This window comes from Onychomys torridus, chromosome 19, assembly GCF_903995425.1.
Source record: "Onychomys torridus chromosome 19, mOncTor1.1, whole genome shotgun sequence".
Taxonomy (NCBI): Eukaryota; Metazoa; Chordata; class Mammalia; order Rodentia; family Cricetidae; genus Onychomys; species Onychomys torridus.
In genome coordinates, this window is record NC_050461.1 from 63,780,877 (window position 1) to 63,852,965 (window position 72,089).

The window sequence follows — 72,089 nt, forward strand, 5'->3', positions numbered from 1 at the left end:
GAGTCCAGCTGAAGAGAGGGAAGTATAGTGATATTTTATTTGTATTGAAATGTGATTTTATTTGTATGTTAATAAAGTTGCCTTGAGGTCAGAGCAAGCCAGAGCAGAAGCTGGGTGGTGGTGGTGCACACCTGTAATCCCAGCACTTGGGAGGCAGAGCTAGGTAGATCTCTTTGTGTTCAAGAGCATGGCAGACATATGCCTTTAATCTCAATATCAACCATAGAAGACCTGGAGGTCTATCCAAAAAGGCAGTGATGAGGAGGTCATGTGGCTGGGTTTACAACCAATGAGAAAGCAGATCAGAAAGCCTATAAAAAAGACAGGACATACAGAAGCAGGTCTCTTGCCAAGAGGAAAGACAGCAGAAGCAGGGAAGGGTAAGGCTCTCAGCTATTGCTCTGATCTCTTGGTTTTTAACTCTGCAAGTGGCTCTGTGTTTCTTATTTAACAAGACGATTACATCTACAGGAAAGAGTGATTATATGAACAAGGGGAGGATCAAGATCATAACAGGGAAATTGACAGATACAACTTTACCAAACTCAAATGTTTTGAACACATTAATTAGTTCTTGATTTTCTACTTCAATAGTGGGTCCTTGAAAGGAAATGTCTCCTAGAAATCTTTGAAAGTCATTAAGGGTCTGCAATTGATCTCTCCTATTTTGCATTTTTTGAGGTCTAAATTTTATAGACCTATTTTATATACTAAATACTTAATAAAATCTTCTCTTTGCATTTTGTCAGGAGAAATTTGTAATCTCCAACAAAGAAAATTCTCTTTACATTTTCAATAATTTTCTCAAAGTATCTACATTTGAATCTAGTAAGATGCCATCCACATAATGGTAAACTATACATGCTTACATCTCATCTACAATGGCTGACTTTCAAAATAGTGGCACAGAGTAGGGTTATTTAACATTCCCCATGGGAGAACCTTCCATTGATATCTCCTAACAGGCCGAGAATATAAGTAGGTACCATAAAGGCAAATTTTTCTGTTTCTTTATATATAGTGAACAAACAATATTTTAAATTGATAAATATTAGAAGCCATTCTTTAGGTAAAAGAGAAGGCAAAGAAATTTCAGATTGTAGAAAGCCTAGGCTGAGTCACCTTATTAACATTGCTCATAGATCTGTTACCATTCTCCATTTTCCAGGTTTCTTTTTAGTAAAAAATACAGGAAAATTTCAAGGGTTGGTTGATTCTTCAATATTTAGCTTTTTGTTGTTTCTGTACCAGCTCTTATAAGGTCTAGGATTTCTCTGATATAAAAGCCGTTGTGGGGATTTAGCTCAATGGGAGAGTGCTTGCCTACCAAGTGCAAGGCCCTGGGTTCGATCCTCAGCTCCAAGAAAAAACAAAAACAACAAAACCCCAAGACAAACAAACAAATGCTGGGCGGTGGTGGCATATGCCTTTAATCCCAGCACTTGGAAGGCAGAGGCAGGCAGATCTCTGAGTTTGAGGCCAGCCTAGTCTATAATGCGAGTCCCAAGAAGGGCACAAAGCTACACTGTGAAAACAAACAAACAAAAAAAAAAAACAAAAAAAAGGAAAAAAAAGAACTCAGTCATTGCTCAACCCCTACAGGTGTGTCTGTCAACCATTTTACAGGTAGGACTGCTAATGATTTTGAAAGAATAGCAGCTTTTGTACCCTGTTCTTGTACAACTTGAATGGTTGGTGACTGTTCTTTATAATACTGTCTAATATTTTTCCCAGAAACATAAGTTAACTAATTGTTTATTTCTGAAATTGGAGGAATGTTAATCTGAGTATTCCATTGTTGTAATAAATGCTATCCCCAAAAGTTCATTACTATGTGAACCATATATGGCTTTAATTTTCCTCTCAGTTATTCTGGCCTATGCATTTGACACACTTTGTAGTCTGTTTTAGCTGAGATTATGTTCCAATCCCCAAAAGTTGAACATTTACATCCTGACAAGGCCAATTTGGATGGCAAGATTCTATAGCAATTATTGTTACATCCACACCTGTGTTTATAAGACCTTCAATGATGTTATTTACTTGTATTTTTAATTTTGGTTTTTCTTAATTTATAGAAGCTTGTCAAAATATTTTCTTTATGAGTTCTTCTGATTTTTTTTGTCCTCTTTTCTATAGCTATTCTATCCCGCAAAGTGGTATGGTTTCTTACAATAGGCATCAGGTTGTTTAATTGCTCTTGGAAGGGGTTTCCTTCACAATGACAGAAAATGTCTGAACCAAATTTGACGTGGGCCCATCAAAGTGTTTCCTAATGGCAAATAGTTACCTTGACTGTCCCTTGATGATCTGCATATATTAGCTCAATTTCTGCCTTTGCCACACCTTCTGCATACGCCAGAAAGGAAGGGTGAGCAGTTGGGATTATTCTTAGCAAAAATATTGTTTCTAGGAATGCCCTGTTTCCAATAACTTTTTAGGTGACCTTGTTTATTGTGATTGAAACAACTTACAGTTTTTTCCCAAACCTCTGGAAACCACCTCTTCTATCGCTTGGAGGCTGCACGAATATATTATAATGTTTCAGCTATGTATCAAAGCTATACCTAGAAATTGCAACACATTTTTTTTTCTAGAGGAAGCCATCTATCATGGAATATTTGGTGTTATTCAGTATTTAATATTTCATATGTCTTATGCTATGAAATTCTTGTGGGCCCATTTACTAGTAGACCAGTTGGCAAAGAGTTCAGCTTCTCAGATGTCCTTATCCTCTAGGTAACTAACTAACTCCCCCACTGAGCCTGTGAGACAAGGAAGCTGTAGATGTATAACTTTGCTTCTTGTGCACATTAAGCTCAGACTATCCCTTGCTTCCAGGCTTAGAGGCATCCCAAAGCTATTGACCCAGTACAAAGGAGATTTTCATATCCAGGTGTAGCGAAGAGTGTGAAATAATTCCTAGCCACAGAGAGTTGTGTGGCAAGGAGAGGAAGGGAGTGTTTTTTGAGGGTAGACAGAGCTGCATGGCTAGAGAGAGGAGAGAAAGGCAGAGAGTCTGTACATGGTATGGCAGATCTCTTGTAGAGTTTTCTCAGGTCCAGGAGTAAGGTACAAGAAAAGAAAGGTGAAGGACGAAGGAACAGAGGATGATGATGAGGTCAAAAGCATAGGTGTTTACTAAAATTATGAGGTCAGGGAACATAGGCACAGAGAGGGGCTGAATGTGAGCTGGCAGCTGAAGCTGTATAGATAGAATTTTGTCATAGAGGAATAAAGTAAATGGAAAAGGAGCATGGCATATATAGATTTGTTTCCCTCAGATAATCCTATGCTTCATGTAACATCTTTCCCAGGACTCTGGGAGGGAAGTTTCTCAGAGCAGGAACCAGGGAAAATACCATTACCTATCTAAGCATCATCATAGCTATGAGATTCAATATTTATTGTATCTTGGGTCCAATGGCCCAATTACCCTTTTTCATTGTGCATTAGCATTTGCAAAAGCCAGAGATTCAATTATTATTTGTCTAGCTTCTGAATTTTGTACCATTCTATTTATTGCTGCAGTCAATCCTTGTAAAAAATATTAGTGAAGGTTTCTTTTGGGGCCAGCATAACTTCAGTAAATTCCACAATTTTCTTCTCTACTTCTTCAGTTCTATCCACAAACATTTGAGGATGCTTCCTAGCATAAAGCCAAAGTGTGGTCAAAACATAGAGATTGCTGTTCTACATTAGCATAATATGGTTTTGGGAGATTTCCATAGCTCTAGTCCTACTTCACTGTTCAGTGTTCTTAGCCTCATCTTGCTACTATGTCCTCCATTTTGAAATGAGGACTAGGCTCCAAGACTGATGAAACCAAATATCTCCAGTCTTGAAGAATAATTCTATAAGAAGTTCATCAGGAGTTTAACATCTGCTTCAGTAAAGGTGAATGCATGTGATATGAAACTAACTTCTTTGAATAGGCTCACATCAAACACAGTAGTCCAATTAGCTCTTACACAGCCTTGGGGTTATCTATCATTTGGCAGTTTCTGTAAGGTTTGTGGATAAATTGAAGTTGTCTGTTTGAAGACCTTAGGTTGCTCCTCTGTAACCTTATAATGCAATGCTGGTATTGGTTCTCCTTTAAATTCCTTTGTCTAGTTCTGAATATCTCTATGATCTCTTAATAAGTTTTTCTAAAACTTTTATCTTGGTACTCATATTAAAAAAACTTTTTAAATGATAAGACAAAAATGATCAAACAGATATTATTTATAATTAACATTACATCAATTCCATCTAAATTAATTATCCTTTCATTTAATGACTCCATTTTCAGACCATCCAGAGTATTATTATACAGAGATCTAACTCTCTTTTATAATAATGTTTCCCAATTTTAATGTGGGACAAAACTCTCTTTAAACCAATTCCTCCCTTTAAAAATTCCCATTTGTCTCATCAAATCTGCCAACAATGAGGATTCAGATGATGGTAAAGATGTGACACAGATGACACTGTGTAGAACAGTAGAAGTCAGAGCATTTTTCAAGGCAGCTACCTACTGTAGTAGCAGCCCAAGAAAGGGACCCAGAAAAGCATACAATGCACCAGGAGAAGGAAGTTATTGTCTGAAAATTCACACAAGAGATCATGGGGAAGAAACACATGCATCAGGAATCAACTAAAGGCCGAGCTGGCTGGTGGTAAGGGATTAACTCTGGCAGCATACTGAGCCTATGCACCTGTGGAGCTCCTTGCAGAGAGCCTGCAACAAAAACAGCCTGTGGTGACATAGTGACTCTGGCCACATGGAGCTCCAGCTTGTGCTGATAGCTGCAAAGCCACAAGCAAATGACTTTTTTGTGAATTTATGCCCCCCTCCAATTGGATGCCAAATGTAGCATGAATCCAGATTTGTCTTCATAATGAAAGCCCAGAGTCAGATATAGGCGTAAATGATGAAAGATCAGAGAGACAAAGAGCAAGCCATAGCTGCTTCTTACTTCTACCAAATTCTCAGCCTGGAAAGGTCAAGCTCCTGTCTCCAGCCTGCCTTACCACTTCCTCTCTCCACCCAGCAATATGACTTCCTGTTTCCTCTAGTGGCTAGCTTTACACTCTGATCTTAAGGCAAGATTTATTTGTTAAAGCACAAACAAAATTTCACCATAGATAGTTTCTGAAAAAGAGACTCTAATGTGATTGGATAAGTAAATGGTAACCTAGGAAGTCAAACCCATATTGTAGCTCTGTAGCAGAGATTGCCTCCTACTTTTCATACAGAGCAAATAACACAGCAAATTTCTTGGTGTTCTTGCTTTATCATTGAAGTCCAGAACAGCTCAGGATAATAAGGAGTTTGAAACCATTATCACATTTGTAGGCTTAAAAGAAGTGCCTTCTTATCAATCTCTGAAAGAGACTACAGGACAAACTGACAGAAGACTAACTTCTATACTTTTCTTTAATTTATTAACATGGAAATAAAGTTTAGTTTACTAATGTCTAAGATGCTTATTTCTTTGAGAATGTGTTTTGTGCTTGATGAGATTAAGAGAGTTTCTATCTGGCCTTAACAAAATAATGTAGCACTTGGGGGCAAAGATCAAGCCAAGGAGAGCTGCACTGGAAGCCAAGATTGAGAAAACTTCCATTGCCACCATGTCCTTCCCCTTGGTGCTGTGGTATACAGGTAGAAAGGTGACCCAGACACAGAAGAACACCTGCATGCTGAATGACAGGAACTTGGCTTCATTGAATGTGTCAGGTAGATTCCTGGACAAGAAGGCCATGGTGTAGCTTCCAAGTGCCAAGGAGCAGAGGTATCCAAGGACACAGTGGAAGGCAACTGCTGAGCCCTTGTTGCATAAAATGATGATGTGTCCATGTTCAGCATAAGCATCTTGGTCAATGAAGGGAGGAGAGATTGCCATCCACATTCCACAAATAACGAGTTGAATCAGGGTACATATGGGAATGATTAAGTTTGGAGCTTTTGATATCATTAGCCACCTCACCATTCTCCCTGGAAAAGTGATCTTGAAGGCAATAACCACTGTAATTGCTTTAGCTAACACAGTAGAGAGAGCTACAGTGAATGCAACTCCAAATATGGTCTGCTGAAGGATGCATGTGGCTGTGTTGGGACGGCCAATGAAGAGCAAGGAACAGAGGAAACAGATGGTGAGTGTGATGAGCAAGGTGTAACTGAGAGCTCTATTATTGGCTTTGACAATGGGAGTGTCTCTGTTCTTCACAAATACCCCAAGAACCATAGCTGTGAGTGCAGACAAACACAGTGCTGTGGTGGTGAGAGCCATCCCCAAGGGGTCTTCATGGGCTAGAAAACTCACAGTTTTCTCCAGGCATTGTTTCTTCTCTGCATTTGCATACTGACTTTCTGGACACTTCACACATTGATCTACATCTGGTCAGAAATGAAGATAATTGTGAGACATTGCTGCTTTATTTCTTTTTATACAGAGCCATGTCTCAGTACCTGCTCATTGGGTTGCTAGCTAATTCATCTTCCTTTGTATTCTTATAGTAAAAAAAAATAAGCACAATATAGTGATTTTAATTAGTGCCAAGGAGGAATTGTGGCCACTTGCTGATGTTCAAACAAGTGGCTACAAACTTCCTGAGCCATCTTTATTTATTCAGCCTCAATGGCTTGCTTGAACAGTTTACAACCTGTTTTACTCCGTAAGTCTCTAAAAGTCATTACAATAATTACTGATTGTTCCTTGTCTGTTTTCCCTTCTGTCTCCCTATTAACCCACTTATAGCCATGATATTTTAGATCTATATCTTCATAATCAGAAGTATAGGCAGTTTTTCAAGCTACAAAGGAACTTTTCAATCTAGGCACATCTATAGGTAGAACAGTATTCCAAGTTGGCAACAAGTGCAGTTACAGCATCATGGAGTTTGAGAGGCAGTTTTGTCTCTAGGTTAATATTTATCAGAGGATGTAAGGTCTGTGTTCTTGCAATCAACTCACCTGTCAGAGCTGGATGAATCCATTCTACATTTCAGATGATTCTATTCCCTCTGGGGGTATATCAGATTTTTTCCTTTATCTTATAGGTAATATAACTTAAACACTTACTCTTAACAGCTGGCATTACTTGTCTCTTGTCCTTATGTCTATATCCCTTAACTTCTTGTAGTATTGGCACAGTTATTAGAAATTAGGGAATAGTGTGTTTCTGTGGTTCTATTACATTCCCTGTTTATGAGTGTCCCTATTAACTCTTGATATCATCTCTTTCACAGTATTTCTTATTTTCATTTTTTATTAAGAAATTTTCTTTTCAGTTTATATACCAACCATAGATCCCATCAGTCACTGGATAAAGTCTCTATGATGACCTACCAACAGAGTAGACCTGTCCAGGCACACTCTTGATCATTGCCATTAGTCCAAGGTGAGGTCATCCTTGTGGATTCCTGAGAGCTTCCCCCCAGTACCCTGGCTCTTCCTATTCCCATGATGTCTTCCTTTATCATGGCATCTCTTTCGTTGCTCTCACACTCTGTCCCTGTTCCAGTTCAACCCTCCCATTTCCTTATGTTCAAACCCCCATTCTTTACCCTCTGTTATACCTGCCCATTCCCAGTTTGCTCATGTAGATCTCATCTATTTCTCCTTTGCTGAGCTATCTATGTGTCTTTCTTGGGGTCCCTCATTGTTAGCTAGCTTCTCTGGAGCTGTGGGTTGTAGTCTGGTTGTCTCTTGCCTTAAATCTAGCTTCCACTTATGAGTGAGTACATACTATGTTTGTCCTTCTGAGTCTGGGTTACCTCACTTGGATGACATTTTTGAGTTCCATCCATTTGCCTGCAAATTTCATGATATCATTGTTGTTGTTGTTGTTCATTTACTATTATAGCTTTTCCTTAAAGCTTTTATGGTTAAAATAATTCCATAGAGAACAGTTATGCAAATATTAAATATTACACTTCATGATACTGTGACTCATTATGGCAGCAGTGTGGCTAGCATAGTGAAAACAAGGAGAGCACATAGCACACATGCTGCTGGAGTCATGCCCAGAATTATGCAGTGTACTATATGTAAGTCCTTACCAAGTGGGTCACTGTCTCCAGAGGCCTTGCCCCAAGGAGAGCCACTCATGCTATCCTCAGTTGTTGCCCAATGAAGTGTCATGCATGGATCCTGCCACTCTCCAATTTTGTTCAACCGTTTGTTGGAACAAGAGGGAATGGGCATTATCATATACTTGAAACTTGAAAATACTCTGTAGTGAAACTGTTTTCAAAACATTGTGGATAGCTCTAGCTGGAGATTTTCCAGTCTTGCCATGCGTTTTATTTATCAACCAATCAGAGCAACACATTCACAGCATACAGAATATCCACAGCAGATAGCATTCATTTTCATATTGATGCAGATGTATTATGATATTTTCAGTATTCACAAATCTGTTTTTCAAGCTCTGCAATGAATGTTTTTATTTAATCTTGAAATTAAAATATATACATATTGATTTATTCCTGCCACATTTTCATTATATTTAAAGCTTTTGGTACTTTTAAAAGACTAAACTCATCATCAGACTTTCCATATTTTATTTTGTGGATAAGGTTTTCAAGATATTGTCAAATTTGATTTTAGTTGAATTTTATTTTTTCCAGTACATTTTACTGGATGCACATTGTAAGGGTGGGAAGAGGAAGGCACATTGTAAGAGTGGGAAGATGAGCATAAAAGATTCAAACTTTCATCTCTTGTGAAATACATGGCCATTGCAATCACTCATTCTAAGAGTTATGCATGATTGCAATGTATCTGTACAAGTATGAAATGGCCAACATTCAAGAAACAATGGTCAATATTCAAAGAAGAACTCAGAATACTGTATACCTCACTGCTAAAAATTTTTCTATTAATATATTCAGTGAAAGGCAGACTCGGTGTCTTCAATTCTATTCCAATCTGGTGAACTCAGCAGTCTCCCAAGGACAGTCCCAACCGAAGGATCACACCAATGACTGTTATTAAGCCAGGTCTCTCTCTCTCTCTCTCTCTCTCTCTCTCTCTCTCTCTCTCTCTCTCTCTCTCTCTCTCTCTCTCTCTCTCTCTCTCTCTCTCTCTCTCTCTCTCACACACACACACACACACATACATTCAGAATCATGAATCTGTAAAAAGGATGGGCAAGGAGAGGAGGCACTGTTATGTGTGAAAACTAGATATGAAAAGATGAATAAAAGAGCAAATAGGGAGCAGTCTATCCATTATAAAAGCATTACAGAACTTATTTAAACAAAGCCCAAAAGTTTTGCAATGGTACTATTTAATTACAAATGCTTTTTAAGCATCACATTATATTGGAGTCCCCTTGAAAATAGAGATATGCACAGTAAAAATTTTAATTCCTGAAATTTGTAAGAATCTTCAAGACAATAAACATTCCTTTAACATACAAAATAAAATAACTTCCCAATTTAAAGTAATTTTATTCAAAGTATTAGCATTTTCCAGCGAATAAGGTTGTTACACAAAGATACAATGTGTAAATATGTAATTTACATATGTAAATATGTAATGTCACAGATGCCATTTATTGAGAATTGTTTAATTCGCTACCCAATACCATGTGTTAATGTTCATTCTTATATTCTCTGGTTTTAGTTACCTTATTTCTTATTCATGTTCCTGAAATGTATTTTGACAGAGGTTTTCAAAATTTTGCTAATAATGGACAGGAACTAATGATTTCTCGACTTCATAATCTAGAGTTCCTCTCAGCTCATATTCATGTAGTTATGCCTGGCTTATTAGTTCTCTCATTCAACAAAGTGGTAATGATTTTACCATTCATTTACATATTATAAGGTGTTATGGTACACTTTATCTACTTTATATGTAGTCATTATTTTACTAATAATACTTGTAAGCTATAATCATATTGATATAAATTAATAAGTATTTTAATATTTTTTCAGTGTTTGCAAATCTTTGCCTATGTTGCTGAGGTTTGTGGTAAAGGTGGAAAAAGGTACCATTTGCCACTGTGATATAAGTGTAAAATGGTAATGACATAATGGAAATCAGTGGTAATATTTTCCAAAAAGCTGGAAAGGGATTTATCATGATTCATCCATGCCAGTATAAAAATGAGAGACATTTATATACTGTAATGATATTAAGATGTTAAGAAAAAAAATAACTCAATTCTCATAAAAATTAGATGGAAGAATATTTGTAGAGAAGTAACCGAGACCCAGAAAGAAAAATACTGCATGTATGTTCACATTTGTGCATTTTAGGTTAAGTCTTTAGACATTTGTGCTTTATTTGTAATATCCACAGAGTTTAGGAAATGACTAAGAAGTCACACATTAAAGTGAGTCTTAAGCCAAGTATGGTAGAAAGTGGTATACAGTGAGACAGGAAAATGATAGAAAAGGAAACAGAAAGTGGTGTGGGGAATGGGAGGTCAGTATAGAGGAGAACACAGAGAGAGACTAACTCTCCTGGTAAGAAAGGCCCACTGGTAAGTTAGTAGTACCAATTTTATGGGAGAAATTAGTCACTCAATTAATGCCCAACCCACTTGATGGAAATTGTACCTGAATCCATATTGTAACTAAGAACATATGGCTAAATTGACCATAGCTCCCAAGAAAAGCCTAATATTATTATTCTGGTAAATGGATATAGTATTATTGTCACTGAATTACTTATGGTGAAAAATTGTGAGAAACAAACACTGCTAAAGCCTTTTAGAAAAAGTTGTGTGGAAACCTACTACTGTAGAATCTTGCTAAGACATACTAATACACATATAAAAAGACTTTAAGTGTAGTTATCTAATAAGGGGAGAAAATACCTCAAAATATTTCACTTAGTGCTAGAAAATGAATCACCAATAGCAAGAGTGGGATACCTCTATTTTAGTCATTGGCCTGTGGGGTCCCATAGAATGAAAACATTATAAGCTATTGCCCTTAGTTTTTGTTGTCCTCTAGAACTTAACAGAAAACCACTATTGTTGAAGAAAGGACACGCTTGTGTCACAAAAGTAAATCATCTAATGACGCAGAATGTTTGTTCCTCCTGGCTTGTTTTCATAGTGCTGGAAAATGCTAAACATATTACTGAATGTGAAAAATATTCATGAGTCTATTTTAGTCATATGAGTTACAATAATGACTGTCTCGGGAAGACAGGTTCATTGATTAAATAATGGCACCAACATTATGGGCATAATTAATTACTCTGCGATTAGATTTAAGGCCAGCCCCAGTGGATGGAACCTATACCTGGCCATTATTGAGACCAAATATCTACGGATAGACTGATTTTAACCATTACCTCCCCCCCAAAATAGTGTTAAAATATCACTGAGTATATTGCTATACACAGAGTTGGAATAGTTAAAAAAAGGGGGATGAGGAGCTGAGAAAACAGGGTGAACATGATCAAAACACCAAAGTTTTTAAATCTCAAAGAACTAATCCATGTATTATTTTAAATGTTTTTCAGAATCAATACAACTATAGATTCAATGTAATTAACAGATACTAATGTCAGTAGACTTCAGTAATTTTACTTTACAATGGAAGACACCATGAATATGTGTATGACTTATTCTTCTTAGTAGAGATTCTGTAGTCTAAAGCAGCCCTTATGTCTTTTCACTTCTCTGTACTGCAGACTGTTCACATTGTCTGAAGATCATTCAGTAATATAATGTTTCTTTTGTGCTCCTGGAGCAGGAAGGTGGGGAAAAATTCAACTCACTGTGTACAAGGTAGCATTTAGTTATTCTGGACAGCAAAAATATGTAAACTGGGGAAATCAAGCAAAGCTTTCCTATAAGCTGTTCTGTAGTAAATACTGTATTGAGGAGAATCATTATGAAGATAAAAGAAATTCAAACATGGAGTGAGAACTAAATGTGATTTAATGAGGTTTGAACAGCAAAGAGCTAGAAGTTAAATAACTTGTGTTAAGTTACATGGTGAAAGGACACCTGAAACTCTGTGTTGTAGGAAGTAGTTTGTGGCAACAATGTTTGCAAGATGTATGGGAGGTAATAGAGGGAGCTAAAATTGAGGGTCTTTTGAGGAGTGTCATGTCATAATACAGTTGAAACTTTTTAAAATACATACATATTTGAAGGTGATCTAAGTGAAGTTGCTCAATAATGAAGGAGACAGAGTGCAAACTGGCCATCTCTTGTCACCAAATGAAGCTTCCAGTACCAGGTGTAAGTTAAAGCTAATTAAGTAGTTGTACCCTGGGACACCATAAGTATCCCCAGGCACATCAGGCTGCTGCCAAGAAAATAGGTTACTCTCCACAAATTGACAGCAAGGTCCCATTGATGAAGACAACACTTATACAATTCATTGAAGATGGAGATGCAGAGCTGGTGCATATAGAGCCTTCACCCCTATGCTCCAGCATCTTTGGTACAGGAAGGTACTGTGCATGTTATCAAAATAGAAACTCAACACCAAACCAGTCATAAATCATTCATCTTGAGTATAGTGTGTGCAAGATATGTTAGAGCAATGCTGGCACCAAGCTTGTGGGAATAATCACCCAACGACAGATTAGAAATAAGGCCCACTTCAGGAGGTAGAACCAAAACTCAAAATTGTTTGAGTGACCAAGGATCTGAGACTAGATAGCCCAGGGTACTAGGGTAAAACCAAATAATAGTCAAATAAGACATGAAAAAATGTAGTGATAAAATGACAAAAATCTCTAAAAGAGGATGTACAAAGTGCATAAGAACCAGAGAGGACAGAGAATACCAAGAAAACTACCCCGTCGAAATCAACATGATTAATGCTCAGATGAGCTCACAGGGACTGAAGGAACATGCACAGGGCCTGCATGTATCTTTACCACATTCTCTTTGTATATATTATGGCTTCCAGTTTAGTGTCTTTATGAGATTCCTCAGTGTGCATAGCGTAGGTTTCAAATTATTTTGCCTTCTTTCCTTCTGTTGCCTTGTCTTGTCCAACTTTGTTGTAATAATTGTTGGTTTTTTATTATATCTTATTGTGGTGTATTAAAATGAGTTAAAACCATTAAATTAAAAATGAATTAATGCAAACTTAGCCACTAGGGCAAAGGTTAATGCCTGAACTGTCATGTATACCTGCTGAGAAAGGTAAAATCAATTTTTTCCTATAGAGTGACACTAATATCAACCACTCCAGGACAGATCTTATATTCAGAAGTAATGGACCAGCATGGAATGGACTCCACAGTTTTTTGGTGTTCTGTTATTTGGTTATAGATTGGTGGGTTTGGGGGGTTTGTGTCTTGTTTTATTTGTTTTCTTGGATTTGGAGGCTATCATTTCTTGCATTGGCTTTTTGGTTTTCTTTGCAAGAGAACATAATAGTGGGTGGAGAGAGGGGAGTGAACACATTTTGGAATCTAGAAAATAGAAAGTTATTTAATTTGTTGACTGATTATTCTTCTTCAATTAGTGAACTCAATCTCTGACCACAGCTAAGTATATAGAAGAACACAAGCAGGCTGGGCAAGAATATAGAAACAGGGATAGAATGTGCTTCTTTGTAACACTTTTGAATTCAGTAGTTCTTTTTCTTCTTTCTTTCCTTTTTATTAAGAGATTTTCTATTCATTTCACATATCCATCATGGATTCCCCTGTCCTCCCTCTTCCCACCCCCCAGCCTTACCCTCTGACCCACCCCTCCATTCTCACCTCCTCCAAGGGAAGGTCTCTCCTGGGGAGTCAGCAGAGCCTTGTACATTCAGTTGAGGTAGGTCCAATCCCCTCCTTCTTGCACCAAGGCTGAGCAAAGTGTCTCAGTGTAGGCACTAGCACTGAAAAACCTAAGGACAGGTCTCAGTCTCAGTGCAAGGGGGGGTCAACCTAAACAGTTCAAGCTAAACAACTGTCTCACTTATCCAGAGGAATGAGTCCAGTTCCATGGGGGCTTCTCATCTATTGGTTCACAGTTCTTGTGTTTCTACTAGTTTGGTTGGTTGTCTCTGTACTTTTTCCAATCATGGTCTTGATAACACTTGCTCACATAATCCCTCCTCACGATCATTGATTGCACTTTTAGGTCTCCACCATCAGCTTGGCTGTGGATCTCTGTGCCTGCTTCTACCAGTCACTGGATGATGGTTCGATCATGAAAGAGTATTTGGCCATCTGATCAAAGACAGTAGGTCAGCTCAGGCACCCACTTGCCTATTGCCAGGAGTCTATAGTGAAATGATTTTTGTGGATTCCTGGGGACCTCTCTTGCACTCTGCTTCTTGCTATTCCCATGGGACCTTCATTTATCATGTTATATCTTTCCTTCTTTTTCCACTCTGTTCCTGATCCAGCTAGGACCTCCCTCTCCCCTAAGCTCCCTTTCCCCCAATACTTGCCCTCCATACCCCTCCCCCTGTTTGCTCATGTACATCTTATCCATTTCTCCATTACTGGGCAATTCCTGTGCCTTTCCTAATGTCATCTTTACTAGCCAGCCTTTATGTGTGAGTACATACCATCTTTGTAATTCTAAATCTGGGTTACCTCACTCAGGATGATATTTTCTGGCTCCATTCATCTGCAAACCTCATGTTGTCATTGTTTTTATTTGCTGAGTAGTACTCCAATGTGTATATGTACCATATTTTCTTTATCAGTTCTTCAGTTGAAGGGCATCTAGGTTGTTTCTAGGTTCTGGGTATTACAAATAATGCTGCTACGAACATAGTTGAGCATGTTTCCTTGTGGTATGATTGAGCATTTCTTGGGTATATGCCCAAGTGTGGTATAGCTGCGTCTTGAGGGAGATTGATTCCCAGTTTTCTGATAAACCGCCATACTGATTTCCCCAGTGGCTGTACAAGTTTGCATTCCCACCAACAGTGTAGGAGTGTTCCCTTTGCTCCATATCCTCTCCAACATAAGCTGTCTTCAGTGTTTTTGATCTTATCCATTCTGGCATGTGTGAGATGGTATTTCAGAGTCATTTTTGATTTGCATTTTCCTTATGACTAAGGTTGTTGAACAATTCCTTAAATTTCTTTCAGCCATTTGAGCTTTTTCTGTTGAGAATTCTCTGTTTATCTCTGTAGCCTATTTTTTAATTGGGCTGTTAGGTATTTTGGTGTCTAGTTCTTTGAATTCTTTATATTATATATTCTTGATATCAGCCCTCTGTCAGAGGTGGGGTTGGTGAAGATCTTTTCCCATTCTGTTGGCTGTTGTTTTTTCTATTGACTATGTCCTTTGTCCTACAAAAGCTTCTCAATTTCAAGAGGTCCCATTTATTAATTTTTGCTCTCAGTATCTATACTACTGTACTATATTTAGGAAGTGATTTCCAGTGCCAATGCATTCAAGACTACTTTTTAGATTCTCTTCTATCAGGTTCAGAGTAACTGGATTTATATTGAGATCTTTGATCCACTTGGACTTAAGTTTTGTGCATGGTGTTAGACATGGATCTATTTGAAATCTTCTATATGTTGACATCCAGTTATGCCAGCACCTTTTGTTGAAGATGCTTTCTTTTCTCCATTGTACAGTTTTGGCTTCTTTGTCAAAAATTACATGTTTATACATGTGCAGATTAATGTAAGTGTCTTCAGTTTGGTTCCATTGGTCTATATGTGAGTTTTTATGCCTCAGTAGTTTTTTAAATGCTATATTTCTAAAGTCAGTTATTCACAAATTTTTGTAATCTTTGATTTGGATTAGGTCAGAGTTCTTTCCTAGATTCATTAAGTTTTTCCCTAATTATTTTGGTCAATTTACAATCATCTTCAGTTGCTGCATTTGCATTTAATTATGGGGCTTCTACTCAGAGCTTTATAGTTGCTACACAAGTGTTTCACAATGAAGCTGTACCCACCACTACTTTTCATCCATCTCTGAGAGTTGAAAAGTCATTGCTGAATTCTGTAGTTTATAATAAAGACTTAATGAAGGGAAAATGAGAATATTTGTGACTATTAAGGCTTAGAGTTTGTTATTCTAAGGGGAAATGGAATGAAGTGTAGCATCTAAATTCCTAAACAAAGGAAAACACATTTTTCTCTCTGACTTTTCTCCAGGCATCTCAGCTGCTTTAAAATTTACAGAATACTGTGGAGATTTAAAAGGTCTCTGTAAGACCTACCTGTTTCATTAGAAATCTCATTGTCTGGGCAAGGAATACAACCATAACAGCAGACAACCCTGTTTTCCAGGGCAGTTTTTCTGAATCCAGGCCCACAGCTCTTTTGGCACACAGAATGAGGGATCTGAAAAAAAAGAAAGCTGTTACCAAATGTTCAGGGTTTTATGGAAAGACTAAGTGGAATTTTTAATGTTAAACAATTAGTTTTCAAATACAGTCCCTACAAAAGCAGAAAACTGTTTAGACAGAACTATCCTTCAAAGAAAACCCTCCAGTTGCACTCCAAAATCTTCAGCAGAAAACCTGATCCAGTCTACACCTCCTCTTTTGCCCCATGTCTACTGCAGAATGCAAATCAGCTGCCCCAACATTCTTTCCTACTCACTCTGTCACCCCAGCCTCCCACTTCAACCGGTGTTCCCTGGAACTCTGCAAGACACGCCTGTCTGTGAAGTAAGTAGGCCACATTTCCAGATAGGCAAGCTTCACAACTTCTCTTTCCCTCCTACCCTATTAGCATAACACCCCCAACCCTGTGTCATCTCCAGCTTTATAGCAGATTGTCTGGTGAAGCCTCTCCATATTCTGCCCTGATTCTCCAGGACTAAGCAGATCCTTGTGGAAACCCCTGCTATCTGCCAACATCACTCTTTCCTAGTCCATTCTATCATAAATATCAAGTAGCAATACCAAGGAACTCATTTTACCTGAAAGCCCCAGTGGCCACAACAAGCAGGATTTCAAAGCAAATATTTAGCAGGAAACATGAAGTTCCCATCACATCCTGCTAAAAACCAGAAAAAGCAACAGAAATAAAGGAATCACCTAGGCAATAAAGACAATAATTACAAGCAAGCATCTAGAATTACATGTATCCCAAACAGAGATGCCTATTTTTCAACATAAAAATACTATCAATAATAGTTAGAACAATATGTCTCTCTAGAGCCTTGCACATTTATTACAGTAGGATTACAGTAGGCCCTGAGAATTTCAACATAGGTGAAGCATGGGACAAAGACTTAAATATCTTTATTGATATAAAAGAGGCCTTAAAGATAAAATTATCTAACTAAAACTAAAGTAACACATGAAAACACACAAAGTGATAAGACAATGGAAAGTAATGAAGAAAATATTTCAAGACCTTAGACTAGAGATAGAATCAATAAAGAAAACCGAAATTTAGGCAAATGTGGAAATAAAAAAACAAAACCCTGGAAACCAAAGAGGCAAGCCTCAACATTAGAATACAATATATGGAAGAAAGAATTCCAGGGATTGAAGACAGAATAGAAAAAATATGGAAACATTGAAGAAAATGTTAAATCTAAAAATCTCTTGTCATAAAATATCCAGAACATCTTAGCCACCATGCAAAGACCAAATCTAAGAATATTAGGGATTGAGGAATGAAATGTACAGATATTATTTTCAACCAAACCATAAGAAAAAATTCCCTAATCTAATAAAAAAGGTCAAGTAAGATACAAGGAGCATACAGAAAATCAAATAGACTGTATGAGAAAAGAAAGTCTACTTGGCATATAATAACCCAAACATTTAACACAGAATAAAAACGAATATTAAAAACTGCAGGGGTAAGGAATAAATAACTTAAAATATCAGAACTATTAGAAATTCACCTGACTTCTTAGTGGAAAAATTAAAACCCAGAAAGTCCTGAACAGGTATTCTACAAAGACATCCTATATGCCAACCCAGAACATACATCCAGTGAATATTTCAACCACAATAGATGAAGAAAATGTAGACTTCCATGATAAAATCAAGTTTAGGAAATATTTACTTATCGATACAACCCGAGAGATGATGTTAGAAGCAAAACTACAAGTTTAGCCCCAAGAAAACACAAAGGTGAATAATCTCAGAGAAGAAAATCTAAAGAGGGGACATATGCTCATACACACAGACAAGCATACCTCCAAATAAATAAAAAAATAACTTGAATCACCAAACATTGTTCATTGACAACATTCAACATTAACAGTCCCATTTCCCTATTAAAGAGACAGCGATAAAAAGAATGGATGTAAAAGCAGAATCTACTGTGCTTCATCCAATAAATATAACAACATCAAGAATAGACACAACTTGGGACAAGTTGAGAAAAGTTATTCCAAGAAAATGTACTGGCAGGCCCAGCTGCAGGCCAACAGGCAAGACTCCCAAAGGCAGGTCTGATTAGCCCCCAGAAGACCCTGTAATCTACAAGCCCTACTCCATTCCCCAAACCCACCCATCGCCAAGACTGTACCTGCTAGATCCAAATGGACCAAGCACAGCTGCCTTTGATACAAACACCACTTGCATTGATTGGAGGAAGAGATGGGTAGAGGCCAGTGCAAGAATAAATTGAACATAAAGAGCAATATGACACCACAAGAAACTAGTGATTCTACAACAGCAAGACCTGAACATCCCAACATAGAAAAAGCACAAGAAAACAACAAAGATGATAGATGCCTTTAAAGAATAAATGAAAATTTTTCTTAAAGAAATTAAGGAAATCACAAAGAAAAAATTGGAAGAAATTAAGAAATCCCTTAAAGAAAGCCAAGAAAAACAAGAAAAAGCAATCAAACAGGTGAAGGAAACAGTTCAAAACTTGAAAAACTGAAATAGAGGCAATAAATAAGACACCAACTGAGGGAATGCTAGAAATAGAAAATCTGAATAAACAAACAGGAAATACATATGAGAGCAGAATGCAGGAAATGAAAGAGAGAATCTTGGGAATTGAAGATATGATAGAGGAAATAGATTTATCAGTTAAAGAAACACTAAAGACCAAAAAGTCATAATACAAAATGTCCAGGAAATCTGGGACACTATGAAAAGAACAAACAGAGAATATAAGTATAGAGCAAGGAGAAGAATATCAGCTCAAAAGCAGAGAAATTATATTCAACAAAGTAAGAGAAGAAAACTTACTCAACCTAAAGAAGGAAACACCTAGGAAGATACAAGAAGCTTACAGAACACCAAACAGACTGGACCAAAAAAAAAAAAAAAAAAAGTCTACTCGGCACATAATAATCAGACCACTAAATATACAGAATGAAGAAAAAATATGAAGAGTTTAATGGGAAAAGGCCAAGTAACTTACAAAAGCAGACCCATCAGAATAACATCTGAGTTCTCAGTGGAGACTCTGAAAGACAGAAGGTCCTGTACAGATGCTATACAGACACTAACAGACCATGGATGCCAACTCAGCCTATTATACCCAGCAAAACTCTCAATCACCTAAGACAGATTAAAGAAGATAATCCATGACAAAACCAGATTTAAACAATGTCAATCCACAAATCCAGACCTACAGAAAGTACTAGAAGAAAAAACCCAATCTAAGGAAGTTAGATGCACCCACAAAAACACAGGCAATAAGTAACCACACACTAACAAATCCCAAAGAAGGGAAACACACACACACACACACACACACACACACACACACACACACACAGAGACATACACACTAAAAAAATAACAGAAAAAATCACACTCACTGGTTCTTAATACCCCTGAATATCAGTGGAATTGATTTGCTTATAAAAAGACACAAGGTAACAGATTGGATATAAAAACAGGATCTGTCATTCTGCTGCATATAAGAAACACACTTCAATGTAAAAGACTGACATTCAGAGTGAAGGGTTGGGAAAAGATTTTCCAATCAAATGGACCTAAGAAAATATCTGGTATAACTACTCTATTATGTAGTGATATGTTGTGTACCTTAAAAAAGTTTGCCTGAGGATCAGAGGACAGAGCCAGCCACTGGATAAGACATAGAGGTCAGGCAGTGGTGGCACACACCTTTAATCCCAGCACTTGAGAGCTCATGCATTTGCTTAGGAAGCACACATGCCTTTCATCCCAGGAATTAATATGGTAGGGCATAAAAAGTTATCTAAGGCATGAGGAAACAGGAACTCATTCTCATTAGACTGGGGATTTCATAGTTAAGAACTAGGGGTTTTTTTTTTTAATTAAAAGTCCATCTAAGATTCAAACAACACTAACATCTATCATAATAGACTTCAAAGTAAAATTAATCAAAAGAGTGGAGAAGGACATTCCATATTCATCACAGGGAAAATTCATCAAGATGGAGTCTTGATTCTGAACTCTTATGCCCCAAATACAAGAGCACATTTACATTTGTAAAAGAAACATTACTAAAGCTTAAATCATACATCAAACCCACATACTAATATTGGGAGACTAAAACACCTCACTATCACCTTCTGCTGCATACAAGAAACATACCTCAACTTCAAAGATGGACATTACCTCAAAGTAAAGGGTTAGAAAAAGGTTTTCAAATAAATTGAACTAAGAAACAAGCTGGTATGGCTATCCAAATATCTATCAAAATAGACTTCAAAGTAAAATTAATCAAATGAATTGAGAAGGACATTTCATATTCATCACAGGGAAAATGCATCAAGATAAAGTCTTGATTATGAACATTTATGCCCCAAATACAGGGGAACCCAAATTTATAAAAGAAATATTGCTAATGCTTAAATCAAACATCAAACCCACACACTAATATTGGGAGACTAAAACAACCCACTTGCACCAATAGACAGGTCTGCCAGACAGAAACTTAACAGAGAAAAATGGGAAATAGTAGATATTGTGACTCAAATGGACTTAATAGACATCTATAGACACATTTCACCCCAACACAATGGACTATATCTTCTTCTCAGCCCTTCATGGAACCTTCTCTAAAATTAATCACATACTTGGTCAAAAAGTAAATCTCACCAGACACACAAAAAAATTGGAACAACCCCTTGTATCTTATCAGATCACTATGGCTTAAGGTTAGAATTCAACATCAATACAAATTACAGAAATCCTACAAACTCATGGAAACTACAGAATGCTCAACAGAATCACCACTGAATCAAGGAAGAAATAATGAAAGAAATTAAAGACTTCCTACAGTTCAATGAAAATGAATGCACAACATACACAAACTTATAGGACACCATGAAAGCACCACTAAAATTAAAGTTCATAGCTCTAAATGCCCACATAAAGAATTTGGAGAAATCTCACACTGGTGACTTAACAGCACACTTGAAAGCTCTAGAAGTAGCAAACTCACCTAGAAGGAGTAGAAAGCAGAAAATAATCATATTTAGAGATGAAATCAATGAAGCAGAAACAAAGAGAACTATACAAAGAATCAATGAAACAAAGGGTTGGTTCTTTGAGAAAATCAACAAGACAGACAAAACCTTATCGAAACTAACCAAAAGGCAAAGACAGAACATCTAAATTAACAAAATCAGAAATGAAAAGGGAGATACAACAACTAACAATGAGGATATCCAGAGAATCATCAGGTCATACTTCAAATACCTGTACTGCACAAAATTCAAAAAATATGAAAGAAATGGACAATTTTCTATAGAGGTTCCACATACCAAAATTAAATCAAGATCAGACAATTTAAATACATCTGAAACTCCTAAGGAAATAGAAGCAGTCATTAAAAACTTCCCAACTGGACATGAACTTTCTCAGACTAAGTAGCTGTTCTAAGAAGTGATTTAGAAAGAATCACCTCTCATTTAATGAAAATACAATTATGTAATTTGCAATTAAAATGAGGCTATGGGTCTGTAAATTTAAATTGCTGAATCTCGTAACAGATTGCCTTATATATTTTGTGTTTCCTGTGAGCATATCTCCTCTTCTCTGTGATGCAGAGACCATGCATTAAACTTTTCAAATCTCAAAAAAAGCCTCCCAACCAAAAGAAGAAGAAGAAGAAAAAAAAGCCCATGGCTAAATGGTTTCAGTACAGAATTCTACCTAAATTTCAAAGAAGCAGTAATACCAGCACTCCTCAAATTCTTCCATACAATACAAAAAGAAGGTACATTGACAAACTCTTTTTATGAGGCTACAGTTACCCTGGTATGCAAAAAAGAAAGAGAATTGCAGACCAGTCTCCCTCATGAACATTGTTGCAAAAATACTCAATAAAATACTGGCAAACCGAACCCAGGAATACATAAAAAAATGTGCACCATGATCAAGTAGGCTTCATGCCAGAGATGCAGACATGGTTCAACACAGGAAAACCTGTCAGTGTAATCCATAATATAAATAAACTGCAAGAAAAAACTACATGATCATTTTATTAGATGCTGAAAAAAATCTTTGACAAATCCAATACCTCTTCTTTTTTATTATTAAGAAGTTTTCTATTCATTTTACCTTCCAACGACAGATTCCCCTCTCCTCCCGCTTCCTGTCCCCAAGAACCCCAGCCCCACCCCACACTCTCACCTTCTCCAAGGCAAAGTCTCCATGGGGTGTCAGCAGAGCCTGGTACATTCAGTTGAGGCAGATCTAAGCCCCTCCTCCCTGCACCAAGGTTGTGCAAAGTGTCCCTTAATAGGCAGTAAGTTCAAAAAGCCAGCTCATGCACAAGGGATGGGTCACAATCCCACTGCCTGGGGGCCCCCTAAGCAATTAAAGCTATACAACTCTCTCGCCACTCTAGATGGCCTAGTCCAGTACCATGGGGCCTCCTCAGCTACTGGTGCACAGTTCATGCATTTCCACTAATGTGGCTGTCCGTCTCTGTACATTTTCCCTTCATGATCTCGATGTCCCTTATAGAAGCCCTCCTTTCTCTCATCGATTGGACTCCTGGAACTTGGCCTGTAACTGGGTCATGGATCCCTGCATCTGCTTCCATCAGTCACTGGATGAGGGCTCTAGGATGGCAGTTAAGGTATTCAGCCATCTGATCACCAGATTAGGCCAGCTCAGGCACACTTTTGACTATTGCCAGTAGTCTAAAGTGGGGTCATCCTTGTGGATTCTTGGGAACTTACACAGTGTTTTCCCTTATTTCCATATTGTCTTCATTTATGATGCTATCTCTTTCCTGCTCTCTCACTCTGACCCTGTTCCAGCCTGAACCTTTTGTTTCCCCTGTTCTCATCCCCCTTCCCTTGCCCTCCATTACCCCACACCCCTTACCCCAGGTTTGCTCTTAGAGAACTCATTTATTTCTTCTTTACTGGGCAATTCATGTGTGCTTCCTAGGGCCCTCCCTGCTAGCTAGAAAAACAAGGACTTCATGAAATTAGATAAATAGATGGAACTAGAAAATATCATCCTGAGTGAGGTAACCAAGACCCAGTAAAACAAGCATGGTATGTACTCACTCATAAGTGGATACTAGAGGTAAACAAAGGATAATCAGACTATCACCCACAGTTCCAGAGAAGCTAGAAAACAAAAATGACCCTAAGAGGGATACATGGATCACCTTGGATTGGGGGAAAAGATAAGATCTCTATCAGTAAACAGTGGATGAGGAGAGCAGGAGAGGGGAGAGGATGGGGCTGAGAACAAGATGGAATGGGATGTGGGATTGAGTAGAAGAGCAATGAAATAGATATCTGGATAGAGGGAGACATTACAGGGTAAGGGAGAAACCTGGTGCTATGGAATTTCCCATGATTCCACAAGGATTTCCCCAGTTTAGACTATGAGGAATAGTGGAGAGTGTGCCTGAATTGGCCTACAATGGTAATCAGTTGGTGACTACTCTAACTGTCATCATAGAGCCTTCGTCCAGTAACTTATGGAAGCAGATGTGGTGATCCACAACCAAGCACCAGGCTGAGCTCCAGAAGTCCAGTCAAAGAGAGGGAAGATAGATTTTATGAGCTAGCAGTCAAGATCATGATGGAGAAATCTGTTTCTTATGAACCAAGCTTGTAAGAACTCATGATCAGCAGCTGTGAAACATGCTGGCCAGACTAGTCTCTCTGCATAGGGGAGACAGTTTTGAAGCTTGGTCTGTTTGAGGGGCTCCTTCGCAGTGTGATTGTGATCTATCTCTGGTGCATGAGCTGGCTTTCTGGAGCCCATTACCTATAGTGGCACACCTTGCTCACTGTTGATGCAGGCAGGAGCCTGCCTCAACTGAATGTTCCAGATTTTGCTGACTCCCCATGGGAGGCCTTACCTTTTTAGAGGAGGGTATGGAGAGGTGGATTTGTGAGGGAAGGGTGGGGAGGAGCAGGTGGAGGGTTGACAGGTGGGATATGTGTTTGATATGTAAAATAAATATTTTTTTTATGTAATTAAAAAATGGACTGAAGAAGTAGCCTAGTATGCCCATTTTAATATCTGTTAAAGTAGACTTCAAACCAAAACTGGAACAAAATATCTTCAAACAAGATAGGGAAGGACACTAATTACTCATGAATAAAAAAATCCCCAAGAAGACACTGCAATTCTTAACATCTATGTCCCAAACATAAGGCCACCTAAGTTTATAAAAGAAACACTTCAAAAACTTAAATCACACACTGACCTTCATATCCTGATAGTGGGAGACTTCAATGACCCTCTTTCACCAAACAACACAACACAACACAACACAAAACAAAACAAAACAAAACAAAACAAAAAACAAATGAATAAGAAAAAAAATAAAAATTTAACAGAGGAATTCTGGAGCTGTCTTTTGTGATGAATTAAATGAGCCTGGCAGATATTTACACAACATTTCACATAAACAAAAAAGAATATGACTTCTCAACACCTCCTGGAGCTTTCTCAAAATATGAACACTTATCCTGACACAAAGCAAGTCTTAGAAGACATGAGGATACTGAAATAAACTGCATCCTTTTTGACCCACACAGATTAAAGCAAAAAATAATCAATATCAGAATAAAATCCCAGAAAGCTTAAGAACTTTTGGGAATTGAACATCTTATTATGGAATGAATGACTGGTCAAGAAAGTAATTACAAACAACTTACATAATTGAACAAAAATGAATATTCAACACACCCAACCACATAGGACACAGTTGAGGCAGTTGAGGAATCAAGTGCAAAGCCCTAAGTATCTACACAAAAATCTTGGGAGATGCACATTAGTAACTTAACATTACAATTGAAAGCTCTAAAACAAAAAGAAGAAATCACATTCAAAAGGAATAATGGCAAGAAAGACAAACTCATGGCAGATATCAAAACAGAAAAAGTATAAAAAAATGAAAGGAAGGGCTGTCTCTTAGAAAATATCAATAAGATTCAGAAATATTTTTACAAATTAACTAACAGGCAGTGAATGAATATCTAAATTAACAAAATTAGAAATCAAAAGGGATATAGAACAACAAACGCTGAGGAAATAAAGATGAACATAAGAATATACTTTCAAAGTCTCCATTCCCCCATACAGGTAATCTGAAATGAATTAATCATTTTTGATACTCCCAAATTATCCAAGTAAAATCAAGATCAGATAAGCCATTTTCACAGGCCTATAAACTACAGTAAAATTGAAACAGTCATCAATAGTATCCCAACATGTAAAAGCCCAGGACCAGGTAGTTTTATTGTAAGATTATATCAAACTTTAATAGAAGAGTTAATGCCAAAAGTCTGCAACTTATTCCTCGAAATACAAACAGAAGATACTTTGCAAATTCAATTTGTGGGCGTACACTTACAATGATATTCATGCCATATATGGATCCAACAAAGAGAGTTTACAGACCAATTTTTCTTATAAATGATGATCCACAAATTCTCAATAAAATATTTGCCGAAAAAGAACCCAAGAACACATCAAAAAGATCATCTACCATGATCAAGAAGGTTCATACCAGAGAAACATATATGTAAATGGTAAACATTCATAAATCAATAAATCTAACATATACACAGACTGAGGAAAAATGTATGATCATCTCATTAAACACAGAAAAGATCTTCCCCAAGATCCAAGACTTCATGATAAATTTCTTGGCAAGATTAGGGGTACAGAGGACATTCCTCAACATAAAAATAACAGTTTAGAGCAAGCCTATAGCCAACATTAACTTAAATGGAGAGAAATATATAGTAACTCCACTAAAGTCAAGAACAAGACAAAGTTGTCCACATTCTCCATACCTATTCAATATAGTACTTGATGTACTACCTAGAGCAATAAGACACAGGAAGTTTACTAAGAAGATATGAAAATGGGAAAGGAAGAAGTCAAAGAATTCTTATTTGCATACAATATGACCGTATACTGAAAGTACCCTGACAATTCCAGTGGAATGTTTTCCTATAGCTGACAAAAGTTTTGAGCAAAGTAACTTCATACAAACTTTTGTAACAAAAACCTGTAGCCCTCCTATATACAAATGACAGAGACTAAGAAAGAAACCAGGGACCAATACCTTTCACAATAGCCTCAACTATTATAAAATATCTTGGTGGTAAATCTATTCAAGCAATGGAAAGGCTTGTATAATTAAAAACTTTGAGGCATTGAAAAGGACATCATATTCTCATGCATCATTAGGATTAGTATAGTAACAATGGCCATCCTACCAAAAGCAGTCTACAGATTTTAAGCAATTAGCATCAAAATTCCAACACAATTCTTCAAAGATATTGAAAGGACAATTTTCAGTGTCACAAAAATTAAGAATAATACAATATAGCTAAACAATGAGCTGGCTTTCTGGAGCCTATTAACCTATGGTGGCACACCTTGCTCATTCTTGATGCAGGAGGGAGCCTGCTTCATCTGAATGTACTTATATTGTCTATATTCCCTTATATGTGGATATTAACTGTTAAATAAATATATCCAAGATAGAATCCATAGAACCTCAAGGCTTATGTATTGCATGAGGGACTAGGAGTGATAGATCTCCCTAGGAAAGGGAAATAGAAAAAATAGTTCTTCAGGGATGAAAGAGGCTAGAGAAATAATCAAGTGGGAATGAGGAGGGAACAGGGAAATAAGAGTGGGAAGACAGGAGAGATAGCTAAATTAAATGAAGGATAGTATGGAAACCTATTACAATAGAAGCCTTATATATATATAAAGTGTGTGTGTGTGTGTGTGTGTGTGTGTGTGTGTGTGTGTGTGTGTGTGTGTAGAGGATCTAAGTAACATCATCAAATAATGAAGGAGACAGACCCTCACTGAACATTTCTTGGCACCAAATGAAGCTACCAGTACTGGGATTAGATTACTTCAAACTGAGGTGCTGGTCAAAGGGGTCCCATGGGAATCCCCCTCCCGCCCAAAAATAGAGTTTTGACAATACTATTGGTTGCTTTCTACAAACTGACCGCAAGGCTCCTTTGCTCTGATAACACTGTCACAACTCTTCAAATATTTAAAATCTAGGGAGTGTCTACTTTACAGCTTTCACTCCACTCCTGAATACTAGTCTTTGGAATGTAAAGTATTCTGTATTCTACCAAATGAGGAAAAGTAAGTATCAAACCAGCCAGAAACCCCTTTGATATATAATACTGTCATGCCTACAAGATCTGCTATTACAATGGTGTTATAAAACCCTGAAAGTGTCCAACCAGTACCTCATTTGACTTAATCTCCACACCATGAAATGGAAGTCATTCCTAATACTTCTTGACTGATTAAGAATCTGAGACTAGGTGGGATAGGGCCCTAAGGTAAAACCAAATACTACTGTTCTAAACCAATCTAGCAATAAAATGATTCCTAATTTCTGCTATACCCATAAATCAGTGCTTTTGTTCAACCATCTTCAGAGAATTTTCTCCCTGAAGCTGATGGAAACAAATACAGGGAACCACAACCTGATGATATTCAGAGAGAGACCTTGCAACAATCAAGTATAGATAGAATGTCTCTGTAAAATACCTCCCATCAGGACTCAGGTAATCATGTGGAAGAGAAAGTGAAAAGAATGTAAGAACCAAAGGTATTGGGAGACACCAAAGAAACAAGGCCCACTACATCAAGGTGATCAAAACACATCTGAATCACAGGGCTTGAGATAGCATGCTCAGGCCTTGGAAATACAGCTGTACCAGATGAGGTCCTAGAGCTGAAAGGAGAAGTGGAAACATGACCTCATCCCTAGCCCAAAAGCTATATGCAATTGACAACTTCTTTCCAATGAAAACTTCTCTTTATTGTAATTTCACTGGTTGAAACAAACTACTCTTAATTGTTGTATGCATTCCCAGCAATAGATGAACAACAGAAAATGAACTCAAACACCTTTTTGGATGTTCCTTGTTATATAATGTCATGTCAGGTGAAAAGTCTATTCTCTTCTTTTAATCTTATTTTTAATTTTTTAAATTATATATATATATATATATATATATATATATATATATATATATATATATATATATATATATTCTCTTTTAACCTTTCGAGTCCTTTGCAAAGATATATAATGGCTCTCTATTTAATATTTTAGGGTGTTCCCGAGTGTCTGAATGAATGGGAGTCTGCATCTCTATCCGTTTCTTGTGCATTTTCTTGGTCTCTTTTCTTTCCTGTTTGTTTTATCCAATTACAATGTGTTAGTTTGGTTTCATCACTTGACTTTTTCTTTTATTTCATGATTATATCTTAGAATCCTATTTCCTTTCTAATAAGAGACTGAATGTGGGTAAATCCAGATTGATTGTGGGGTATGAAGAAATTGGAAGGAGTCGAAGAGGGGAAACCAGTATCAAGATAAATTATATGAGAAAAAGTCTCTAGTTCTGAAAAAGGAAAAAAAAAAGAAAGAAAGTGATTGGGTCCATTGATCAGAATTAGGGAGTTAGAAAATTCTGTACTTTAGTAGTGGTTCTGCGGCAATCCTTCTTTTCCTTTGTATAGTGGTAGATATGAGTGGCCATCAAAGAATCATCTCCAGGAAAATAATGTTCTTAGTAAGGTAAGTTGAAAGAATTGAGATAAATTACAACCCACCTTTGTAAAGCTTATAGGCCATCTTATCATCTGCTCAGTTAAAGATAACTGTTGTCCCAGGGGAGCATTAGAGGAAAAGGTTCCTACTTTCACCTTTAGTCCAAGACCCTTTGGAAAATTCCAAAAATTGAATATATCATAGTCTGGACCTAATTTCTGCTTCCAATCTGCATCCAGATGTCCTCCCACATGATTGTTTGCATGAACTTTCCTCAAGAAAGGGTGCAGCTGGAAGAGATGCAGGAACCTATATTAAAGTTAAATTGAAACAGATGCATAAATATGTGTTAAAGCTACACTGAAAGAGATGCATGTACCTATGTTGAAGTGGATCCTAGGGGTAGAACAAACCTGTTTCTATCAAAAGCCTCTCATGGTTTTAAATCTTTTATTTGACATGTGGTACTGGGATGGTTAAATATGAATGACCCCCATAACCTCATGAGGTTATGGCTCTAATAGGAGATGTGGTCTTGTTTCAATGGGGGTGGCAGTACTGAATGACGTTTGTCCCTGTGGAGGTGAGCTTTGAGGTCTCACATACACAATAGACCTAGTGTGGCAGTTTCCTGCTGCTGCTTGAGGATCAAGATGTAAAACTCTCAGTTCCTTCCCCAGTATTCTTTGCTTCCATGGTACCATACCTCTTGCCATGATGATAATGGACTAAACCTCTGAAATTATATGCCAGCCTCAATCAAATATTTTCCATTATTGGAGTTACTGTGGCCATAGTGTCTCTTTACAACAATAGAAATCCTAAGACAGATACCAATGTAGATATTAGTGAGGTTGAGCCAATGAAAACTTGGTTGAGTCATATGCTATTCTACCTCAAAAGGTGAGTCAGCTTTTTTTTAAAACCAGGAATGTTTAATTTCTCAAGAATAAAAATTCTAGCATTCTGAGGTCAAACCATGTGACAAAGTTTCAAATGGTAACCCAAAGAGAAGCTCTCAGGCTCCTTTTAATCAGGGTTAGGGGAATTCCAGCTGTGGTTGAATGTGCTTTGAAGTGAATGGGTATTGGCCTTACTGATACAGGAATAACTTTATGATTGGCTCATGAAGGTCAGTCAGCTTTAAGAGAATATGCTGAACCAAGGTCAGGTAAGTGATCAGTGTGTATTTATTGAGTCAATTTTAGACTTGCTTGAAAACTAGTCACACTTATTTCCTTGCAAAATATATTCAGAACTTCAGTGTGGAAATTGAGGACTTTTAGATCCAATGATTGTGTAAATGTGGTCTTTAGATATAAAATCATTGTGGTAGTTATCATTGCTACCAAACCATTAAGAGTCTGTGATTTTCTCTACTTTATTTTGAGAACAATTTGCGGGAATTCATATTGTTTCTCATTAAATCTCTTGCCATGAGAAGATGATCAGGCTCTTTAGGATGCAAACTTAAAATTGATTAAGCTCATTTCCTCCTTTCCACTTGCACCAGATGCATTAGGGATACTATCCTAATGGTAAGCATCAATTTATAGGCAGACAAAATCCCCTGTGGCTATTAAGGACATATCTAAGAATCACCTAAAAAATGGAAATGAAATTACCTGCCAGGGAAAAAATTCCATTTGTTGTTTCCCACTTGTGTATTGTTGTATTTCTACTTGCTGAAGACTCATCTTATGAAGACTGTGGGCCACAGTATACACAGCATTGTATATATTGTAGCTCTCTTCACTCATTACAATGTCAAAAATGTGTCTAGGCAATAAATCCAAAGAAGCATTTGGATGACAGTTCTCCAAAAGGTGACAATCAATCTCAGAAAAAGCACATTTAAAGAACAAAAACCATATCTTAGGAAGGTAATTGTCTTTTGGGTATTTGTAAGGATTAACTGTTCTGATAAAATTTGTAAACTCAAAACTCTCCCCAAGGTGCTGTGAAAAAATAAGACTGCCGTGGAATGAGTCTAAAAGGAAATAATCAGCATGGTTGATATAATCCCACTGAGCATTCAAGACCCACACTTTCCCTGTCATTAACAGTTGCCCAATGTTTCTCATTAAACCTTGCAGAGAATAAGTATCTCCATTAATGATTATCACATTGGCTAATGAATTTTGGATCTCCCCCAGATTTTTCCAGAATTTATTGGAAAGTGAAGTCCAGGTACCTGGAATCATTTTAACAAAAGCTATGCAGATTCTATTACTCTCCAATTCTCTTCTCAATTCTGACACAATATGAGTCCCTTTATGGTCATCTGGGAGAATCAGACCAACCCAGGACCACTTGAAATGAAGCATCAAAGCAACAAGAGCAAGTGATATAGACGTATCCTTTGGGGCCATCTGGTAGAGAGAGTAAAACTGTCTTCTGTCATCCAAGATAGGATCAAAAGGTCCAAAAGTAAGCTGAAGAGAAAACAGAATTGGACACAATAGAAACAATGATGGAATAGATACCATCTCAGTCCTGAGTTAACAGAATAGGATGATCAGTGTGAAGATGGAAGCATTCTGCTTTAGTGGTATAACTCTGAGTAAGGTTTCCAGAAAATTACTAACAAGTCAACAGCTTTGTTAAGCCTCCTTATATGGACTACACTTTTCTTTCCATTGTGAGCAATAAGAATATGGATATATCACTGAGTACTTTGGTAGTTGAATACTGTAAGTGTCTTTCCTTTTCTTTGAGATTTCTGAAATGTCTACAAGGCATACCAAGATCCCTGTTCCACACAACACCCTTTCTCACCTGTGGTGTTTTGTAGAGTTGCATCAGTGTCCCAACTTGGGCAGATGCTGCCAATGCTGTTCCTGTAAGTACAGCAGCTGACTTGCTCTTCTTTCTACAGTTGTAATTAGCAATGTAGTCTTTTATACCTGTTATCCAAATAAAGGCATTCTCAAGTATGTCCCTTTCAGCATATGGTACATTACGAAAATCAAATCCTAGAGATGTGTTGGGTAAAATATGGGGGTTCCTGTTGATCTCCTCAATGGCAAAAACAAGTGCCAGAACAAACTGGTAGTGCTTAAAATTATACCTGCATAGATGGCATAAAAATACACAGGAGGAATACATATATCACACATGTGTGGATTTAATGAAATTATCTTTCTAGTTTAAATGTCTGTTTCTAGGATGTACTCACTTACACATGGACATTAGCTGTAAAGTAAAGAACAATCATGCAACAATCCATGACTCAGAAGGGCTAAATAACAAGGAGGGCACAGGGGGATTCCATGAATCTCTCTGGGAAGCAGAAATAAAATAGAAATTATGGGTTGACTGGGAGTGAGTGGGGACAGAAACAAGAGGAATCAGGTGAAATGAAGATGCATGAAGAGAATACTGGGATAGAAAACTGCAATTGGGAGGCATTTGGAGTGTAAGGTAGAAGCCTAGTGCAATGGAGACCCCCAAAATTTGTGAGTTTGACCCAAGCTAAAATGCATAGAAAGGGACATATAGAGTCTGAACTTCCATTGGACTGATGAAGGTACCAATCCAGCTACAAAACCTTCAGCCTACAATTTTTCCTACCTATAATATGTGCTGTGATAAATGTGGCACAGAAATTGTGGGAATGACCAACCAATGACTAGTCCAGTTGATACCCATAACATGAGAGAGAATCAATATACTGCCTGGAGTGACATGACCTAGAGGCTGGGTTGACCAGAGACCTAGGATAGAACCAGACAAGACTGTCAAAAAAGTCAATGCAATGATGCTTAAGATATCCTTCTGTACTCATAGACTTGTGTCTAGCCCAATTGTCATCAGATATGCTTTATCCAGCAACTGATGGAAACAGATGCAGACACCCACAGTCAAACATGAAGCAGGGCTTGAGAAATCCTGCAGAAGAGAGGGAAGAAGGATTGTAGGAATGAGAGCATCAAGGACACCACAAAACCTCCAAAAATCAACTAACCTGGCCTGACAATCATGAAGCCTGCCTGAGTCTGATCTGACCTAGGTCCTCTTCTCATATGTTATGGTTCCATAGCTTAATCTTCTTGTGAGACTTGGAAGAGTGGAAGCAGGCTGCCTGACCCTTTGGCCTCCTTTGGAGGCCCCATTTTCTCTTACTAGGTTGCCTTGTCCAAATTTAGTAGGAACAATGTTCCTTGTCTTATTGTAACTTGATATGCCATGTTTGGTTAATATCCTCAGGAGACCTGCTCTTGTCTGAAGGAAAACAGAGGAGGAGTAGATGGAAGGAGCCAGGAGGTGGGGCTGGAGGAGAGGAGATGACTGCAGTCAGGACATAATACATGATAGAAGAATAATTTTTTAAGAAAAAATAATAAAGACAAATTTCATATGCAAAGTTACATGTGTTTCTAAATCATGTTTTAGCATATTCCCATGAATACCTGGAATTAGAATGGGCATTCTACATATTGTAGTCTAAGTAAGAGCTTTTGGTATAATACTCATTATTATTTTATTTTCATGAATTTATTTTGTTTGTTTTATATATACAGCAGTTTTATCTACATGTATACCTCTGTAACATATACATACATGCTAGCAGCAGGGAAAAACAAGGTATATTCCGTGGAACTGGAGCTAGAAAAGGTTGTAAGCTGTCTCATGGATGATGAGAACTGAACCTGGGCTTCTGAACCCTCTCTCCAGCACCAACAATCTCAACAAAATGCTCCAAGGAGCTTACTTTATTTGTCTTCCATGTATTACTTGAAGGAATATAATTCTGCTCTAAGCCAAGAAAGGCCCTTAGAGTTATTAAATCTCCTTTTGGTTGGATGGTCTTTCAGCCACTTCAATTATGAAAACCCTGTATTTGTTTCAGATTTAAGGTTTATTTAATATGTCAGTTTTTTGCCTGCATGAGTGATGTTCATCAGATATATTATTTTAGTGAAAGACAGAAGAGGCTGCTGGCCTCCTGGAAATGGAGGTACAGCTGGTTGTGAGCTGCCTTATAGAAATGGCGAATTGAAACTCAGTGTTCTTATGGCAGAAAGTGCTTTTAACTACTTCATCTCTCCAGCCCCAAACACAGTAGTCTTGTTTTAGCCACCTATTTTCTAAGATAATATTTTATAGTATAACACCAAATATATTTAAACCATTTCTCTCAACTTGTCTTTTCTAAATTATTTTTTAAATCTTTCTGGGTATATAGGGATTTGTATGTATCATGAGTGCTTGGACGTGTTGTGTGCCTTTGTGTGTGTGTGTGTGTGTGTGTGTGTGTGTGTGTGTGTGTGTGTGTGTGTGTTTGTGTGTGTGTGTGGAGGTGCATAGATGTTATGGGTGTGAGCACAAGAGAGAGGACAACCTGAAGGGAAAGTCCTAGAAATTGAATGGGGGCTATTGTTTATGGGAAATAACAAGCCACACATTTTCACTCCCCTTCACAAGTTTGTTTGTCTCAACAACACTGGATATTCTTGATCACATGTGGGTGGGAGGTACATAGACAAGAAATAGTCCTGATATGTACTTACCCTTGATTGGACCTGATGGGAAATGCATTGTAGTATGGGTTTTCCTTCTGAAACCATTGCCATAATTGATTCTGGGTCATTTTCCAGTAACCTGACTATGGACCTGGCCAAAGCCCATCTACCTGTATAGTATTTAATTAAAGTTTGCTTCTAATTGGGCATAAGTCATTCTCTTATTCTTTATTGGTGGGGTTAACATTTTCTGGAGGCTACCAGCTAGATTCATACCACCAACCCAAATTTTAAAGCTGGTCCTTCACTCCAGAACTCCAGGCCTAAGGGGCTGCTTCAGGAGGCATGTGCCTTGAGATATTCTAAGACTCCAATGCTGCCTTCAGTTTGAAGACTATCAATGTGAACTGCTATGCTGAGAAAAGCAGCAAACATCCATGGAAACCTCCTGGTGAATCGTAGTTTGGTTCTGTTTTGTGGGAATCCTATCTGGGACATGGAAGGGATTCAATGGGACCCAATACTCCATACCCCAATACTCCAATATTCTCCCATCCTGGGCATATGCTAGATGCAACCTGCACATCCGGTTCTGGTTCTGTCTCTGTTTGGGGAGAGTTATATTTGTCTCTTTGGAAAGTTTTGTCTCTCTGTATTCTGGTGTTTCTGTAAGCTTTGTTGGAAAGTTTAGCTGTCTATTTCTCTCAAGAGTTGAGTCTCTATGTGTTGTTGGAAAGTTTTGTCTGTGTTTTCTGGTGTGTCTACAAGTTTTACTGCCAGTATGAAGCTGAGATAGAAATAGATTGGATAGTTTTTTTGTCTGTGCTGCCAACAGCAACCACTCACCACTGCTGTCATGGCTATATTTATGGCAGGGGCTCAGAATTTGTCTCTGAGTCCTCTGACTGCTGGATTCAGTTTTACAGGAGTTTGACTTTTTTTTTGGTGTAGATAACATAAAAATTGTTTTGTTCTATTCTATTTTATTTGGAAGTTGGCTCTAGAGTTGGTTTATAGCTCTCTTTTCTCTAGACCCAAGTGTACTTAAAAGTTTCATATATGTCCTATGTCAGTCTGAGCCACTTGTCACAGTGACAGGGAAAAGAAGAAAAAAGCAGAATAGCCCAAAAATTTGACTGGGTTTGTGTGAACTTTATGTACCCTGAGATTTCTAAGTTCATTTTGTTGGTTATGGTTAATGATTTTTAAAATCTGAAAAAAAAGTTAAAACTAGTGACACTGGGAGTTGATAGTTAAAAATCTATGCCTGGGTAAATTTAAAGAAACCTTGGGCATGATTCTATTTTAGATTACCCCTATAGTTTGGCAGCTTCAAGGCAGATTGCCATCTTTTATAATGTTGGATTACACCTTCTTTGGGCAGTCATGTGTCTGGCAGCCCTCTTGGCTAGGGTTGGAGACAGTAGATATCATGCAATTTCACCATCTTTGGGGAGCCAAGTGTCTAGCAGCCATCTGTGCTGTGGTTGGAGAGGGCAAATGTCATGTCACTTCACCATCTTTGGGCAACCATGTGATTGTCAGTTATCTTGGATGGGATTAGGAGCTAGATGTTATTTTACTTCACTGCTATTTTGATTAAAGGTGACCATGTGATATGAGCCTACCAAGGAGCCAACAAGTCTCCAAGATATTTTGGAATAGAGTGAATTTTGTATGATAATTCCTGTCCTATCTTTAAAACTAAGTTTATAAAAGATAGGAATGAAAAACAATATTTGTTTAATAAGGTATTAAAACTGCACCTCCATGTTTTCATATGCAAGAATGTACCTTGTTCTGGAAACTTTACAACTTATGAGTCATGCAGGTGATGGTTTTAAATACATGAGGGTATCATGGGAAAATAATTTTGCAAATATTAGGCAGGGTTAGGTTACCTAAAGAGAGCCCAGTAGCAATGGTGTACCTTAACAATTTTGGAAATGCTGATGCCAAGTGATACTCACCAGAAGCTACAAACTTAATGAAATGGAGTAGACTGAGGTCTAGAAGGCAGGTTATGTATTTGTTGATTAGGATGGGGCCAAAAAGAGAAAACTCAAAGAATGATGAGTGATTCTCAGGTTTTGAGTTATAGAATATTCACCCTATTGGAGTATGATTTGGCTTTAAGCAGATTGTGGTTATGCCCTGTTTTCACCTTCTTTAAGTAAAATGTGTAGTTTATTTCTGATGTTGTGGGAACTCACAATTTAGAGATTTCAAACTTTTTTAAAGAAGAAATGCAAGATTTTTACAAAATGTAAATTAAAAATGGACATTTTTAAAGGAACAGATTTAAAAATATTTAAATTTAAAAGACTATGGGATATTTTGTTTATAAAATTTACATTAATAATATTTGAACTTAAAATAAGTAAAATGTTAAAATTAAGTCCAAAGGGAGTAGAACCAAATTCTAAACACTAGAAAATGTGATATTCTTATCTTATGATGCACCAAGTCAATGCAGTCTGGCAAAATGCCTGGAGCAGCTTCTCAGGCTGTGAGTCATTATGCTGACAAAACTGCAGTTGTGAAATAGGAACAGTAATGATTTTGTGGTTTGGGAGTCACTACAACTTGGGCAACTGTATTGATTGGTCAAAGTATTGGGAACCACTGGCTCAGAGAATGTCTTTCTTACCTAAGGTCTGTTTATGCTTAAGAATGTATGTCTAGCTTCCTTGTTTTTTCTAACTTTGTTAAGCTTAAGTTATTTTGATAAACTGAGTCATAAAATAAACTGTTGTATTCTGTAATGGTGTAATATAGAAGGATCAGGAAATTTCTCCCTCACTGTGGACATTGTTCATGTGGATGTTTGTCATTGTTTAGGGGGCCTGGTTACAAGATGATATTGGTCATGGTCAGGGAGGAAAATAAAGGAGATTAGATTCAGAGATCTTTTTTCTAAGAAGTGGGGGTATAGGAAAGGATAGAGTATTGAATCTAGTTTTAAACTAAAAGAACAACTACTAGTCTCAAATATTTCTCATTGGTATAGATTTTTGTATATTGATACAAATTCGAGGTTATTTTTGTTATATTGTTTTGGGTATTATACCTGTGCAGCTCATTTAAAAATGTAATGTATAGTTAAGAAAAACAGATTTGTAGTTAATTATCTATAATAATAAAACTTGTAGTCATATTAGGTATGTTTTCAAGGTTAGGTCTGGTTTTGTTTAGCTTAGATATACTTAATAGATTATGGTCCTTATACTTGCCACAGATATGTTGAATATGGAATTTAAAATGTTTTATTTTATTGAATTTTATCATTTATCTTGCATACCAGTTTCCCCTCTCTCTTCTCTTTCCAATGTCTCCCTCTACCTCCTGTCCACTCCTTCATTTAGAAAGGTTCATGCCTGCCATGGGAGTCTACAAAACATGGCATATCAAGATGAGGCAGCATGGGAAATAGGTTCCAAACAGCCAGGTCAAGTGCCAGGAGAAGGTTCTGAAACCACTGCTAGGGGCCACACAAACAGACCAAGCTACATAACTGTCAACCACATGCAGAAGGCCTCGGTAAGTCCCATGCAGGTTTCCTAGCTGTCATTCCAGAGTCTATGAGGTCCCACTAGCTCAGGTCAGCTGTCTCTGTGGGTTTCTCCATCATTATCTTGACCCACTTGCTCATAAAATCCCTCCTCTTATCTACAACTGGACTCCCAGGGCTTGGCCCAGTGCTTGTTTGTGGATCTCTGTGTCTACTTCCATTAGTTACTGGATGAAGGCTCTCTGATGAAAATTAGGGTAGTTTAATGGAAAAGGCTTACTATGACAGAGACTCCCAGATCCTAGCAGTTACCCTGAGGTCTCCCAAGAAAATTACAGGACACCAATAATTCTCCACCTGGATTGTGGTAATGTTAACCACTGGAAAAGACTGCACCAATGCAGCATCTGCTGCAATTACCCATCCAAACTGTGGGCATGTGGGATACTAAAGAGTTGATTGTTCCACCATACCTGGCCAAAGTAATTAGTTCCCTCCATATCTCTCCTCCACAAGAAAGCCTCTCACCTGCTGGACCTGGCAGCCAAAGACTGATGCTGTCCTACTACCTCTGCCACCAGTGTCATGGAGATCACTGGAGCCTGACATAACCATCTAGTTAATGGACTTGTCTCTGTCATTTTAATCGATACATGGGCCATTTGGATTATACTTTCTGCTATAACTTATTCCCAGATCTCTGATGATATTGCCAGCTAGGCTAAGTATAGCTTTGTCAGCTTAGCAGTATCAGGTAAGCAAGTACTTCCCAAAGTCTGCAGCCACCATATTAGTTCACTGCATATGTAAAAATCAAGCTTTTTCTAAAGCTATTAGTTATCTTGTAGAGAAAAGACAGACATATTTGCCTTACTAACAGGCTTCACATTAAAATATAAAAAGGTTTCAGATGGAACTTACTACTAAACTAACAGGATTTGCAATGACTGTTCTAAGTAATAACTATTGTGTCTCTGATAAATGATTAGATGGATAGAAAAAAATGTTAAAATCTATGAAAGATTTGACAGGCTAAGAAAAAGTTCTAAGGTATATGAAGATCTGAGAATCTGAAAGCTTAAATAAGTGCTGAGGATTACAGAAAGTGATTTAAGATGTAAATTTAAGATGTAAGGGTATAAGTACATGATTTTAGTTATGGGAAAATGCAAAAGTTTCAGGTTTATAACTCCTTTTATGCTTTTGTTAGCCTAAGATTGCAAAAGTTCAGAGATTGAACATTGGTCATTCCAGTTCTGATAAACTGGCAGAGCATAGACACTACTTATTGTTCAGCCAAAAGCTAAAGATTTTAGATTTCAAGATGAGAAGATGCCAGCCCACTGTCCAGGGAACAGCATATAATGGCACACAGGTAAAGTCACAGAACATGTGGTAACATACAGATTAACAGAAATGGGCTGAGTTTAAATATAAGACCTAGTCAATTTCAAGCTTGACCTAATTGCCATGCAGTTTTAATTAACATAAACCTGTGTGTGTCTACTTGGGTCACAGCAGCTACAGACCAAGCAGGACACAGGAAAACCTCAGCTACAAATGGTGTATTAGCTTGTGTTTGTGTTTGTTTGGTTCTGAGTGCCTGTGGAACTGGCAGGTTCAGAGTAACTGGATTTATGTGGAGGTCTTTGATCCACTTGGACTTAAGTTTTGTTCATGATGACAGATATGGATCTATTTGCAGCCTTCTACATGTTGACATCCAGTTATACCCCCATTTGAAACAGAAGGAACATTATCAAACTCCTTCTATGAGGCTACAATTACCCTGATTCTTAAACCAAACAAAGATGCAATAAAGAACAAGACACACCAATCTCCCTCATGAACATTGATGCAAAAATACTCAATAAAATACTGGTAAACAGACTCCACGAACACATCAAAACAATTATCCACCATGATCAAGTAGGCTTCATCCCAGGGATGTAAGGGTGGTTCAACATATGAAAGTCTGTCAATGTAATACTCCACATAAACAAACTGAAAGAAAACAACACATGATCATCTCACTAGATGCTGAAAATTCATTTGACAAAATCCAACACCCCATTCTTGATCAGGAAAACAGGGAAAATACATAAATATAATAAAGGCAATTTGCAGCAAGCCAACAGCCAACATCAAATTAAATGGAGAGAAATTCAAAGCAATGCTACTAAAATCAGAAACAAGCAAGGCTGTCCCCTCTCCCCATACTTATTCAATATAGTACTTGAAGTTCTAGCCAGAGCAATAAGACAATACAAGGAGATCAAGGGGATACAAATTGGAAATGAAGAAGTCAAGCTTTCACTGTTTGCAAATGACATGATAGTATACATAAGTGACCCCAAAAATTCAACTAAGGAACTCATACAGCTTATAAACACCTTCAGTAATGCAGCAGAATACAAGATTAACTATTAAAAGCAGTAACCCTCCTATATACAATTGACAAACAGGCTGAGAAGGAAATCAGAGATACATCACCCTTTACAATAGCCACCAATGATATGAAATACCTTGGGGTAACTCTATATAAGCAAGTGAAGGACCTGTGTGACAAGAACTTTAAGTCCCTGAAAAAAGAAATTGAAGAAGATGTCAGAAAAGGGAAAGATCTCTCATACTCATGGATAGGCAGGATTGACATAGTAAAAATGGCAATCTTACCAAAAGCAATCTACAGATTCAATGCAATCCCCATCAATATACCAACACAATTTTTCACAGACCTGGAAAGAACAACACTCAACTTCATATGGAAAAACAAAAAAACCTAGGATAGCCAAAAGAATCCTGTACAATAAAACAACTTCTGGAGGCATCACGATCCCTGATTTCAAGCTGTACTATAGAGCTACAGTAATAAAAATAGCTTGGTATTGGCATAAAAACCAGCCTATGGACTATTGGAATCAAATTGAAGACACTGACATTAATCCACACACCTATAAACATATAATTTTTGATAAAGAAGCCAAAAACTATAATTGGAAAAGAGAAAACACCTTCAACAAATGGTGCTGGCATGATTGTTATGATTTTCAATGATCAGACCTCAGCTCCCTTAATATAATATTGCCATTCTTTTTCAAAAAGCATTATGTGTGCACAGAGAGACTGTCCTTTTCAGGACTGTGCATTTTCAGTTTTGTGATGATAAGAAGATCAATAGACATGAGCCTTCCTTGACCTTTTAATTAGCCCTGATGTCCCACCATGTAGTTGCTTCACTCCTGGAATGTGATTTTCAATGGGAGATGGAAGTTTTTCAGAGAACTGAACTGTGGGACAATGACCTTTTCCTCATCCTGGACCTACTTTTAAAATCTGAGGGTCTGGATTAAAAGAAGAGTATCGAGTTTGTAGTCAAGATGAGGGGTACAATGAGGGTTGCAAAAGACTCTAAAGGTGGCTTTAATGGAGAGAAAGAACAGTCATAGAGTAAAACCGTCTGTCTGGAAGATCCCATGAAAGCTGTAATTCATCAGCAATTGATAATAAAGTCACTCATTCAGACACATATGCAACCAAAAAAAGGATTTTAGATTTCTTTTTGATGTCTTGTAAGTATAAACTTAAACATGCTTTTAATTGGGCTAAAGACATTTTTCCAACCTGTATCTGGCTCTCTGAACAGAGCAAAAGTGTTCATGCTTTTTATCCCAAATTTAGAGCTTTGGCTAGAAGTCAAATGTGTGAGTCTATTCCAACTGCTTTACAGACAACAGTTACCTGCTTTTTCTACTATGTAGATTACTGTTGATTAATCCTCTAGTACACTGTAAAGATTTGTCATTTGAATTCGTTTAGTAAAATATTGATTGGCCAGGCAGGAAGTAGAAGTGAGGTGGCCAAACTGAGAATCCTGGGAAGGAGATGGGTAGAGTCAGGAGTCACCAGCCAAATAAAGGAGGCAAGATGAGAATGTTATACCAAGAAAATCAAGCCACATGGCTAAACAGAGCAAAGAATTCTGGACTAATTTAAGTGAAAGAACTAGTTATTAATAAGACTGAATTATGGGCTGAACATTTATAAGTAATATTAAGCCTCTGATAGTTATTGGTGAATTGTCAGGTGAGAGAGAACCATATGCCTACACTGGATTTCAGTACAGCTTGGTATACATGCTTTTTCTAACAATATGCATTTCAGTACTGATTGGTAATGCATATCAAAAATTGGTATGGATTTTTTTGTAAACTAAGAAAAACATCATGTAAGCTTCAGAGAATGTGGGGAGTGATAAGATTTAGATACACCTTTCACAGTTCAAAGGAACTCCAGATAAACACAGTCTAACTTTCCCTACCTGTCTATTCCCAAAGATGGAATCTCTCTCTCTTTCTCCCTCTCTCTGCTAGTCCTTGGGCTGCCTCCCATTCTCTAACTACTAGGATTAATTGTCCAGAAAATTCCAAATGTAAGATCTTTTCTTTAATTTCCTAAGTTTTAACTTCTGTCTCTAGTCTATATCTGTTCCAACAGATTTTCAACTGGGTGACAGATACATCCAAGCATCAGCTGCTGACTGCAACCTACTCCAAATGACTGCAAGCCCTGGACTTGCTGAAATCTGATGTGGTCCAATCCAGCTGATGTGAATGCTTCTCTCCAGATGGGTTAGAAAAGCTGAAGTTTCTGATGAATGCTCCATTGCCTGAATTCTCACTTTGCTTTGAGTAGCATTTTAGCCTTCTTAGGCCTCGAAGACAATGTCCTAGTTTCAGCAGGAAGTAGTTACAGAATAGAATACACCAACCCTTGTTCCCCAAAAGGCTGGAATGTTAGATCAAAAGGAAACTCCCTGGCATAAGGGACAAAATATCTACCTATAGTGCCCATTGTCATACCAGAAAGGGTATATATTAAAACCAAGTAGACTCAGATCTGTCAACAGGTGGATTCATTAGTTTCATTACTTGTATAGGGTTATGATTGGACACTCAATCTGCTCTATTTAAAACAGAGAGGTTATTATATAGCTTTAAGAGAAAATCATTGTTTCTATACAAACTACTCAGAAATCAATAGAAATAATCCAAATGTACTTAAATAAAACATTATAAAAAAGGGTACCTGAGATGAAGTAAATAAAAAAATCCACATTCTCTGTCAGCCATCACAAGGCCCTTTGGACATTCTACTTCTGCTGATTGCCATTTGCTCTTGCATCAGTGATATTTTCAACTAAATAATAATTCCTGTTTGGGTATCATTAATCTGATTGTTATTAGATCACAATATAGACAGGTACCTATCACAGAGTCAAGGATTTGACTCAAGAAACAACTCAAGTGGAAATGTGAGAGCCAAAGTTACGTTTTAAGTTTTAATTACTATGCCTTAGAAATACACTAAACAAAAAAATGCCTCTGATCTACAAGCCCTTTGCCCAAGTACAAGTAATTCCCCTCCCCTCCATTCCCATCTCCTCTAGGGCCAAGACTCCCCTGGGGATTCATTTAAACCTGGTAGATTCAGTACAGCCAGCTCCAGTGCCCTCCTTCCAGGCTGAGCAAAGTGTCCCTGTGTCAGTCCAAGGTTCCAAACAGCCAGCTCATGCACTAAGGACAGGTCCCCATCCCACAAACTGGATGCCTCCCAAACAGTTCAAGTTATTCAATTATCTCACTTATCCAGAGGGCCTGATCCAGCTGGGGGCTCCACAGCCTTTGGTTCATAATTCATGTGCTTCCATTCGTTTGGCTATTTAATGATCCTCATTATTAATGCCTTTCCCTTTGGGAAATATTGTGCAAGCTGTGGTAAAGGATGGAAATGTGTACAATGGTAGCTCTCTAAACAAAATAATTCTTTAGAATAATTGCCCACCATTTCAGAACCAGAAACCCCTCCTAATTACACCAAGAACAGGAAAGTTATAGATTTACTAGACACACCTGTTCCAAAGGTTGAAATGTTTACAATTCATGTCTAGACCCTGGTACTATTAAGGGCAAGAGTTCAGTTAATAAATATAGGAAAATCAGAATGGCACCATATATTGTAAAAAGAAAAAACAGTAAGACATCAGGACCTTCCCCAATGGGAGTATTATGAGGATAACAGGACCATTGAGTAAGACTAAGAAATTTTAGTATAGCATCTGGTACCCAGAAGTCCTTTTTCCAAGGTCAGGAGTTTAGATAAGGGTCTACATTTCTCTAGGCACCTGAGAAAATTTTCTGCTTGCTAAAACAGCCATTCTCCTACCTCAGGTAAGGGGAAATTGTAATTTTTCATTAACTTATGACTGGTGCTTATTGTCACAATCAATGCAAGATTCCTCAACCCCTGATCTCAAGCCATATCCCAGCTCAAATGCCCCTTTTCTCCTATTCAATTCTATGTGCAAATGTAGACCATAAAATGTGTATTCTTTTTTTTTCAGTTAAATGCTGATGGAAGCCATCCTGATTCACACTCAGATTATGTCATCTCTTCCCCTACCCAACTCTACACATTCACTTTGTGACCCATAGAATCCTCAAGCAAATCTTTAGCAGATCATTCATTAGATGCAGAATACTCCTATTACAATAATGCAACATCCTTTCATGACAAAAGTCCCAGAGAGATTAGTGATAAAAGGAACAACAATAAACACAATAAAGGCAGTTTACAGCAAATACCCAGCCAACATCAACCCTAATGGAGTGAAACTCAAAGGAACTCTGCTAAAATGAAAAACACATGGCTGTTCACTTTCTCCAAACATACTCAATATAGTACTTGAAGTCTTAGCTAGACCAATAAGGTATCAGAAGTACATTGAGGGGAAATAAATGGGAAGGGAAGAAGGTAAATTATCTTACCTGCAGACAATATGCTAGTATATTAAATGGACCCTAAAAATTCCAATGGAAATTTTTCCTACAGATGACAAACTCTTTCATCAAAGTAAATGCATACAAAATTAACAGAAAATTCAGTAGCCATCCTGTATAAAATGACAGATGATATAAGAAGGAATTCAGAGAACCACCATCTTTCACAATAGTCTCAAATCATACAAATATCTTGGGGTAACAACCAAGGAAGGGAAAGACGTATATAATAGAAACTTAAAGACATCTGAAGAAAGAAAATGAAGAAGATACCAATAAATGGAGAGATATTCCATCTCTGATTGTTAACCAGTAGGACTAACATACTAAAAATGCATATCCAATCAAAAGAAATCTACACATTGAATGAAATATCCAACAGAATTCCAACACAAGTCTTCAGAGAACTTGGAAGGAAGATTTTAAGATTTATGTGAGAAAACAAAACAAATGAAAGCAGGATAGCTAAAACAATCCTGGGTAATAAAAGAATAGGCACTGTCCAGATTTCAAAGTGCCTTAAAAGCTGTAGTAGTAAAAACAACGTGAGATTGGAATGAAAATGACACTTTGATAAATGGAATAAAATTGAGCAGTTAGTCATTAATCTACACATGTACAGACAACTGCTTTGGATAAAATGGACAGACACACACACCAGACAAAGTACTGCAATGATGTGGGTAATACTGGGTGGCTGCATGTTGAAGAATCCAAATAGATCCATATTTACCACTATTTACAAAACTCAACTCCACATAGATCAAGGACCTCAATCTAAAATTAGATAAACTGATCTGATCCATATAGAAGAGAAAGTACGGTACAGTCTTTAACTCTTTGGTACAGGAGTAGACCTTCTGAGAATACCATTAGCATGGGCACTCAGATGAGCAATCAGTAAAATGAAACCAAAAACCTCTACAAGGCAAAGGAAACCATCATTTGGACAAAGAAGCAGCAAATACAATGTGAAATTTTTTCTATCAACTACACATGAGGTAGAAACTCAAAATAACTGGATATCAAGGAGATAATCCAATTAAAAATTGTTGTCAGAATCTTAACAGAGAATACTCTCTCATTTTGAGTTTTTTGTTTTAGTTTAATGAAAATAGGTAATTTTCTCATACAACATATCTTGATTATTGGCTACTCTCTCTCTACTCCTCCTAGTCCTTTATCCATTCCCTTCCCCTCAGGATTCACTCTTATTCTGTCTCTTATTAGAAAACAAACACAGACTTCTAGGAGTTAACAACAAAATTGAGAAATTGAAATATGGTAAGATGAAATAAAAACTATCACATTGAGACTGGACAAAATGACCAAACAGAAGGAAAAGAGACTCAGGAAAAGTCACAAGAATCAGATACCCATTTATTACCACAATCAGGAGTATAAGAACGAGTAATCTGAAAGTTATACTATTTATACAGAAGACCTGGTTCAGACCCATGTAGCCTTAGTTTATGCTGCTGCAGTATTTGTGATTTCATTTGAGCCTGGCTCAGTTGATTCAGAGGGCCTTTTTCTTTTGATGTCTTCCATCCTCTCTGGCTCTATGAAAATGTGGTCTACATGAAATCTCCAAATAACAGGGGAGACAGTGTCCCAACTGGCCATTGCATGTCACCAAGTGAAACTCCAGTATTGAGGTTGGGTTACAACTAACTGAATTGTTGGCCCAAAGGAGTCCCATGGGAACTGAAAAGCCACCTGGGCTATTTCCAAGACAGTGGACTATTTTCCGTAAACTGACGTCAAGGCCCCATTGCAAAGGCAACACCTATACTTATTGAACACACCACACAGAAGTTGACATCATGCCCACATAGAGCCTTCATTCATCTGTTCTAGCATCTTTGGTACAGGAAGTTACTCTGCATGCTACCAAAAATAAATGTTGGCAACCAAACCAGACACCAACACTTTATTTAAAATAGTATATTGCCTGCAAGATATGCCAAGGACAATAATGCCACAAAGCCTGTGGACATAACTGAACATTAACTGATTTGACTTTAGGTCTACTCCATGTGAAAGAACACATACTTTCCACTGTTTATATCACCACACACACCAGAAAAAAAAGATAGTTCTTGGATCTTGGGTCTAACCATGAGATGCTTATCTTAAAAAAGAAAAAAAAATGATAAAATGACTCCTAAAGGTATTCTGCTATGCTCATGGATCAGTGATATGTTCAGCCATTATTAGAGAAGCTTCCCTCTTCAGCAAATCAAAATAAGTACTGAGATCCACAGACAGACATTACACAGAGACCTTGAATACTAAGCCCTTAAATGGAATGTCACCATCAAATTTGCCCCCTCAAAGGTCTGCGAATCCAGTGGAGGAGGAATCAGAAAGACTCTAAGATACAGAGCTGGTGGAGGACACTAAGTAAACAGGCTTTCTAAATCAACATGACCAAAGGTCCTCAGCAAACATATTATGGCTTCCAGTTAACTGTTTTTATGGGATTCCTGAGGTCCAAATATGTAGATCTCTAATTCTTCTGCCTTCCTGTGGGGGTCTTTGTGTTCTGGTGGATTGTCCTGATAAACTTTTATGTGATAGTTTTGTTTTATCTTATGATACTTTATTTTGTCATAATTCAATATTATCTCTTAGAAGTTTGTTCTTTTCTAAGGACATACAGAAAGGCAGTGAGTCCAAATGGGAGAAGAAGTAGGGAGGTCCTGCAAGGAGAAACGGTAATCAGGATATACTATGTGAGGAAAAAAATATTTTCAATAAAAAAGTGGTCATGTATTCATGCCAGCAAGGTGATGTGTAGAACTTTACAAGATCCAGTTTGAGATAAACACTATTTTTCCAATATTTGTTATTTAAATCCTATGCTGCTGCTCATTCTAATGCTTTATTGGGATTTTCCATATCCAATCATTATACACTGTCTATAGCAGTTGGTTTGCCGCAACAATGGGAATGAACTTTATGTGTGATCACATATGACTCTCTGAGCAGAAAATATTTTTATCTTGGCATCTACAAATACATTTCAAGAACTTTATGTATATCACAAGATACACATTTCTGAGCCATATACAGGAAAACTTTATCAGAGAAAAAAGAGAGAAAATAAAAAGACAAACTGACATGAATAAAGTTTGATGGCTAAGGGAAAACATGAAAGGAAAAATTTCAAGGAAATAGAAAAGAAAAAAAGGGCAGAAAACCCTCCAAAAAGATTGACAGCACATTTGCGGACCATACTGTCTATATTCAGAGAAAAGACTACAGGTCTGCAATTCATGAAAAGAGGGAGAACAATTATGATGTCATGACTGATACTGAAGCATAGGGCTAGTCAATATAATTTAGGGGTGGAGACATTTTCATTGTTAACATACAGAAAGGGAGACATGGAGAAAGGAATCCAGGATGGCTTTATTTACATGAGCAATGTTGTGGCAAATCGGCAGTTGTTTCATTCTGTTTTTTTTTTATCCTGAAAATAATATAGCATATATTTAATTGAATATGATTTAGTACTTAATGTGGTGGGTATTGTGTTCCCAAAATATTGTGTGTTCCCCGAAATAAACTTATTTGGGGTCAGAGAACAGGATGGCCACAATATTAAACATGAGGATAGGCAATGGTAGCACAGGCCTTTAATCCCAGGGAGTGACAGCAGAAAGTAGAAAGATATATAAGGCATGAAGACCAGAAACTAGAAGCATTTGGCTGGTTAAGCTTTTAGGCTTTGGAGCAACACAGTTCAGCTGAGATTCATTCTGGATGATGACTCAGAAGCTTTCAGTCTGAGGAAACAAGACCAGCTGAGGAACTGGTGAGGTGAGGAAACTGTGGCTTGTTCTCTGATCTTCTAGCATTCACCCCAATAACTGGCCTCAGTTTTGATTTCATTAATAAGACTCTTTAAGATCCTGCTACAAACTTCCTGACACTCAAAGACCAGCCCCCAGCTCCCATCCACCCAGACACTCATGTGGACCAGAGGTGAGTGCCTGGACTCACACCCAAAGAGGCCCTCACCTAGGTCCCAGCCCTGGGCACCAGCCATTCCAGGGAAGATCTACCCAACTTTGCAGGGCCAGACCCCCCAACCCCACCTGGAAGGTTCCGCTCTCCAAGACTCTCCAGTGGACCCAACAACCTCCATGCCCTGCCCTCACACCCTTCTGCTGGAGACCCCAGCCACTTCCAGAGACTTAGAAACCAGCCCCCAGCTTCCATCCTGTCCCAGAACTCCCATCTGGACCAGATGTGAGTGCCTGTGGTTATAGTCAGAGAGGACCCTGCTTCTAGGCCCCACCCCTTGGTACCAGCCATCCTGGGAAGTCCTGCCCAACTTGGCCCCAGTTTCTGGCCATTTGGCAGGCCCTATGGGAATGTTCCCCTTTTCAAAGACTGCTGGCAGACCCTGCAACCTCCACACCCTGCACTCACATCCTTCTGCTGGAGACCCCAGCCACTTCCTGAGACTTAGAAACCAGCCTACAGCTTCCATCCTGTCCCGGAACTCCCATCTGGACCAGATGTGAGTGCCTGTGGTTATAGTCAGAGAGGACCCTGCTTCTAGGCCCCACCCAGGAGTATTCGAAAATTGATATATTTTTCAGCAGTATAAAAGATAATGTTCCTTGAAAACATAAACTATTTTAATTTTATTCTTTAACTTATGACTTTCATTTGACAGAATTGGATTGCATATCATTATTATTTTAATTTCCTATAATTTAAAATAACAACCTATATTTGAAATAATGATGGACTTTCATGTCGCTAAGTGAGTTCAGATGATTGCTGCCAAGCCCTAAAACCTGAGTTTGATCCTTTGATCCCTCAAATCCACTTGGTGCGAGAAGAGAACTTACTCTCCCAGGGAGTTCTCTGTGAGTGGAGATACAAGTGCAGTAGTACTTGCACGCACTCTTTCTTCTTCTTCTGTTTTCTGCCCTTTACATTGTGCTTAAAAAATCTTGTAATATCTTGAGATATCAAAACTGCCTAAGTGTACCTTTTATCATTTAAAATATTTCACCTTATATTTTTCTTGATATTAATTGACTACCTGAAATTTATTTTTGTGTTTTACCAACTATGCTCCCCTTGGCTTTTACTATTTTGATTGTACAGATAATAACATGACTCAGATATGTCAATTCATTTTAACTATGTGGTTTTAGTTTTATGTCAGATTTTGCTGTGTTGTGTAAGATGCCTTTTTGCCTCAGCAATCCTGACCTGGGGTTACAGGTATGCTCCCCAACACCTGACTCATTATACTTTAGCTGAAAAAAGTAAATGCACCTTCCAACTTGAACTGCCTGTGTGAACTCTGTATTTTATCCAGAATCAACTGAGGATGTTATAGATGCATATTTAGATGCCACTTCCATGCCTTCCATATCTGAACAAAGATTTATCACTGTGATAATGTTTTTATTTTATTTCAATCAAAAGTAGATACTCTGAACTGGTCATTTAGTTAGCATTTTGTATGGTTCCAAAATCCTGTACAGTGAATGCTTTATTTGGAATAATGTTTTGTAACTGAAGAATTGTCCTTCCATCATCTATTGATTACAGCTTACAGGATTACAATTTAGAAGACCATCCCAAAGCACTTTCAAATAAAACAACCATTCATACATTCATCCACAGCATACTCCAGAAGTGTGGGCAGAAGGGACATACTGTTTATTATCGGAATAGATTTCTGTAGTAAACAGAGCAGTGTACCACTTCTCATTAAATATCTATAATGTCACTGTGGAGTCTTGATGATTCCACTTTACTGAACAATGAAATTGAGACTTTAAATAGTAAAATAAGTCACAGAACTTAACATAGGAAACAGTAGAAATAATGGAATCCTTCTAATGACATGTTTAGAGAACATTTATCCTTTTTAAAATAAAAATTTATGTTATTCAATATTCTACTAAACAAAGAAAATTTGAAAATTCTCTACAGAAAATTCATTATCTGAGTGGTTATAAAACATGGCACTTATTAACTTGAAGAACAGAACCCACTTAGAAAATTCTCTATCCTTTGTTAATCAATGAGATTATTGTCTCAGATAAACTTGAATTCAATGAAAAAATTTTGATGATATAAAAAAAAGATCCTGCTACAGCTTAACCATTTGCACATCTCAAATAACAAAGTTTTCATCCCTATCAGAACAAAATATTATGAATTTTGATGTATATACAAGGTGCTGCTTTTCCAGCTTAAACATAAACTGTCAACAATTCATGAAAAAAAAGAGGCTATAACTTTCAGACAAAGCAAGGGAGGAAGGGAGGGCTTAGAGGAAGAAATGAGAAGCAAATAATTGTAATTGTATTACAATCTCTCTCTCTCTCTATCTCTTTCTTTCTCTCTCTCTCTCTCTCTCTCTCTCTCTCTCTATATATATATATATATATATATATATATATATATATATGCATTGCCATTATAAAATATTTTTGAACGACATGAAAGCACATATATATGCCATTTAATGTATAAAATGTCTACAAAGGGGTTGTATCTAAAGAAAAATATATAAATTATTAATATCTAATTGTCAAAGATAATCTTATGACACAAAGATTTTTAATCAATCAATTAACTCAAGAACTGTATATACAGGTCATTAGATTTTCTATGAAATATCAAGTAAATCACATTTATTTCTGTAAATTTGAAAGAAAAATACTCCCATGGATACATAAAAAAGATGCTATTCAGTTTTGTTTTATAAGGATATGAGTCACTATACATAAATTGGACCATATGAAAACTAGTGCTGTGAAGCATAATGCTAAACCAGAGCTTATATATTTTTGAAGTTATGATAATCATGATAAAAATACTTATGCATGTAGGAAAATATGACAAAAACCACTGATGAAAGAACATACTTATGTGTATGGAAAAATTTGACAAAAAACTAAAGGAGAGACTATCCAGGAAGTGTGTGTGGAGGAGAACAATACTTTTTAAAAAGTATATATAAATTTTTCATACACCTAAATAATACATTTAATTAGAAGCATGAAAGAAGTATTTTACTGCTGTGGATATTGCTCTGTGTAAATAAAGTTCTGATTGGCCAGTGGCCAGGCAGGAAGTATAGGCGGGACAAGAGAGAAGAGAATTCTGGGACGTAGAAGGTTGGACAGAGACACCGCCAGCCACCGCCATGAAAAGCAACATGTAAAGACACCGGTAAGCCACAAGCCATGTGGCAAAGTATAGACTAACAGAAATGGGTTAATTTAAGATAGAAAAGGTAGATAACAAGCAGCCCGCCACGGCCATACAGTTTGTAAGCAATATAAGTTTCTTTGTGCTTTCTTGGTTGGGTCTGAGTGACTATGGGACTGGTGGGTAAGAGAGATTTGTCCTGACTGTGGGCCAGGCAGGAAAACTCTAACTACATTTTACCTTTGCAGGATATATGCCTTTGTGAGTCTCATCCTGTATAACATTATACATTTAGTAAATTTGTTACTGAAAGCATACATTAATCTTTTGTAGAAAAAATTTCCTTACATAAATATAATTTTATTTTATCTCTGATGTCATAAGAAGTCAAGTCATTTGACACACCACTGTATTCTTATACATGAAGAACAAGAAAAGCACTCAAACTCACATAATAGGAATGATTACTTTGCAGTCATATACTCCATGCTGCACAATCAAGAAAGCAATGCACACTGATGCAGATTGGTGAGTGAGCTGGTGACATTAGAGAGTAGAGAAAAAGAGGAGCTATACTTCTATTTAGCAAACTACAAAGCTGAAGACATCAATTCTGGATTTTTGCTATGTCACTTATAATATCCTGACTGTTTACATCTGAACATTTTCTCTCCTAAACTTTCCATGATCTGATGACTTAACATCCTACCAAGGTTTTAGGAAACACACAGTAGGGTCACAATGACCACAATCCATTCTACTACTTGTTTGTTATTGTAATTTTTCATCCACTGATTCTCAGCATGGTTTTGATCATGTGTTTCTTTGTTCCCATGTTGTATACACAATTAATTGTGAGTATCACTATTTCACCTCCAATTGTATGGAACCCTACCTCGGTGGAATCATAATGGAATAGAGAATGACTTATTTCTTTAAAAAAACACCTATGATTATTTCTTGTTAACCAGATCAAGGAATACAGCCAGACTTGGATGACTCTATGACTTAATTTTGCATATATAGGACAGGCTATCAAATAGCCCAGAGCAGTGACCATCAATATGGTATGTCTGATGACTAAATTTATAAAAATGACAAAGGACATGTTAGAAATGCACAGAGCAAGCCTGTAAAATGAAAACCTGCCTGAGAACCAAAGAATATCAGACACAAACTCTGATGCAGGTGAACTGTTTATGCAGAAGTACTCCCGAAATCTAATTTTGACATTTGGAACTTGGTATTAGCTGCATAGAAAATACAAGATTTGTCTTTCAAGCATCACATTAGGCATTTTGAATCCATTGCTTTTAGTGGCATTACCTTGTCTTACTTAAGCACAATTCCAATTTGAATGCCCTGAAGTACTGGTCAACCTTTGTTGAAGTCACCCTTCTTCTAAGCATCTAAAACATAAAGCATATGGCACAATACACACGACAAATTAAGACTATGAGATTATAATTGCCACATGTGGAAGCAAAGATTCATTAAAAAAATTCTTACTTCCCCTCCGAGAGAGAAAATAAACAAGAATACATAATTAAATAAGCATATCAGAATTAAAATGGGATTATTATGCTAAAAAATATCATGAGTATGGGAGTTTGAATTTGTACATACCATACAAAATAGGAATTTTGAACTCTAAGAATAAATAAAGAACAACAGCACTTACTGTAGGTAAAAGTCCACGTAAAAATTTGGCTTAGTGTCATCAGGGAGAGTTTTGCCTGTGTAAAATGTATGAAGAGGAAAAAATGCACCTATCACCACATCTCCTTCATGGTGAAATTCTTCTGTGATTCTGAAATAGCACTCAGAGCTGCTATAGGCCCACAAAAGAGTGGGAATCTGCAGAAGCCAGGGAAGAAAAATCCAGGAGAACATTCTACTAATACATGTGTCTCCACACCCATACGTCTGCTGGATGCAGACCTCTGTCCAGCAGATTTGTACTCAGCTAATATGACTGCGGGCATGTGTACTTCGAACTTTGCTGATGAGTGAGGCTGTCACAATTATTAACCCTAGATCTTTTCACTTCCATTGAGAATTCTGAAACTCTCTCTTCCCTTAGGCTCTGCATCTGGGGCTCTGTCTTTATCTGAAAAACAAGCTGTGAGATATGTTTGTGGATCTTAGTCTGTAGCCACAGGCACCATGATTTCAGCCAAGACAACAGACACGAAGAGCTCAGGGATGACATCCTCTTGGGCTGATTTGACCCCAAGTGTGAAGAAAGAAACTTTTCATGTCAAACCACACAGCTAATGCTAACAGGTTATATTGTAGAATGCCTTCTAGGGGAAAGGACAAGAAAAGATCCATGCTGGGCCTATACAGTAAAAAATAAGCGGATATTCAGGCTCTCCAGAACCAATGATAACCTATGCAACTGTTCTCTGACTATTGTCTGTGTGAGTCTCAGAATTGCCTTCTATGATACAGGTTCATCTGCAGATCAACATGATGCCTACAACTCAATTTCTTTCTCCCTTTGGTAAAATGAACAACTCTGTCTTATTTTTTGTATTCTTTAATTTCAAATGAGCCCCTTACTCTCTGAGCAGAAATCAAGTTTTCTGTTTACAATCTGAGCTCTGAGCTTGTGTACCACAACTGTCTTCTTTCATTCTTGGTAAATGTCCAGTGAGGGCCATGGTCTCATAATCTATCCATGCATCTAGAGGTGTGGGTTCGTTTACCTTTTACCATTTCCTTATAACATGAGGATATGTGAGAAATTCTTGTCTTTCCTCCATCAAAGATAAGAGCAGAAAAGCATCTAAATGCCTTCTACCACCAAATATATTGAATGAAACGATATTGAGCAGGGCTTTACTTTTATAAACTAATCAAATAAGACTTTTTAATGCAGGATTCCCATTAGACTTAACCATGTGTGTATTGGGGAAATGGCCTAGGAACATGGCAGGACACATTATTAAATAATTTTCTCTTAGTGTTTTTCTGACACACCTCTTTTTCAGTGTGTGACATGAGTGGTCCTAAAAACATAATATATGTAGATTTAGGAAAAACTGTACAAGAGGAAAATAGAACTTGGCAAACTGTTGCTCACAAACATTTTTGGATAAATTGGAGAAAAAGTAAGTGTTTAGATAAACAAGATTGACTGTTAATGTGCAACCATACAGCACTGATCTCTTCATCTCTTTAGCAAGGGACAGACCAGGTCTACTCTGTGCTTTCCTTCATGTCTTTAAGTTCTTGAGTTAAAAAAGGTACACTTAAAAGTTTTACATTTAGGGACAGGCATTGGTGGCACATGCCTTTAATCTCAGCGCTCTTGAGACAGAGGGTGATGGAGCTCAAGGTTAGCCCAATTTACAGAATGAGTTTCAAGACAGGCTCCAAGAGAAACCCTGTCTCAAAAACATCTAACTTTTAGGACAGTCAAACTATATTGTGATTCAGACCTAACAAGAATATGCAACTTATAAAGAAATTCCTATCAAAAGATTCTCAAAATTGTGTAGTAGGAGTCTAAAAGAGTCTTGTTAATAAAATTAAACCCGAGGCCAGTTATTGGGGTGAATGCTGGAAGATCAGAGAAGCAGAACAAGCCATAGCTATCTCACCTCGCTAGTTCCTTAGGTGATCCTGTTTCCTCAGGCTGGAAGCTTCTGAGTCCTCCTCCACATAAATCTCAGCTGAACTGTGCTGCTCCAAAGACTGAATGCTAAACCAGCCAAAAGCTCAACTAACTTAGTTCCTGGTCTTCATGTCTTATATATCTTTCTGCTTTCTGCTATCACTCCCTGGGATTAAAGGCTGGATTTCTGATATTAATGGCATGTGTCACCATGCCTAGCAGTTTCTAAATTGGCTTTGAGCTCAGAGATCCACTAGCTCTTCCTCCCAAGTGCTGGATTTAAAGGCATGCACCACCACTGCCCAACTTCTGCTATGGCTTGCTCTGACCCATTTTCTAGCCACCATTTCTGGCTCTGTTCTAGTGGATGTCTGTTCTCTAAGCCCAGATAAATTTATTAGGGTGCAAAATATTGTGGGGAACACAATACCACCACAAAATTGTTTAACGAATCTTTCAAAATTATCCTTTCCTCACTTTGTCGGAAATACTGGATCATAGGTCTGCTTGACGAGTACATTTTTTACTCTTAGAGTTTCAACACATAAAACATCAGACTGTGCTCCTCTGCAGTTCTATGTGGCAGAGAATCCACCAGTGGATTTGCAACTCAAATTTCATGATCATACCCAGTTGCTCCACAGTCCATGGTCAAAAATCTATAGATAAGATCGTGATGTAGAATTGTGTGCATCATCCCTCAAAAGTATATGAAACTTTCCTCCTTGTAATTTTCCCATGTTTCACTAAAGGAGGACACTAATAAAATATTTTAATTAAAAAATATAATCACATAGACACACATACACAGACACACAAACATATAAGTAGATCATGATGAAAGCCACAAAAGGTTATTAAGAATAAGATATAACTTTTACCAGAAAAAAAACTGTGAAATAGCAGGTTTCCTCTACATATATTCCACTTTTGCCATCCTGTCCAATATGGTAATTTCTTCTTATTTTCACTCTGTCTCTTAATAAAATTGCTCAACTCAATTTTAATATAGTTTTCAATTTATTTATTTTATTTGTATGAGTTTTTTGCCTGCATGTATACCCCAACATAATGTTAGCAGGAGCTAAAGAAGATTCCCAAGAGATGTTGGATCTAATGCAACTGAAATTACATATGGTTGTGAACACTCTTGTGAGTGCTGGTACTGAATTCTGACTCTTCGAAAGGTGTTTTTACCACTGAATGTTCTCTCAAGTTCCTTTCAAGGCTTACCAGAAGTCTCCATGTAACATGAATCTTAAAAGTTCTTATAAATAAAAGATCTGGAGCCAGACATTGGGGTGAAATTTGAAAGCTCAGAGAAGCAGAGCAAGCAACCCTCAAGTTCTTACCTCTATGAAATCCTCAAGACAGCAAGTTCCTGCAGGCAGGAACTCCATATTTTTATCATTAATAAATTTTCTATTCATTTTACATACCAGCCACAAATCCCCCTCACTTCTCTACTCCCATCCGTAGGTCATCTCCCCCTACACCATACCCCATTCACACCTCCTCCAAGGCAAAGCCTCCAATAGGGAGTCAGCAGCACCTGATACACTCAGTTGAGTAAGGACCAAGCCGCTTGCCTTGCAACAAGGCTGTGTAAGGTGTCCCACCATAGGTAGTGGGCTCCAAAACCTGCTCATCCACCAGGGATGCATCCTGATTCCACTGTCAGGAGCCTCTTTAAGTGGATCAAGCTATATAATTGTCTTGCCTATGCCAACGTTCGTGCTACAAATTCATGAAAAAGCTACTTGCCTAAGGCCTTTCAGGCCCCAGCTCAGACCCAAGCTACACGTTGTGGTGGCACACTGGTAGGATTTGCTGAAGGAGGCAAAGGCAGGAGGATCTCAAGTTTGAGGCTGGCCTAGAAGGCTTGCTAAGGAGAAGCTTTGGCCAGGGCCAAACCACAAATGGTGGTAACACCATGGTGGCAGAGGCTGCTACTCTGAGTTGCTGGCTGCTTTTCATTGTGTTGGTGACTGTGGTGATGCTGCTACCTGGGATGAAGCGTTTACTACTGCTCATTCAGAGAAGAATTGGCACGACCATTGTGCTATTAGAAAGCATTGGCAAAAGTCAGTTTGGAAATGTTTGGCAAGGCAAATGGTGAGAAAAAATTGCTGTGAAGATTTTCTCTTCTAGGGAAGAATGTTCATGCTTCCAAGAGACAGACATTTATCAGAACATGATTGCTCCAAACCACAGAGGAGGCACACACACACACACACACACACACACACACACACACACACACACACACACACACAAAGAATTTGCAGGGAACCCATGATCATGCCTAACAGCAACTTTGAAATCTTCAAAAGGATGACAGGACCCACAACGATGATTAGGCCAATTAACATCATAGAAAAATCAACTTTGGACTACAAACTGTTTAGGACAATTTCAAGATGCCTCGCTGAGATGATCCAGATTCACAGACTACTCAAACAAGGACTTGAGACAAGCCCTGCACTTTCCCATTATGCAGAGACTGGACAAATGATAAAGCTAACTCTCTCAGGACTTGACAAGTAACCCAAAATTTTTCTTTTCAGGATTCCCTAAAGATGCCTTCACCCTCCCCAGAAAGCAGGAAATAATTTTAAGAAAACAAAGACCACATTCCCAAGAGGTGGGATGGGAGGTTTTTGGTTGTTAAATGAACTATGGATATTGTCATTGTTTATGATGGTTGGTTACAAGTTGTTAATTGTTAATGGTTGGGAAAAATGAGGAGATTAGATTCAGGGTTTTAGTTTTAAGAAAAAAAGAAAAGAAAAAGAAAAAAGAGGACATAAATATGAGGTATATCATTGAATCTACTCTGAAATAAAAAATAAATAATAGAATAAAATGGTCGATCATTGAATTTACTCTGAGAAAAGTGAATATGTAGAAATAACAAGAAAAAAGGTAGATTTTTGGATGTACTCAAAAAAAGAGAGAATATGGATATGATAAGATAAAAAGGGAGATTTTGAATCTACTTTTAAAAAAGAACTACTTGTTTTAAATAAGATAAGTAATGACAATTTTTATCTGAATTTATCAAATGTTACTGGAGTGGACATTGTTAATAAGTATATAGTGGATTTTTTTGTCTGAATCTGTCAAATGTTAATGGACTAGACATTGTTAATGTGTTTCTTGACTGTATATATTGTATATACTTATTGAATATAGTTTTTCTTGTATTTGTTATGTTTTTTTAACTTTAGACAAAAGTGGGGAAATGTGATTGATATATTGTGCACTCCAATAAACTTATCTTGGAATCAGAGAATAGAACAGCACTATTAAACATAGTGGTTATGCAGTGGTAGTACACGCCATTAATCCTAGCATTCCAGAGGCAGAGATCCATTTGGATCTCTGTGAGTTCAAAGCCACACTGGAAACAGCCAGGCATGGTGACTCACACCTTTAATCCCAGGAAGTGATGGCAAAAAGCAGAAAGGTATATAAAGCATGAGGACCAGGAACTAGAGCTGGTTAAGCTTTCAGGCTTTGGAGAAGCAGTTCAGCTGAGATCCATGAGGATAAGGGCACCGTGGCATCCAGTCTGAGGAAACAGGATCAGCTGAGTAATTGTGGCGTGAAAAAGCTGTAGCTTGTTCTGCTTCTCTGATCTTCCAGTGTTGACCCCAGTACCTGGCTCTGAGTTTGTTTTTTATTAAGAAGACCTTCTAACTATTTGTACTGCACCCTACAGAAATTGGTCAACTGTTCATGAGTTCTCAATAGTTTGGTTTGGTTGTCTCTGTATGTTTCCCCATCATGATCTTGATGCTCCTTGGTCATAGAATCCTTCACTCTTTCACCTGCACTCCTGGAGCTCAGCCTGGTGCTTTGTTGTGGATCTCTGTATCTGCTTCCACTAGTTACTGAATGAAGGTTCTATGATAATAGGATATTCACCAGTCTGATTACCAGGATATTCACCAATCTGATTACCAGGGTAGGCCAGTTCAGGCACCCTCTTTAATACTGATAGTAGTCTAAAGAGGAGTTATCCTTGTGGATTCCTGGGAACTTCCCTAGCTCCAGGTTCCTTCCTATCCCCATGATGTCTCTCTCTATCATGGTTCTCTTTCATGACTCTCCCACTCTGCCCCTGTTCCAGCTTGACCATCCCATTCCCTTATGTTCTCATTCCCCATCCGCTGCCCTCCATTGCCCCCTTCACCTCCAGTTTACTTATGGAAATCTCATCTATTTCCCCTTTGAAGTGTGATCCATGCACCCCTATTAAGGTAATCCTAGTTAGCTAGCTTCTCTAGATCTGTGCATTGTAGTCTGGTTATCCCTTGCTTTTCATCTAGTATCCACTTATGAGTAAGTACATACCATGTTTGTCTTTCTGAGTCTGGGTTACCTCACTCAGGATGATATTTTCTAGTTCCATCCATTTACCTGCAAATTCCATGATGTCATTTTTTTTTTTTTTTACTGGTGACCAGTACTCCATTGTGTATATGTGGAACATTTTCTTTATCTAGGGGCATCTAGGTTGTTTCCAGGTTCTGGCTATTATGAATAGTATTGATATGAACATAGTTGAGCATGTGTTCTTGAGGTAAGATTAAGTGTTCCTTGGGTATACGGGTATAAGTACTTAAATTCAATTTCATTTGTATACATGATGATTTTATGCCAATACTATTTTTTTTTTATTATTAGAGCTCTATAGTACAGCTTGAAGTTGGGAATGGTGATGCCTCCAGAAGCTGTTTTATTGTACAGGACTTTTTAAAGCTATCCTTTTTTTTCCCATATGAAGTTGAGTATTTTTCTTCACAGGTCTGTAAAGAATTGTGTTGGGATTTTGATGGGGATTGTACTGAATCTGTAGATTGCTTTTGGTAAGACTGTTATTTTCACTATGTTAATCCTACCTATTCAAGAGCATAGGAGATATTTCCATTTTCTGATATCTTCTTCAATGTTTTTCTTCAGAGACTTAAAGTTCTTATCATACAAGTCTTTCACTTGCTTAGTTAGTCAACACAAAGTATTTTATAATATTTGTAGTTATTGTAAAGGGTGATGTTTCTCTGATTTCTTTCTCAGCCCATTTATCATTTGCATATGGGAGGGCTACTGATTGTTTTGAGTTAATCTTGCATCCTGCCACATTACTAAAGTAGTTTTTCAGCTGAAGGAGTGCCCTGGTTGGATTTTTGAGGTCACTTATGTATACTAACATATTGTTTGCAAATATAAGTTTGACTTCTTTCTTTCCAATTTCTATCCTCTTGATCTCCTTTTGTTGTCTTATTGCTCTAGCTAGAACTTCAGGTACTATGTTGAATAGATATGGGCAGAGTAATCAGCCTTGTTTTGTTCCTGATTTTAGTAGAGTCACTTAGAGTTTGTATTCACTTAAGTTGATGTTGCCCTTGGTTTGGTATAAATTACCTTTACTATGTTTAGGTGTGTTCCTCATATTCATGATCTCTCCAAGATCTTTATCATAAAGAGGTAATAGATTTTGTCAAAGCCTTTTAGCATCTAATGAGATAATTGTTTGTTTTTTCTTTCAATTTGTTTATATGGTATATTTCATTGACTGATTTTCATATGTTGAACCATCCTTGCATCTCTGGGATGAAGCCTACTTGGTCATAATGGATACATTTTGTGATGTGTTCTTGGATTTGGTTTGACAGTATTTTATTGAGTCCTTTTGCATCAATATTAATGAGAGACATCGGTCTGTAATTCTCTTCCTTTGTTGCATCTTTTTGTTGTTTGTATATCAGGGTAACTGTAGCCTCATAAAAAGAGTTTGGTAATATTCCTTCTGTTTTTATTGTGTGGAACAACTTGAAGAATATTGGTATTAGGTCTTCTTTAAAATTCTGTTAGAATTCTGCACTGAAGTCATCTGGTCCTGGTTTTGTTCTTGGTTGGGTGACTTTTAATGACTCTTTCTATTTTCTTAGGGGTTATTGCTCTATTTAAGATGTTTATCTGGCCTTGATTTAATTTTACTATGTGGTGCCAGCCATAAACATATCTATTTCTTTTAGATTTTTCCAATTTTGTGGAGTACAGGTTTTTAAAGTGTGACCTGATAATTCCCTCTATTTCCTCATTGTCTGTCATTATCTCTCCCTTTTCATTTCTGATTTTTAAAATTTTGTTGCTCTCTCTCTGCTTTTCAGTTAGTTTGGATAATGGCTTGTCCATTTTATTGATTTTCTCAAAGAACCAACTCTTTGTTTCATTGATTTTTTTTTTTTTTACTTTTCTCCTTGTTTCTATTTTATTGATTTCAGTCCTCAGTTTGATTATTTCCAGGCATCTATTCCTCCTTGGTGAGTTTGCTTCTTTTTTCCTCTAGAGTTTCATGCATGCAGATAAGTCACTATTGTCAGATTTCTTTCAGTTCTCTATGTGGGCATTTAGTGTTATGGATTTTGCTCTTAGTATTGCTTTTTCATAGTGTTCCGTAAATATGGGTATGTAGTACTTTACTTTTCATTCAATTCTAAAAAGTTTTAAATTTCTTTCTTTATTTCTTCTTTTACCCAGTGGTGATTCTGTTGCGTATTATTCAATTTCCATGAGATCGTAGGCTTTCTGTGATTTGTGTTTATGTTAGAATCTATCTTTAAGCCATGGTGGTCAAAGAAAATACAGGAGGTTATTCCAATTTTTTGTATCTGTTGAGATTTACTTTGTGACCATGTACATGGTGAGTTTTAGAGAAGGTTCCATGGGTTGCTGAGAAGAAGGTATATTCTTTTGTGTTTTGGTAGAATGTTCTGTAGATATCTATTAAGTCCATTTGAGTCATAAAATCTGTTAGTTCCTTTATTTCTGTGTTAAATTTCTGTCTGACAGACCTGTTCATTGGTGAGAGTAAGGTGTTGAAGTCTCCCACTACTAGCATGTACAGTTTGACGTAGGATTTAAGCTTTAGTAATGCTTCTTTTACAAATGTAAGTGCCCTTGTATTTGAGGCATAAATATTCGGAATTGAGACATCATTTTGGTGGATTTTTCCTGTCATGATTTTGTAATGTCCTTTTTGATCTCTTTTGATTAATTTTAGTTTTAAGTCTATTTTGTTATATATTAGGATAGCTACACAAGCTTCATTCTTGTGTCCATTTGATTGAAGTGACTTTTCCCATTGTTTTATTCTGAGGTTGTGTCTGCCTTTAAAGTTGAGTTTTGTTTCTTGTATGCAGCAAGAGGATGGATACTGTTTACTTACCCATTTGTTAGTCTTTGTCTTTTTATAGGCTTATTGAGTCCATTGATATTAGGGGATATTAATGACTAGTGGTTGTTAATTCCTGTTTTTGTTTGTTTGTTTGTTTGTTTTGGTGGTAGTGTTGCGTGTTTCCCTTCTTTGAGATTTGTTGCTGTAAAATTTATTGACTATGTTTCATGGGTTTATCTAACATTTTTTAGCCCTACAGGAAACACTTGACGGAAAAATCTAACCTAAGGAAGCTAGACATAACCATGAAAACATAGGCAATAGATAAACCCAAACTAACAAATACCAAATAATGGAAACACCACCACCAAAGAACAGGAATTAACAACCCCCAGATAAGTTTTATTGGGTTCACACTGTATCACCACATTTTCCCTTTTTTGTCTAAAATAATATTAGAAGGTTATAACTAATATGAGAAAAACTATATGCAATAAGTACAATAAGTATATACTGTATATACAGCCAAGAATTACATTAACAATGTCTAGTCCATTAACCTTTGACAGATTTAGACAAAACTCCATTATTTAGTCTATTTTGGTGAGTCCAAAATGTGCCTAATTCACTTTTTATACCAACTTGTATTATCAACTGAACACTATCTTTAATGTCTTTCAAATTTATACAGTTATATACCTTTTAATGAGTTTCTTTTCTGAATATGTTAATAAGAAAAATTATAACTCTCTAATCTTCAACTCCCTTAGAGACCTGAGAAGAAAATAATATTAACTGATTATAGGAAGTGCAAACAAGTGACTTCCAAAACTGTGAGAAGTGACAGAAACAGCTGACTGTCTGGACAGCACCCAAGGTTTTTCCTCAATGTTTGGGCATCTGTCTTTGTCCTACAGGCCTAATATGTCTGACAGACTCATCTGTGAAGCAGGATTTTCTAAAGGGCCTTCCTTCCTTGTCTTGGAAAGGTTCATCAGTCTTTTCTTTTGTGTCCTGCTTGTCCATTTTGGACAGCATACTCTCAGCAGTTGAGACAAGGGCATTTTCTTGCCCAGTGGCTAACTTTTGCCACAAAGAAAGTAAACTCCATATGGAGCTGCTTCAGTTCCCATCAACTTCTCTAAAGTAGACTGGTGATGCCAGGAGCAGACATACACCATTGTCATAAAAAAAGAAAAAAATCTATGCTATTAAAATCTCTTAAATGTCCCATTCTGTAGATCTCTGAAGTGTTTGAAGATGACCTATATATCTAAGATATATCTCTTGATCTTGAAAACCTATTTAACATAATGACAAGTTTAATTGTAATGACTATTTCATTTCTTTACATCCTAATTAGTTGATAATAATAACTTTCAAGGACTAGCAATTTGCACTACATTGTTAAATGCACTGTAAAGGTACAATAACTTGAACAAGATTAGAAATATATGTACAATATTTTCCAACAAAATCAATCTCAAATTTGTATCAATATACATAACTTGTAAAAAAATATTCAAAATTTCAATTCAATGTAAAATATTTAAAATTAGTAGTTGCTTTTTAAAAGTAGATTAAATAATCTACCTTTTTATCTTATCATATCTATATCCTCCCATTTTTTCTTTTCAGAGTAGATTAAATAATCTACCTCTATCTTTATCCTATGTTTTTTCTTTCTTTCAAAATAAGAACACTGAATCTAATCTTTGTAATTAAACACCTTAAACAATGACCGTTATCCATAACCCAGTGAATGACCAAAAAGCCAACCTCCCTACACTTGGGAATATGGGCTTTGTGTTCTTAAAATTACTTCCTGCTGATCATGGGATGAAGGCATCCTTAGGAGATTCTGAAAAGAAAATTTGGGTTTAAATGTCATGTTCTGGGAGAGTTGGCTAGATCATTTGTTGTCCAGTCTCTGCACAATGGGAAAATGCAGGGCCTGTCTCACATCCTTTGTATGAGTAGACTGTGAAGCTGTATCAACTCAGCTAGCTATCTCCAAATTGTCCTGAGTAGTTGGTAGTCTAAAGCCAATCTTTAGGTGTTGTTTGCCAGCTCAGTGGTATTATCATTGTCCTGATGGAACTGTCATTGTGGGGACCCATCATCCTTTCAGAGACTTCAAAGTCACTGTTAGGTGCAGTCAAGGTTCCCCGTAGAAAACTGATAGAGATTTAAAACCAAAATCATGTACAGTATGCTAGATGAAGCCTTTTTTCTAGGATTAGTTAGTTAAGCCCACCCTGCATTAAATGGGGACAAGTAAGGCCCCATATACAGACTAGGCAGAACAGGTCCCTAACTCCTATACCCCAGGGGCACATTCTGTGTCTCTTCCCCAAGCCATTGGAATCCAATGCCTCCTTGGCAAGAAAACAGCCCCCTGTGACACCAGTGAAAATGGACACATAAGCCCACCCTGCAATGAATGGGAACAGAAAACATGTCTCACCCTGCACAGATTTGGAAAAGCTGCTCCCTGATACAGAGTGCACTGGTGCCCACTGGAGTAAGACCTGCTCCCTGTGACACAGAATTTATCAGCACAGATCCTGGATTAGCCCAAGAGCTCCCATTAGACCAAAAGAGGCTCCCTCAGACATATACACTACTCATACAGAGTGAAGGAAGAGATGGGTAGAAGCTAGTGCAAAATACACTCAAGAACATAAAGACCAACAGAACCTAGTGGTACTTCATCAGCAAGACCTGAATATCCTAAAGCAGAAGAAGTAGAAGAAACAGACTTTAAAAGTGACTTTAAGAAGATGACAGAGGCCTTTAAAGAGGAAATAAAAACTACCCTTAAAGTATTCGAAGAAGGGATGGAGAGATGGCTCAGAGATTAAGAGCATTAGTTGTTCTTCCAAAGGTCCTGAGTTCAATTCCCAGCAAACACATGGCGGCTCACAACCATCTGTAATGAGATATGGTGCCCTCTTTTGGCCTGCATGCATACATGCAGGCAGAACACTGTATACATAACAAATAAATAAATCTTTAAAAAAAATAATTCTGTTGAGAATTCTCTGTTTAGTTCTATAGCCCATTTCTTAATTGGACTGTTGGACATTTTGATGTCTAATTTCTTGAGTTCTTTATATATTCTGGATATCAGCCCTCTATCAGATGTGGTGTTGGTGAAGACCTTTTCCCATTCTGTAGGCTGTCGCTTTGTCTTGTTGACCATGTCCTTTGCTCTACAAAAGCTTCTCAGTTTCAACAGGTCCCATTGATTGATTGTTTCTCTCAGTGTCTGTGCTACTGGTGTGATATTTAGAAAGTGATCTCCTATGCCAAAGCATTCAAGACTACCTCCTATTTCCTCTTCTATCAGGTTTAGAGTAATTGGATTTATGTTGAAGTCTTTGATGCACTTGGACTTAAGTTTTGTGCATGGTGACAGATATGTATCTATTTGCAATCTTCTACATATTGACATCCAGTTATGCTGGTACCATTAGTTGAAGATGCTTTCTTTTTTCCATTGTGCAGTTTTGGCAACTTTGTAAAAAATTATATGATCATATGTGTGCAGATTAAAGCCAGGGTCTTCAATTTGATTCTATTGGTCCACTTGTCAGGTTTTTGTTTTCGTTTTGTTATTTGAAACAGGGTTTCTCTGTGTAGCTTTGTGCCTTTCCTGAAACTCATTGGCAGCTCAGGCTGGCCTCGAACTCACAGAGATCTGCCTGTCTCTGCCTCCTGAGTGCTGGGATTAAAGGTGTGTGCCACAACTGCCTGGTGACACATGTTGGTTTTTATGACAATACCAAGCTGTTTTTATTAATGTAGCTCTATAGTAGAGTTTGAAGTCAGGGATACTGATACCTCCAGAGGTTATTTTATTGTACAGGATTCTTTTGGCTATGCTGGGTTTTTGGATTTTCCGTATGAAGTTGAATATTGTTCTTTCCTGTTCTGTAAAGAATTGTGTTGGTATTGTGATGGGGATGGCATTGAATCTGTAGATTGCTTTTGGTAAAATTGCCATTTTTACTATGTTAATCCTGCCTATCCATGAACATCAGTGATCTTTCTATTTTCTTACATGTTGAATTTCTTTTTTCAGGGACTTAAAGTCCTTGTCCTATAGGTCCTTCACTTGCTTAGTTAGAGTTACAGCAAGGTATTTTATATCATTTGTGGCTATTGTAAAGGGTGATGTAACTCTGATTTCATTCTCAGCCTGTTTGTCTGTTGTTTTTAGGAAGGCTACTGATTTTTTTTAGTTGATCTTGTATCCTGCTATGTTCCTGAAGGTGTTTATAAGCTGTTTCCATTCCTTGGTTGAACCTTTGGGGTCACTCATGTAAATTATCATGTCATCTGCAAATAGGGAAAGCTTGACTTCTTTCTTTCCAATTTGTATCCCCTTAATCTCCTTATGTTGTCTTATTGCTTTGGCTAGAACTTCAAGTACTATATTGAATAAGTATGGGGAGAGGGGACAGCCCTGACTTGTTCCTGATTTTAGTGGTATTGCTTTGAGTTTCTTTCCATTTAATTTGATGTTGGCTGTTGGTTTTCTGCAAATTGCCTTTATTATGTTTAGGTATGTTCCCTGTATTCCTGATTGCTCCAAGACCTTTATCATGAAGGGGTGCTGGATTTTGTCAAATGCCTTTTCTGCATCTAGTGAGATGATCATGTGCTTTTTTTCTTTGAGTTTGCTTATATGGTATATTAAATTGATAGACTTTCATATGTTGAACCACCCTTTTATCCCTGGGATGAAGCCTACTTTATCATGGTGGATAATTTTTTTGATGTGTTCTTGGAGTCTGTTTGCCAGTATTTTATTGAGTATTTTTGCATCAATGTTCCTGAGGGAAATTGTTCTGTAGTTCTCTTTCTTTGTTGCATCTTTGTTTGGTTTAGGAATCAGGATAATTGTAGCCTCATAGAAGGAGTTTGTTAATGTTTCTTCTACTTCTATTGTGTGGAACAATTTAAAAAGTATTGTTATTAACTCTTCTTGAGGATCTGGTAGAATTCTGTGCTGAAACCATTTATTCCAGAGTTTTTTTTTTTTTTTTTTGGTTGGAAGACTTTTAATGACTGATTCTATTCCATAAGGGTTATTGGACTATTTAATTGGTTTATCTGGTCTTGATTTTACTTGGGTATGTGGTAGCTATCCAGAAAATTATCCATTTCTTTTAAATTTTCCAGTTTTGTGGAGTAGAGTTTTTTGAAGTATGACCTGATGATTCTCTGGATTTCCTCATTGTGTGTTGTTATGTCCCCCTTTTCATTTCTGATTTTGTTAATTTGGCTGCTGTCTCTCTGTCTTTTGGTTAGTTTGAATAAGGTCTTGTTGATTTTCTCAAAGAACCACCTCTTTGTTTAATAATTTTTTGTATTGTTCCCTTTGGTTGTATTTAATTGATTTCAGCTCTCAATTTGATAATTTCTTGGTGTCTATTCTGCCTGGGAGACTTTGCTTCTTCTTGTTCTAGAGCTTTCAGATATACTGTAAAGTCACTAGTGTGAGAATTCTCCAACTTCTTTATGTGGGCATTTAGTGCTCTGAATTTCCCTCTTAGCACTGCTTTCATAGTGTCCCATAAGTTTGGGTATGTGGTGTATTCATTTTCATTGATCTCTAGGAAGTCTTTAATTTCTTTCTTTATTTCTTCCTTAACCCATTGGTGATTCATTTGAGCATAATTCAGTTTCCATGAGATTCTAGGTTTTCTGTAGTTTTTCTTTTTGTTGAAATCTATCTTTAAATCATGGTGGTCTGATAGAACTCAGGAGGTTATTCCAATTGTTCTGTATCTGTTGAGATTTGCTTTCTGGCCAAGTATGTGGTAGATTTTAGACAAGGTTCCATGAGGTGCTGAGAAGAAGGTATATTCTTTTTTGTTAGGATGTAATGTTCTGTAGGTATCAATTAAGTCCCTTTGAGTCATAACCTCAGTTAAGTCCTTTATTTCTCTGTTAAGTTTTGTTTTGGGAGATCTGTCCAATGATGAAAGTGGGGTGATGAAGTCACCCACTATTAATATGTGTGGTTTTATATGTGATTTAAGCTTTAGTAATGTTTCTTTTACATATGTTTGTAGTATGAATCTTAAGTGTTCTCATTAATAAAACTGAAATCTGAGGCCAGTTATTGGGGTGAATGCTGGATGATCAGAGAAGCAGAACAAGCCATGGCTATCTCACCTTCCTAGTTCCTCAGGTGATCCTTTTTCCTCAGGCTGGAAGCTTCTGAGTCCTCCTCCACATGAATCTCAGATGAACTGTGTTGCTCCAAAGCCTGAACACTTAACCAACCAAATGTTTAACTAACTACATGCTTTTCTCACTACATGCTTTTATCCTTAGTTCCTGGTCCTCACACCTTATATACCTTTCTCTTTCTGCCCCCACTCCCTCCTTAAAGGTTGTGTTTCTGGGATTAAAGTCATGGGTCACCATGCTTAGCTGTTTCTAAAGTGGCCTTGAACTCAGATCAGATAGCTCTGCCTCCCAAGTGCTGGGATTAAAGGTGTGTACCACTACCACCCAACTTCTGTTATAGCTTACTCTTCCCATTTTCTAGCCACCATTTTTGGCTTAGTTCTAGTGGCTGTCTGTTCTCTGATCCCAGATATGTTTATTTTGGGGAACACACAATATTTCAGGGAACACAATACCCACCACATATGTTGGTGCCCTTGTGTTTGGGGCATAAGTGTTCAGAATTGAAAATCCATCTTGGTGGATCTTTCCTGTGATGAGTATGTAATGCCCTTCTTGATCTTTTTTGATAGATTTTAGTTTGAAGTCTATTTTGCAAGATATTAGGATGGCTATACCCACTTGCTTCTTAAGACCATTTGATTGCAAAATCTTTTCCCAGCCTTTTATTCTTACGTAGTGTCTATCTTTGAAGTTAAGGTATGTTTCTTGTATGCAGCAGAAGATGGGTCCTGTTTTTGTATCCATTCTGTTAGCCTGTGTCTTTTTATAGGTGAATTAAGTCCATTGATATTAAGGAATATTAAGGACCAGTGGTTGTTCATTCCTGTTTTTTTTTCTTTTTATTTTTTGGTGGTAGTGTGCATGTACTTCTCTTCTTTTGGGTTTACTGCTGTGGTATTATCTATTGCCTGTGATTTCAAGGGTGTATATGACTTCCTGAGGTTCGAATTTTCCTTTTAGTGCTTTCTGTAGGGCTGGGTTTGTGGATAAAGTATTGTTTAAAATTGGCTTTGTCTTGGAATGTCTTGTTCACTCCGTCTATGATGTTTGAAAATTTTGCTGGGTATATTAGTCTTGGCTGTCATCCATGGTCTCTTAGTGTCTACATTACATCTGTCTAGGTCCTTCTGGCTTTCAAAGTCTCTATTGAGAAATCGGGTGTTATTCTGATGGGTTTGCCTTTATAAGTCATTTGGCCTTTTTCCTTTACTCCTCTTAATATTTTTTCTTTATTCTGTATGTTTAATTGTTCAATTATTATGCGGCAAGGGGACTGTTTTGTGGTGTCTAGTCTGTTTGGTGTTCTATAGGCTTCTTGTATCTTCATAGGCATTTCCTTCTTTATGTTCAGAAAGTTTTCTTCTATGATCTTGTTGAATGTAATTTCTGTTGCTTTTAGTTGGTATTCTTCTCCTTCCTCTATCCCTCTTATTGTAGGTTTGTTCTTTTCAGGGTGTCCCAAATGTTTTGGACATTTTGGGTCATGACTTTGATGGCTTTAGTGTTTTCTTTGATGAATCTATTTTGCCTAACGTATCTTCCCTGCCAGAGATCTTCTTTTCTATCTCTTGCATTCTGTTGGTTATACTTGCATTGGAAGTTCCTGTTCGTTTACTCAGATTTTCTATTTCCAGGATTCCTTCTGCTAGTGTCTTCTTCATTTTTTCTATTTCCCTTTTCAGGTCTTGGACTGTTTCCCTCACCTGTTTCATTGCTTTTTTATGATTTTCTTTCAGGGATTTATTGTTTTCTTCTGCTTTATTTGTCCATTCCTCTAGTTTTTTATAGTGTTCTTCCCATTTTTTGTTTGTCTGTTCCTCCATTTCATTTTGATTTCTTCTTTATAAGTCTCTAGCATCTTCATGATTTTATTCATAAGGTATAAGGTTGTTTTCTTCTGCTTCTTCCATTTTGTGATGTCCAGGTCTTGCTGTTGGAGGAGGGCTAGGTCTGGTGAAGCTGTATTGCTCTTTATTTTGTTGTATGTACTTCTGCCTTGACATCTGTCCATCTCCGTATGGATTTTTTTTTGTCTTATCAACACTATTGGCCCAGACAGAACTCACAGATTCAGGAAGCTTCTCTCTGGTCCAGATGGAAGCTCTGGGCTGGATGGTAGCTGAGTGCTGGTCTCTGAGTCTCAGGTAGTGGCTGTGGTCTCAGGTGGATGGGTGTGGGGGCAGGTGGTGGAGATTGCAGTTAATGCTGGGGGATCTTGGAGAAGGGGAAACTTGGTGGGGGGTTTCTGTCTGATGGCCAAAACCTGCGGTCAATTTGGGCAGGTCTTCTCTTGGATGGCTGGTGCCCAAGGATGGAACCGAGGGGCAGGCCTCTCAAAGTATGACCCCAGGCATTCACCTCTGGTCCAGTTGGGGGTTTGAGGTTCTGATTCTCAGGAAGTGGCTCAGGTCTTGAGAGGATGGGTGTGGGGGCAGGGCATGGAGATTGGAGGATTTGTGGGGGGGTCTTGGAGAATGGGAACCTTCCAGGTTGGCATGAGGGGAGCCCTGCCATATGGCTAGAACCTGAGTCCTAGTTTGGCAGGTCTTCTGGGAATGGCTGGTGTCCATGGATGGGACCTAGGGGCAGGTCTCTCTGAGTATGACCCCAGGCACTCAGGTCTTGTCCAGATGGGTGGTCCAGGGTGGGATCACAGAAGTATTTTTAACATTTAAAATAAATAAATATATTGACAAGAAAATACCTGGTGAGACAATCTGTGCAGAGGAATCTGATTTTATAATGTATGTAGATACAACTCCTTAGACATAATGTCTACACTACTATATGGGTCCTAGGAAAAGCTAACAAGAGGACATTCTAAAGAAATGCAAACAAATAAATAGAGAAGACAAAGTAGTTGAGGTCAGCAGGTATATTTTCAAATAAATAAAAGGCACAATATTAGTCTGCTGTAGAAAACCTGCAAGGAGGTATGAAATCTGAGAAATGAATATGGGCAATCCATATAGTGAGAGTGATTGGAGAGAACTGAGAAGAAAATATGATATTAAAGAGAAGATTGCTTGTTTGGTGTTTTATATTAGTCTCATGTAGTACAAGCTGTCCTTGAAATTCCTTTGTTCCTAAGGCTGGCTTGATATCCTGATTTTTTCCAAGTTCCAAAAGTGTTGGGGTTATAGGCATTGATGATGCCTCTGTTAAAAACACTGTGATATATTCTGAATATATTGTCCTCTTTGGT

General features: G+C 37.4%; 1 protein-coding gene across 1 annotated transcript; it reads right to left on the reverse strand.

Moving 5' to 3' along the window:
* Positions 1-5,456: 5,456 nt before the first annotated feature.
* Positions 5,457-53,759, reverse strand: LOC118570494 (vomeronasal type-2 receptor 116-like). The gene is made up of 6 exons (XM_036169023.1): positions 53,548-53,759; positions 31,630-31,921; positions 30,477-31,286; positions 28,914-29,141; positions 16,110-16,233; positions 5,457-6,385 (listed from the first exon to the last, which is right to left on the reverse strand). Exons 1-6 carry the CDS (start codon positions 53,757-53,759, stop codon positions 5,457-5,459), a joined length of 2,595 nt encoding a protein of 864 aa, XP_036024916.1.
* Between the last annotated feature and the right edge of the window lie 18,330 nt (positions 53,760-72,089).

Excerpts from the sequence above, each read along its gene's own strand:
- LOC118570494 (XM_036169023.1), bottom strand. The coding sequence starts at position 53,759 with ATGTTCTCCTGGATTTTTCTTCCCTGGCTTCTGCAGATTCCCACTCTT. Across the intron at positions 31,922-53,547 it reads TACGTGGACTTTTACCTACA|GTATAATTTTAAGCACTACC; the intron begins GTAAGTGCTGTT and ends CCATCTATGCAG. Across the intron at positions 29,142-30,476 it reads TGGAATTTTTTCCCTGGCAG|CTGCACCCTTTCTTGAGGAA; the intron begins GTAATTTCATTT and ends CATCTCTTCCAG.